The sequence below is a fragment of the Xenopus tropicalis genome, chromosome 9 (genome assembly GCF_000004195.4).
Source record: "Xenopus tropicalis strain Nigerian chromosome 9, UCB_Xtro_10.0, whole genome shotgun sequence".
Taxonomy (NCBI): Eukaryota; Metazoa; Chordata; class Amphibia; order Anura; family Pipidae; genus Xenopus; species Xenopus tropicalis.
The window spans coordinates 58,703,439-58,775,527 of record NC_030685.2 but is presented as its reverse complement, the minus strand read 5'-3'; the positions used below and the strand labels follow the sequence as shown (position 1 = coordinate 58,775,527).

General features: G+C 39.6%; 1 protein-coding gene across 5 annotated transcripts; it reads left to right on the top strand.

The window, feature by feature from the left end:
* Positions 1–26,058: 26,058 nt before the first annotated feature.
* fn1 (fibronectin 1) lies at positions 26,059–71,767 on the top strand. Of its 5 annotated transcripts, none has more exons than XM_012970495.3 (45): positions 26,059–26,421; positions 33,444–33,572; positions 33,746–33,883; positions 34,698–34,829; positions 37,938–38,075; positions 38,256–38,408; positions 38,503–38,874; positions 39,113–39,289; positions 39,682–39,834; positions 40,130–40,258; positions 41,017–41,160; positions 44,623–44,744; positions 46,625–46,802; positions 49,058–49,234; positions 49,561–49,689; positions 49,890–49,979; positions 50,273–50,467; positions 51,646–51,918; positions 52,096–52,362; positions 53,220–53,314; positions 53,893–54,061; positions 54,385–54,471; positions 54,734–54,925; positions 56,346–56,618; positions 57,547–57,729; positions 58,377–58,466; positions 60,118–60,387; positions 60,479–60,595; positions 60,884–61,048; positions 61,245–61,400; positions 61,514–61,627; positions 62,883–63,152; positions 63,747–63,934; positions 64,044–64,131; positions 64,934–65,110; positions 65,208–65,297; positions 65,452–65,631; positions 65,814–65,903; positions 68,012–68,142; positions 68,307–68,445; positions 68,661–68,828; positions 69,137–69,262; positions 69,498–69,604; positions 70,664–70,765; positions 70,961–71,767. In XM_012970495.3, exons 1-45 carry the CDS (start codon positions 26,280–26,282, stop codon positions 71,033–71,035), a joined length of 7,080 nt encoding a protein of 2,359 aa, XP_012825949.1. In that variant the 5' UTR covers positions 26,059–26,279; the 3' UTR covers positions 71,036–71,767.
* The last annotated feature ends 322 nt before the right edge of the window (positions 71,768–72,089 follow it).

Genomic DNA, 72,089 nt, shown 5'->3' with positions numbered 1-72,089 from the left:
TGCAAGTTGGAGTGATATCACCCTTTACCCCCAGCAGCCAATCAGCAGGAAAATGGGAAGGGAGCAAGATTGCAGATACCTGTATTGCTAAAAGTGCTAAATAGCAGAATAGCACTCAGTATTAAAAAATCCAAGTCCGGATTGGGACTCCTCTATAGGAAAAAAAGATAAAAATATAGGAAGGCCAGTATTTTTTCTCAGAATAGGTGGCAACCCTACTCAGGCACAATGCACTGAGATGGCTGCCTACACACCAATATTACAACTAAAATAATAACAATAACATTACAACTAAGATTTCAAGAGTAACATTTTAAATGGTAGAGTTTGATATTTGTTTGATATGTAAATGAAATAAAAAGTACAACATAAAAATCATGACTATCATGATCATTCTATTAAGCAGTGAACTACAGCCATCATATACATACATATATTAAGTCATACCACCATATATACATCTGTATGGGAAGTGGTGTTGGTAGCCTCTTCTTGCTGCCTGAGGTGATAGAACTGATGAAATAGCCCCATTCAACCTCTCTCCATTAATCACTAGTATAGTTGGTGTAAATGAACATATGAAAATATATGAATTCTCAGTTAAAAAAAGGGAATTCTGCTTATCTTGTGATACTGGGTGTTTTGCCACCTGAGCATTTAATTGCTCCAAATCCAAGTTTTTGCAACCACCAGAGCTATTAAACAGCGAGGGTAAGGGCACATGCCACAATTCCAGGTGTTCTGCCACACAAATGTATAATAGCTCAGAATTGCAAATCTCTTAAAGTCTCCATAGCCCAGGTATTAATTGTTGTGAATTTGCAGGCACTAATTTCCTGTTTAAACTTTATTTAAACTCCCTGGGGGCCCTTACACACGGGTGTCTCAGTATGCATTTCAGTGCGGTGGCTTTTTTTCATGCGTTCTAACAGGAGTTAATAAAGCCAATTATTTTCTATGTAGATTGTACAGGGCTGCACCAAAGAGCTGAACGCAATTGGAATGCAACTTTCTGCACTGCACCTGTGTTCGGCAGTTCTGTGCAGCACAGCGAGTACAGTCTCTTTTGGTAAGAGTAGGCTCTATTAATAAATGCATTCTAAACTGCACACAGTAATAGGTGCTCAGGAAATAATAAATGACCCCTATAATGTTAAAGATTGGATATTGTTTAGAACTTCTGCCAGAACCCAAGCAGCTGATTGGTCTGTCTCTTGTGATACACCTCAGCAAATACAAAGCAAAAATACAATATGTATCTATCAATGTGTTATTGTATATTCACTATGTACTAAATAACCTCTATACTTAATGTGGGTTAAATGACACGATGGCCTGCCAGTGCTCATGGTGATGCTGCCTAGGGGTAGTTGAATCAGTAAACTGTGAAGGAATGTATTACTGCATTCTGTCTGCACAGACTGAAATATACTAAAATGGTAAAAATGTTCTTTGTTGTTAAGATGTCGGCCCAGACATCTATGTCCAGTTTCTGCCTAGACATTGCAGAGGTAAAATGAGTTAAAATAGAAGAAATCTTGGCTCTGAAGTGAAGGATGAAGTCATAGTCTGGCTGGTCTGTGAAACCCTCCACTCCAGGATCATGTTCTGTAAATAAGATAAACTTTGCCTGCGACTCTTTTGTTTTGAAAAGGGCTAAAACATCCTCATCCCCTTAGACATGTGACCCTCCATTAGTGTTAGGAGACTGGGGCTTTGTTTGATATTCTTTTTCAGCAGGAAGAGGGCAATTCTAGAACAGTCACATACAACACATAAAAAGCTGGCATCACAAAAGACATCACAAAAGGCATCGCATGGAGGGGCACTTAGGGCCCTGCACATCTGTGATTGTTCTGCTCAAACTTTGCATGTGACATTTGTACCAAAATATTATCATTTTTGCTCACTCCTTTCTCTGCAACATATTAAGTTTGACCAAAAATATTTTCATGACTGAATGGATGGAATATCATTGTAGTTTATTTTATGCAGACTTTATACCAGTGCTAAGTTTGTAGATTGTAAGCTCTTTTGGGCAGGGCTCTCTTCACCTCTTGTATCGTTTAATGATTGCTTTATATGTTACTCTGTATGTCCAATGTATGAAACCCACTTATTGTACAGCGCTGCGGAATATGTTGGCGCTTTATAAATAAATGTTAATAATAATAAGCAGTTTCCTTTAGGCTTTTTCTTTGCATTGTTAACCTTTTTTATATCAGTCTCGCTGATAAAGAACTCAAGGTAAAGATAATGGCATTTGGAAGTTTTGACTGCTGATTATCTCCAGCAGAGAAAAGAAATGGTCAAAATACCCCTGTCAGCCTGTCACCGCTCCTAATACTACTGAATAAAAGTTCATTATATATTGGATGCGCAAAGAGAGGTGGCAGGGGGACTTTGATGCCAATATGCTCAAGAGAGTGGTTTGGTTGGAGAAGCTGCCTGACACTTCTCCATTTGTGTCAAACTGGGAGCTTTGCAATTAATAACAGTAGAGATGGTGACAAAAAAACACGTATTAGTGATGTCCAGGTCAGAAAAAACTCAACCCGCACCCGACCCTAATCTGCAAAACCTTAACCCACACTCAACCCTAACCCACAAAATGTTGCAATTGTAGGACCAGCACCCAACATGAACCATTATCTTTCTGCTCAAGACATGGAACTTTGGGAGCAGAAGATGAGTGTACTTCCCCATTCTGACCCGCACTCAACCCAAACGTTTAGTAGTCACCCGCATATCAACCTTAACCTGCCTGACCTAAGGGTAAACCCGCAGGTAGCGGGTAAGTCCACACATCACTACTCCATAAGCCACTGGCTTAAGGGCTCAGAATGCTGCAGTGATATAGGTTGTTAGAAATGGTGTCTGTGACCATTAAGGCTAATGCCACACGTAATGTATTCTCGGTAAGCTGAAAAACACTTGCCGAGAATACGCCCCTACACTTGAAAATCCTCGTACCTGTTACTGCACCTGAAAGCATTGAATACGCTCGGGTGCTGGCACACGTAGACGATATCTGTCAAAAAAAGCGAGACATTGCATTTTCGGCAAATATCAGAGACATGTGCCAGCACCCGAGCGTATTCAATGCTTTCGGGGGCAGGCACAGGCATGAGAATTTTCAAGCTTGCTGAGAATATGCTACGTGTGGCATTAGCCTCATAGCAATAGCACATGGGGGGAATCTAGGGTGATCAAAATGCTTGAAATCACCCACCTCTATTTGCATTTCAAGTGCCTGTACTGGTGCTTTTCAAGCAATCTATGTAAGAGACAAAGGAGGACAATTTTAGGCATTTCAACATAACATTTTTGGTGCAAAAAAAAAAACTCCTTAGTGCCACTGTGTACCCTGAATGTGTACTTCTTGTGTACTTTGTTCCAAATGTGCTAACAAAGAAGTCCAAGATGCAGAGCACACTATTATTTTTATTGAAAGTGGTAGGTGAGTTTGTGCCTCAATATTTTAATAAGCCCTTAAAACATATAACAGTACCAACAGATACTTGATGATATCAGTGATAACATAAGCAAGTGTATGTGTCTGTGAAGTCCTATTTACTATGTCAGTACATTAGATAATTTGCAGAAACTTGGTATGCTGAGAATACACTTTGGGTGAATTACGCTTAAGATATATGGGATTATAGGACTATTGTCTGGTAAAATGAGCAAGATTCTTTCTCCCCAAAGCTTTGCCTTGAATACATTTAAAGCAGAATGTTAATTTATTTCATATGCTGCAACATCTTCTAAAATTGGAACATATCAATCACTGAGGACAGTACTGGCTCTTAATGAATTGCAGTCATAGCTTGGCCTTTGAACAGCTTTAATATAGTACAGAGGTTCTTAGCTCAACCCTAATCCCCCTCTGTCCCCCACAACAAAGTTCTGGGAGATGATTCATTCCCTCAGTACCACCTGTGCTGCTGACTGATTCACCTGTGCTTCTGTAAAAGCAGGAAAAGCCCGGGGCAATATAGGCAGACGCTCCTGGTGTACAGCAAAGTTGTGCGACCCGACAGTACAATTCAAACAGGAGGGATGCAGGTTGGCTATCCCTTACCTAAACAGTAACAAAAATCAGATCAGAAAGTAATGGTTAATAACTGGTACAAATGTGCATGGGTACTTATCCTTAAAAAGCACCCCCATTTTGAGAGGACTGTACTATTGCACAGTTTTTTCCATTTATTTGCACACACATTTAAAGTGATTAAAATTTCCAGCATAATATAGTTAAGTTTTTATTCATTTTAGCACTTCTAATTATAAACAGCTCTCTGCACAGAATTTTCCAGGCACAGCAAACCTTTTTGTTGTAGAGCCTACAATATTAAGTCTGGAGCCTGAAATGGAGGAAGATTAAGTGCCTTGCCCAAGGTCATAGGGTTTTCTTTCTCAGGCATCCCTGAGTCTAAGCTGCACCTTTGTGTATATACTGTATACACTGCACTCAAGCCTAAACCCCAGTTATAGAAAACAGCAGCTGGGTCTCATAACCAAGCTCTTTAATAAATTAAATTCCATGTGAAAATTGGAGGCACTTAGTTACAAACTGGATGTGAGAAATTATGTAAGAAATGTTTAAACAGTGTTGAACTCGGGTGCCAGGGGACCACCAGACCAGGCCCTCGGTGTAATTTGTATAATAGAAGTGTTGTAGCACATTTCTCTTACATGTGGACCATGAACTTTTAAAGTAATGTGCAAAATTTTGTGAACTAAAATGATGGTGTAACATAGTAACTTAAGTTAAAAAAAACACACATACATCTATATAAAAACAGCCTAACTGCTAGTTGATACAGAGGAAGGCAAAAAAACACCCATCTGAAGCCTCTTCTACTTGCCTCACAGGGAGGAAAATACATCCTGACTCCAAAATGGCTGTCACACCTGTCCCTGGATCAACTTTGTAATAAGGGCTGTTTTCAGTAACTCTGTATTTCCTCAATTGCTAAAAAACCATTCAGCCCCTTCTTGAAGCTATCAAATGTATCTGCCAGTACAACTGATTCAGGAAAATAATTCCAAAACTTCTAATCCAGAGGTCCCCAACCTCTTATACATGTGAACCACATTCAAATGGAAAAAGTGTTGGGGAGCAACACAAGCATGAACAACGTTTCTTGGGTGCCAAATAAAAGCTATAATTTGCTATTTGTTAGCCCCTGTGTGGACTGGCAGCCTACAGAAGGCTCTGTTTGGCAGTACATCTGATTTTTATGCAGCTAAAACTTGCCTCCAAGCCAGGAATTCAAAAATAAGCACCTGTTTTGAGGCCAATGTCCAAGAGGTTTGTGAACAACAAGTTGCTCACGAGCCACTGGTTGTGGATCACTGTCCTAATCTCTCACTGTAAAAAAACCATTGTGAATATTAAGACATGGCCTCCTCCCTTATTGTATCCCTGCAAGAGCCTTTTCTCCAGCGTAAACAGATATAACTTTGACAGTCTTTCTCAAACTGAAACCTTCCATACCCTTTTGCAGATTAGTTGTCCTTCTCTAATCCAATAATATCCCATTTGAGCACTGGAGACCAAACCTGCACCTCATATTCTAGATTTTGCAGCTCAAAATTTTGTATGCCCTTGCAGCTGCTGCCTGGCATTCCTTACTACAGCCAGGTTTATCATCTAAAACAGTGCCGCCAGCGACCCCCCTCTGTGTGGCACATTAATGGTAATGTGCTGAAATAGGCGAGGCCTTCAATAGTGGAGCTAAGTTATGGCAGCACACCACAAAATGTTTGATGCAGTGCCTCAAAACAATGCTTTCTAAACTAAGGGCTGTTGGTCTTAGCAACGTTGTTTGCACATGGATAGGAAACTGGCTACAGGATCGGGTACAGAAGGTGGCTGTAAACATAACGTCCTCACTTGAAATAAGTTCCCGATCCTGTAGCCAGTTTCCTATCCATGTGCAAACAACGTTGCTAAGACCAACAGCCCTTAGTTTAGAAAGCATTGTTTTGGGGCACTGCATCAAACACTTTGTGGTGTGCTGCCATAATTTAGCTTGGCTTTATCCACTATTTCAGGCCTCGCCTATTTCAGCACATTAGCATTAACATTTTTATTTACATGTGTCTGACTAGATACAATTTTATACAAGCATTTCATGACACAGTAGCCCTATTAATATATCAGGTACTGGACCTAGCATTACAAAGAAGCCCCAGCATTTTATGACATAGTCCCCCAAGCCTTTCATGTAACAATGGTCCCAGCATTTTAAGAAACAATGGCCCTAACATTTTATGGCATAATGGTACCAGCAGGTCCAGACTGTGATTTAAAATAGGCCTTGGCATGTAAAATACACAGAGGTCCAAACAGTTCTCTACAGGTCCCCTAAATAGTTACTGTCTATGGCATCTTACATGGCATGTCCCAATATTTTATGACACAGCAACACCGGCATTTCAAACCCCAGACACCCAAGTGTACATTTCATCTCTGTATTGCTATTATGTCATTGGACAGAGCAGAATATGTGATCCCAATGCAATGCATGTGATTCCAGCACTGCCTATATACACAGGGGTGCTGCTACCATGAGGTGAGTTGAAAAACTTGGCTTAGGCGGCAGCGCCCAGCAGGTTACCCTAAGGCTCACGGTTGCAAATTCTCTGCCTGCATTTTTCAGTCAGAGGTCCTAGTATGGGTACAGACCTGCAGGGAAAAAATTGATAAATTACCATGCTGTTCAATGCATGCCGGTGGGTAGAAAACTATGGGATGAAAATATTGCAATCATCTGACCGATTCCCTTGGACCGATTCGGCAGCTAATCGGCCCGTATATGGACAGAACAGAGCGGCCTGGCCGACCGATATCTGGCCTAAAATTGGCCAGATCTCGATCGGCCAGGTTAGAAAATCCGGTCGGATCGGGGACCGCATCGGCTCGTTGATGTGGTCCCCAAACCGACTGCCCCATAACCACAAATGTAATCAGATCGTTTGGCCCCAGGGCCAAACGATCGGATTATTTTGTTTTTTAAGTTACTTGCTACCCGATATCGCCCACCCGTAGGTGGGGATATCGGATGAAGATCCGCTCGCTTGGCGAGTGGATATTATAGTGTATGGGCACCTTTACTCATCTGCCTTTTATTCTCTTCTGGGGAACTGTTCACATTGCAATTTGCCTGGCTAAATTGCTTTGAAAAAAATTCAGGTGGAAAATGACCAAACTGAATGCAAAATCATAATATGTGAGGCCAAGTTTAAACGTTAGGAAATCCCTACGTAACATGTTTTCTTGTTTCAGCAGGCACTTGGCAGGTACATACTGCAGTAATATCATTTGCAGATGATGATGAAACATAGAAAAGCCCCCAAATTAGGTTCAATTTAACCTAGTGCTCCTGGAACATTTGCAATGTTTTGAGAGAAGGTGTTCTCAACCTTTCCTGTTTACCTTTTTCTACATATTAAGAATAAAAAAATGTGTCCAAAAATATTGAATAGTAGACATTTAGCAGTAGGGAAGTTGGGAGCGGGAGTAGATTAAACCAAATATATAGCATATGTATATATGTTTATTTAGTTTACATTTCCTTAAAAAAGTCTTGTGCATTTAATCATAGACTACAGCTATACCCCTTTTTATACCCCTTTTGTGAATATTTAAGTACCGAACCATATTGTCCAACCTTATTTTTAATATATAGATTGGAAATGTTGCAAAATCAAGGTTCTTTTGTATCTGCAAGTGCAGTGTGCAATCGCCATGTGTTTTCCCACAATGCACCATTTCCACAAATGATTGATTTTATTGACACAGTTGCACTGTGCCTACTGCAGTTTGCGAAAATAGCAATGAATATATTCAAAGACTGTCATTTCCTGCGTTTGTGTAAGGGATATGTGGGCATTATCCTTTTGGTGCAAGCAAACTGTGCCTACTGATTTAGGGCCCTGAGGGAATGCTAGAGCTACTGCCTAGTCAGGAGGTGGTGGTAGATCCTTGGTTCCCTTACGTCAATAGATGCACAGCGCCTCCTTCAGAACAGAAAGCAGGAAAAACTGATCACCGCCAAGCGCAATTATACGGAAGTGGAAGCATTTTGATGCAAGTACAGTACTTTTGATGAAAGTGGTTTTAAGCACAACTCATTGCGGGGAAAATCGCTTGTTGCCCTCTGCTCTTGCGAATGTAAATGAGCCCTATATTCTTAAATTTGTTATGTCTTTTATCATGTGTCACTCAAAGCAGCGGCTTTCTGAGAGGGCATCAGTTCCTGTGCCTGCCCCACAGCATAAACATGTATCCATCAGCCACTGATCCATAATTTCCTGACACGCTTTGCAGCACATTCCAAAAAATGTCTCAATGTCGAAAGCAGCCCTGTTCAGAGTGACTATTGCTGGATTCATTCAATCCTGCCTCTAGACACAGCCAGATCTAAGAGAAATTTCTAGACTCTGCACAGTGCTTCAAAAGATTCTCCCACTACTTTGTTCTTGGAAAGCATATCCTCCCCTTATAATTACCGTCAGTTCTACAAATGGCTGGAGCCCAAGCCAAATCCCAGATCTGACTATTTCTTCCAATAAGAGTTTTCAGAGAAGATTTTTTTAAACTTTTTTGTTCAAAAGGAATTCTTCCCAAGTGAAAACAAAACTGTAAAAATTCAGTCAATGATAACAAACCTTAATTATATAGAGCATACAACTCTTGTGTTTGAAATCAGAGATTTACCTTAGCCAAGTGACCTTTTCAGATCCACCTAATATATATTTGGCTTCAGAGATTATATACATTAGCAGAAAAATCGCACCAGATAATTGCCTAAACTGATCACCAATTTGGTATTTGGCTTTAGCTAACATATGTCCCTAATCAGGTCTAGTCAGAGCATCAGTTGTAAATGTTGGCAGGTATGTGGGATGTAGCTGGGGCACAGTTGAGCTTGGTAAGAAAAGCCCTAAATAAATGTGACCAAACAGTTTGAGCACAGATGATAAAAATTCTGTTAGGATGTTTTTGGCTATTTAATACAATAGGTTTTTATGTGCATTCTGAATATTTAGCAGTGCTTCAAAAGTATAAATCATATCTATCCTGTTCCTTAGACTCCTTGAGAGGAAACTTCCGCGATTTCACTGAAATCGCGCCGGCCCGTATGCCATCCCACCGGCGATTTACATTTTCGCCGGTGGGATGGCAATCCGGGGAGATTAGTCGCCCGCGAACAGGGAGATTTGTCGCGGGCGACTAATCTCCCCGTGTGCCAAAGCCCTAAGGCTACTGCCAGATGGGGCTGACTCTCAGCCTGTTGATAAAAGGAGGCCAAGAATCAGCCCTACACTCGCATCAGCCTTTCCCTGTGCCTGCACACAAATACTTTGGCCCAGGTGCACGTACATGGGGCAGATTTTGGCTGCAAAATGCACAATTATGCAGTTTGGTGATGAAATCCGCTTTGTGGGACTTCCCCTGTGCTGATGCAATGGCTTCAGGGCAGGGACAGGGAAAGGCTGATTCCAGCTTCAAGGCTGATTCTCAGCCTGCATTTATCTGCTGTCCTAGAATCAGCCCCATTTAGTATTAACCTAAGAACTACTGATTTCAAATCAGTGCAATGGCTGGAAGTTAAACCAGGATTATCCCCAGGGCCAAACGATCGGATTCTTTTTTTTTTTTACCTAAATGCTCCCCGATATCGCCCACCCGTAGGTGGGGATATCGGGGGAAGATCCGCTCGCTTGGCGACATCGCCAAGCGAGCGGATCTGCTCGTGTATGGCCACCTTTAGGTAGCATTGACTGTGTGTCCCCTATTTAGGGAAGTAGGTTACAATAATAATAGAAATTGTTATTAAAAGGGAACCTATACAATAGAAGCAGAATTAATACATATTGTAGAAAATTAATCTCTGCACAGCAGCACATCTAAGGCATGGTGCAGAAAGAGTGAGCATTAAATACAGGACTTTCAATAAGAATTGCCCCAATAGTCAGTTCCTTTTGTGTCTGGTTCATAGGTAAGGGATGTGCCCACTGGCTGCCCCATACATGCCAGAAGCAGTTTGAAGCCTCTACCACACTGTAGGTGCTGCATTAACTAGTAGGGCAAATATTAAGCCACAAAACACAGTATATGTTAATACAGTGTTATATCAGTTATTCCTAAATAATTCATCATATATAGTTTACATCTATTTTTATTTCTAGAAGATATATTTAATATATTAATAATTAATGCCTAATTTCCCTAAAACTCAAAATTCAGCGAAAACATTTATCAGCATTGATCAAAACACTGCAATTATGCAATGGTTGCTATTAAAACATATTTTTAAAACATTAAAAGGAAGTTCAGTTTGTATAGACCTCCACCCAAGAACTGTTTGTTTGTTTTTTTAGCAAAATGAAAGATATGTAATTATAAGCAGCATTCCCATATGCAAATAGTAGTTTTACTACTACGTTTTAGTAGTAAAAGGTGTCAAGGATATGCACATTGACCAGTTTTGGCCAAATTGCTCTGTTTAGTCTCATAAAAACAAAGAAAATACATTGGTCAATGCACGTATCCTTGACATGTTTTACCAGTAAGTCCTTGTTTTCAGCTGCAAACTTAAATTTACAAATTACTTTACCACTGAAAATGTTTAATGTATATTTACATGATGATGGATGGAGCAAGGTTTGTTTGTGGCTCCCACTGTAATACCATATAACAATGAAATAAAGGCTTGTGCTTCATAAATAGGCAATTACTTTTCCATCCATCGCCTGAAATGTCTGCCTATAAAGCAAAGAAAAGTATCTGAAGGTACTTTAGACTTTCACATAATAATCTGTATGACTATAGCACATGGTGGAAAATAAGCACCTTATGTCTGCAAATAAATGCAAGTTCTTTTGAAAGCAGCACAGACTTGAGAACCACACTCCTCTGGACCTAATAGTGTTTATTTTAGTGGATGATATCTGTAACATATGGCATATGGCAAATTTAATACTGAAATTTCATCTTAGGGTTTTTCAGATTCGTGCAGATTGAAGTTGCCACTTGCAAATCAGATGTTCAAGAACAAGCAGGGGCTTCTGTATATGTCCGCCTTCACTGGTTTTCCAAGAAGGCTTGATTACACTCAGCTTGTCTTAGGACACTTGTGTTCTGGCATTCAGGCACACTTAGGAACCCTCCATAGTGGTAGTAAGATACTGGGTCACCTATTACCCCAATGCACAGTGCACCTTTGCTCTCACTAGAAATTTAAGTTCTAAAATCTAATGAAAAAGGTTGATTAAAAAAAAAAGAGAAAAGCAAAGGGAACCTATTTTAACATGTACTTTATAGGATTTAAAAATGGGCTGTGTAAGCAACTGGCACAACTTCTGTGTGACTGACTCACATTTCTTATTACAATAACAGCAGCTTTAAGCAATTATTAGTGTGTAGAGGTGACCATACAGGGGCAGATTTAAGTTGCCGATTCGCCCTCTTCAGACCTTGTATAGGGGTCCATGTATGGGCCCTGTCAGAAAGACTATGTGATAGATATCTGACTAAAATTTGGACAGATTTCTATTGCATGGGTTTAAAAATTCCATCAAGTCCACACTGGCTTATTGATATGGTCCTCTCCTGACAGCCTGCATTGCCTATTATAATCCATTAGTTTGGCCTGAGGGACAAACAATGAGATCATCCCCATGTTGGCAAGCATAAAGTGGCCATATCAAGCAAAAATTCACTCGTCTGCCAACTTAGCCAAGCAAGCTTAAGGTTTATGTCTTTGTGCTTATGAGTCTAGATTACCCTATCTTTGACTGTCAAAAGATCTGGGAGTTGGCAATAAACAACCATGGAGGTCTCTAATGCTACACACCAATGCGTTTCACTGTTATTTATGTATTGCTGTTTTGAGTAATACTTTTATTTATTCATGGCTTAGAGTGTCTTTGGCAGTTTGGCAGCTCAAACAGGGTGTAAAGAATGTGTAAAGGTGTAAAGAATGTTTAAAGGTGTAAAGACTATAATGAATGGTAAAGGAAAATTTGTTGATAGAGTGCAGTGAAAATGGTGCATGAATCCTTATGTGTTATGTTTGATAGCCATGCTTTGTCCCTATTCTAAGCCAGTACATGTAGACACTGTACCGCCAGACTGATTGTCAGTATGTAGACTGACTGATCAGTACAGTATCAGAATTCACTGACTGTATTCAAAACCAGTACATACAGGCACTGTACCTGCCAGTACATAGAATGCACAGTACAGCACCAAAATTGACCGATTGTATGTCAATGCATGGCAGCAATGTCACCCTGACCTACTGGGAAATGTGCACCTAGGGCCCCCGCTGGGCAGAATAACTAATGATTTTGAATTTAATATATTCATTACCCCTAAACCTCCACTCACCTTACAGTTTATTCCACATATACTGTAAATACACAACTAAGTGTTCTACAGATACAATGCCTGTGGATACATTTTGCTTTATCTGACTTAATATTTAAATGGTTAGCATCTAGGCCTTTACACCTTGTTCTTGCAAGAGTCCATATATACAGTTCCACCTCTAAATTTTTACAGTACTCAAATCCTTTTCCAAAGTACCTTTTCTATTAAAATGGCAGCTTCAGGAACTATCCTTGTTTTATGTCTCGTTGGTAGAAAAACTGAGCATAAACTCCTGTCAGCAAATGGTGGCTTGTTCAATGCGGTGCTCATCGGGTGTCACAAGAAACTTGCCTCATGGCAAGGCAGGCACCCCTGGCCAGTGGAGAGCATTCTGAGGGTGACTTAGCCTTTACTATTGCATTACTATTACTACTGTATTTACAATAGCTCCTGTGGACAGCAGATTGTTTAAATAAACTGAGCAGTTCTGAATCAAACACACTATTTTTAAACCATCCGCAGTAACAGTACATTACATATAAAAGCATACAAAACCCTTTTTTATGCTTTACTTTTACTAGTCCTTTAAAGGTTAAAAACGTGAGGGAACAAATAATCACAGATATAGGATAAATTGTTTTTCAGCATGATAATAAATCATTTGGTCTTGACAACTATTCACTGACAGATCTCTTGGCTTATTAAATAAATATTCAGTATCTCTTTCCATGATAACTAAAAGGCATAGCTGCCATAATTATACCACCCGAGGCAGAACAACTAAGGCAAGCCTTTCATTTCATTGTCAGTCTTGGGAGAGATGATGATCTCTTAATTCCCTTGCTTAATCTTCCCATCAAAACTGGAAATTTGCTAAAGGAGAGTAGGTGGGACTTGTGGGAACTGTGTCCCTAAACAACCTCCATGTTCAATATGAAGTTTTGCTGTTGGGCTGGTATTTAACTGAAGCAGAGGTGTAAGGGGGGTGATTGTAAGCCTACTATACAAGGCATGCCATATGGGTATATTTTAACATTTGAAGAATGTTAAATCCTCCAAGGGTGTAACACAGGCTAGGGGTCAGTAGGGTCCTGTCTGCTTTGAAATGACAGTATACTTTTGTGAACAGATCTTTCTTGACTTTAAAAACCAAACTCCCTTACAGTTGCTTACCTTAACATTGGGCAATTGGTTGGGCAGAGTCGAGGGGGCCAGCAGGATGCCAATTGGTTGGGCAGAATCAAGGGAGCCAGCAGGATGCCACCCTAAATGTGGCCATACACGGAGAGATATAAGCTGCAGATTCAGCTTCATTAGATCAAGTCGTCAGCTCTGATTAATATCTGGATGCTATTCATTTATATTGATCGGGCAAGCTTAAAAATCCCTGTGCCTGAATTCCTGTCACCATCATCAGACTGTTTGGCCCTCGGGCCACACAATTTTATTTGTGGCCCTTTCACTTCAGGGTATTTAGATTTTTTTTAAAAAAGTTTGGGAGCAATTTGTGCTAGTAAAGTGATGCAAACTTCATAATTCATGGTACAGGTTTTCAAATTTTTTATGCATTTTGGACAATAAGGTAACATTCATGAATTTTAATTTGTAAGTTTAGTAGTGGTAGAAAAAAACTACACAAATCTGAATTTTGATAAATCTGCCCCTATGTAGCAGCATGAATTGGATGTAACTCATCAAACAAAATTTCTCCATTAAAGAGATACTGACACCAGAAATTAAACCTTTTCCACATCTATCATAAAACTGTCTTTGCATGCTATTTATAATTTTTCCCATAAAAGTATTTGCCCAATGCTTTTACACTATGTATGTGATGCCCTGTGTTCCTCCATGTGGGGGCTGCCATATTTGTGGAACAGGAGTCCGTTAGCATTGGAAGCTATAACTGACAGGTTGAGAAGGGACAGCCAGGTTGGTAAAACAGTCACTTTTAGGAACTTCAAGTAACAATTACTTATAAAAGCAGCCCTATCAGGGAAAAACAATCAACATTTTTATGTACATTCATATTTCAAAAGAGTCAGTATCACTTTAAATGGGTTGTCCACCTTTGAGTTAACTTTTCATATTATGCAGAGATTAATATTCTGAGACAATTTGCAATTGTTCTACAGCTCTCCTGTTTGGTGTTTCGGCAGCTATTTGGCTGCTAGGATTCAAATTACCGTATATACTCAAGTATAAGCTGATCCAAATATAAGCTGAGGTACCTAATATTACCTAAGAAAACTGGAAAAACGTATTGACTCGAGTATAAGCCTAGGGTGGGAAATTCAGCAGCTACTGCTAAGTTTCAATAATCAAAATAAATACCAATAAAATTACATTAAATGAGGCATCAGTGGGGTATATGTTTTTCAATATTTATTTCAAAGAAGAACAGTAAATTAGCTCTGTAAGTGGAGAAGAGGATCAACAGTGATACCTTAAGAGTACTACCCCCTTAGCTCAATCAGCAACCAAGCTAAAATCCTTCAAAACTGTATATAGTTTTATAGAATATAAAATGCAATATCTAGTGCAGAATGGGACAGACAAGGATGGTAGATAAAGATTAATTTGGGAGCGGGCCAGGGCACAGGAGGGTCTGGTTGCGGGTAACCTAATTTGCACACAAAGGACAGAGGGTGCTAGTCTGGAGGGACCCATGGCACCCGACTCGAGTATAAGCCGAGGGTGAGTTTTTCAGCACATTTTGGGTGCTGAAAATCTAGACTTATACTCGAGTATATACAGTAACTTTGCAACCAGGGTGTGGTTTGAATAAAAGACTGATATATGAATAGGAAAAGACTCAAATAGAAAAACAAGTAATATAAATTAACAATAACAATTAAACTGTAGCCTTACAGAGCAATAGTTTTTTGGCTCAGGGGTCAGTGACCCCCCCCCCCCATGAGAAAGCTCAAAGAGTTAGAAGAAGAAGGCAAATAACTCAAAAACTATGAAAAACAAATAACGAAGACTAATTGAAAAGTTAATTAGAACTGGCGATTCTATAACATAGATTTTAAATAGAATAAGGGTTTGCACACAAGAAATACAAGCACAGTGGTAGTATTAAAAAATATAGTCTTTTATATAATATACAAAAACATTTTTTAACAACAGTCAATTATAATTGCAAAGTTACAAAAAGTACATAGATTAATAAGATAATACATACTACAAAATGTGTATAGGCAAAAAATTTTTAACAACAGTCAATTATAATTGCAAAGTTACAAAAAGTACATAGATTAATAAGATAATACATACTACAAAATGTGTATAGGCAAAAATTTTTTAACAACAGTCAATTATAATTGCAAAGTTACAAAAAGTACATAGATTAATAAGATAATACATACTACAAAATGTGTATAGGCAAAAGAAGACACACAAGTTAGCAGATACACTTGCCAAAGATGAGAATTACCGCAACGTTTCGGCAAACAGCCTTTCTCAAGGGGAATCCTGAGGTAATTCTCATCTTTGGCAAGGGTATCCGCTAACTTGTGTGCCCTATATGGGTGTACTGCTTTTTGGGTTTTTTTGCACCAAATTTCTATGTTGTTGTTTTTCTGCATGCTAAGTGCATATTTACTATATGATTGTATAACATACTAAAAGTTTACTTAAAGGAGAAGGAAAGGCTAAGTCACTTGGGGGTGCCAAAATGTTAGGCGCTTTAAGCGCTTACCTTGTACCCCGGCTGGTGCCCCTGTTAGGAGAAAATGCACCAGCCCGGGGTACCTGTAGCGAGTGTTTCCTCTTCCTTATTTCTTCTGTCTTTGGAATCCCTGGGCTGGCGCATGCGCAGTAGAGTGAAAAGCCGACTTTTTTTGCTAAAGTTCAGCGCAAGCGCACAAAGACAGCAGAAGGGAGAGGAAGCGCTCGCTGTAGGTACCCCGGGCTGGTGCTGTTTTCTCCTAACAGCGGCACCAGCTTGGGGTAAAAGGTAAGGGATTAAAGTCACTGGGGGGTGCCTAACATTTTGGCACCCCCAAGTGACTTAGCTTTTCCTCGTCCTTTAAAGGGGTTGTACAAACCATAGAAGAAAGGTCTATGGTAAAGCATCTGAGCAACTTCAATTGTATTTATTATTACTAAATTTCTGCAGTTGGCCAAACAATTTCTTCTAATTAAAATGTAATGATGCACATTATATAGCTAAAATGTTCCAGTCCTGTTATTACTCAGTTGTACATCAGTCGATTATAATGGCATCTCATATAACCAACTGATTTACTCAGCTCATATGTCAGTGGGCTCTAAGGTCAAGTATTCTATGAAATTCAAGTTCAGTGGTTGCATTTAAGTACTGAACTCAGAGAACTTTGGCTTAAACCTTAATTTCTAGTAATTCCAGTAAATCATTTTAGAGTGATAACCTGCGGCAGTGAATGTTTCACTTCAGCTTCTTTCTTTTTTTTTTTTTACAATAGCATTTTCTAAGCAACGATCTTACATAACTTTATCCAGAAAAAACATAAAGTTTAAAAAAAAAAGAGTGAAAAATAAAGGCTCAGTCCAGGTCTATGTGACTCATTTGACATGATATTTAATTTATATGAGTTGTATTTTATAAAATTCAATACCAAACTTTTATAGTACAATATACATTATCACTGTATCAAGAGAAGGTTTGTTGTGGTAAGCCTTTTCTACAAATTTCACTATGTGGTAAACACTGGAATTAAAATAAGCTTATGGGCTTGAAAAGAATGCTGAATTGCTGAACAAGAAACTTAAAGCAATACTGTCATGGGAAATCATGTTTTTTCAAACCACATCAGTTAGTAGAGCTTCTCCAGCAGAATTCTGCATTGAAATCTGTTTTTTTTTTAGCGCAAACAGATTTTTTTCTATTTAATTTTGAAATTTCACATTGAGCTAGCCATATTTTTCATTTTCCAGGGTGCCACAGCCATGTGACTTGTGCTCTGATAAACTTCAGTCACACTTTACTGCTAAGCTGCAAGTTGGAGTGATATCACCCTCTTCCAAGCAGCTGATCAGCAGAACAATGGGAAGGGAGCAAGATAGCAGCTCCCAGTAGATATCAGAATAGCACTCAATAGTAAGAAATCCAAGTCTGGCTTGGGACTCCTCCGGTTACATGGGAGTAGGAGAAACAATAGGTTATCTGAAAGCAGTTCTAATATGTAGTGCTGGCTCTTTCTGAAAGCTCAGACTCAGGCACAATGCACTGAGATGGCGCCTACACACCAACATTACAACTAAATTAAATAAATGTGTTGGTTCGAGAATAAAATTTTAAATGGTAAATTATTTGCTATATAAACAGTGTAATTTAGAAATAAAAATTACACCATAAAAATCAAGACAGAATCCCTTTAAATCTGCCTGAGATCAGGAGGCTGCAGAATAGAATCATAGCAAATAATGGGCTGAGTGAGCATTGGAAAGTAAGGTTTGTACTCACTGTGCTGCATGGAAGGAAACAACACAGATGGAAAGCAACTTAATTGACATAAGTGATAAGCTAAGGCCAAGTCTTGTCCAAGCTTTCTATGTCCCTTTACCTGTTTATTTTCTTATAGTAAAAAACACTTTGAAGTCTGAAAGGGTGATATTTGCTGTCACACAGAGTTGCATGCAGCGCTAATTAGATAAGTGGATACATGCATAATTAGATGTGCATGTGTAAATAATTAGCTGCTGGTGGTTAAGCCTTTGAATAACATTAGGATTTAATTGTACCTCACATACAGTCAGAAGGAATTTAGTCTGAAATGTGTTCCACATTCCTAAACACTATTTTATTTTACCATTTTACCAGACCTGTAGATGGCATATTGCATTAAGGAGGTAGTGAGAACACGATTGGTCAGTGTCCAAGTAAATGGATATAGTGCTTTACCATTGGCACAGTTTGGTAGCAAATGTCACTGCAACTGCATAAGAGTTTAAATTGGCTTCTTGGGGATAACAATGATGTGGTGAGGCCATATAGATAGCTGGAAGGAAAAGTTTGCTTTTTGCTGATAACACAAAGATTTACACCAGAGTAGAGATTCTGTTTTGTTTTTTATTTGCAACCTGCACATGGAAGCAGCGTAGAAAAACACTGGATTTGTCGCCTTTCATTTCCCTTCTTAAACCAAAGTGAATCGTTTAAAGTATGGCATAGGTTTATATAAACAGCCTTAGCTCCGGATTTGAGCTCCGATTTTCCACATGCTGAAAGACTCCATCTATGGATATATTTTTATGCCCCCATAATTCTCAAAGCAGTTAAAAATCTGATGCAGATTACTAAAATCATAACATAATTTTTTTTAATATATACAAAGAACCCTATCTTAGGTAATCACATTTGGTCACATACTTCAATATACAAGTTTTATATGTAGGACCTTGAGATCCAGCTCTAGGTATCAAATGGCATTGGCAGAACAGTTTTAATAAATGGGCAAACAGGGTATTTGCTCAGGGACCAGCAGAAGGGCTTTACCATCAGACCTTTCATCTTCTGTAACTTTTGCAAACAACATAAATCATTGCTTTGTACTTCTTGTTTTCAAATTTTATATTTAGGGCAGTGACACACGGGGAGATTAGTTGCCACGTGACAAATCTTCATTGTCGTGGGCAACTAATCTCCCCGCAATGCCATCCCACCAGCTAGAATGTAAATCGGTGGTGGGATGGCATATGTGGAGTCGCGATTTGCCTAAGTCACCCGAAGTTTCCTCTCAAGGTGACTTTGGCAAATCGCGGCGCTGCATATGCCATCCCACCGCCAATTTACATTCTAGCCAGAGGGATGGCATTGCGGGGAGATTAGTCACCTGCGACAACAGAGATTTGTCGCGGAGCAACTAATCCCCCCGTCTACCCCTGCACTTAAGGACAAGGAAAGGTACACTCACTTGTGGTGCAACGTTGTTACCCACCAAGTGATTCCAGTCACTTATTCATACCCTCGGACACATGTGCAATACATTAATTCTTCCCTTATGTCTGCAATGCATGCACAAGTAGTATTATTGTGCAGCACTGAAAAGAAAGGTACCCCAGGCCGGTGCATTTTTTTGAAGAAGAGAAGCCTGTCTAAAGGTCTGAAGTAAAATCACTGTGGGTCCATTTTCTTATCCTTTAACATTCTGTTAGAACAAATCTTTCCAAATCTGGTACCACATCTGGTATCTTGTAGTGCCCCATGTAGAGGTGTTTTTCAGCAATGCACACAAAATGAGGAGATCCCTAGTCTTCTGGACCCAGTGCTGGTAAAAACTGAGGGTCTGATTCAGAAATTCTGAACAGTTTACATAAACAAGCTACTATCTAAAGGTATTATGGGCACACATTTTCATAGAAAATAGCACATAAGCTGTTAAGAGAATATGGTTCTCAGGGTCCTTTTTACCTCTTGTATCAGTTATTGTATTTACAGTAAATATGTATGGTTAATGTATACACTTTATTTATTGTACAGTGGTGTGGAATATAGTGGCGCTTTAATACATGATAAATAAAAGTTGTAATAAATACAATTCATGACTCTGCATATATATATATATATATATATATATATATAGGTTGAAATATTTTCTATAATATACAGTAACTAGCAAGAATGTTTTATTTGCAGCTGCTGACAAAAAGGTATTTATCTATAAATGCATATGACATGTTTTGGGGTATTTTAATGTTTTTAGCTCTCTAAGGCACCACTCACATGGTGCCTCATTATAACCAGAGGTCTCTCCAGGGATGAAATGGTATCCATGCAGATTTTATGCTATGCAACCAGTCATAAAATAGAGGGTATGATCTATAAAGAGGAAAAAGGAAGCTTTTAGACTCAAATTTTGCAGAGTAGTGCACAATTTATTTAAAGTGCCTATACATGTATACTGTATGTAGGGTTTTGTTTTTTTTTTAATTTTGTCTCAGAATTTAAATCCATCTTTTCCCAGACAGACTGACATGTTTTTTTTCAGCTAAGTGGCCCCTTAATTGTTTTCCCTTCAGGCTATTATTCTAAAATCCTTCCAAATCTACACAAAGGAGTCTAATTTCACTATTAACGACTCACCGACAGAAACCAAAACTTTTTTCCCTTTTTTTGAATTTTATCTGCCGATTTTCTTTTTTTTAAGCACTTGGACTTTGTGGTCATGGTAGTAGTAGTCTAGTCTAGGAGTAAACAAACAATTTCAGTGGAAAACAGAATTAATCATTCTACCCACATCTTTGTCAATTTACAAGGAGTAATATTGGACACTGGCTGTGATATAGTCAGGCAGGGTGGGGAGCTAGTAGATCTTATGATTTATCATTATCGTATGACGTTAAGCAAAGTGGTTGAGCAACTAGTCTAGCTGTCAGAAAGTGTATTTTACACTTCCATAGGCTGTAAGCTACAGTGCAGTAACTCACAAATGTTGCAGTAATATACCACATTGTCCATTGGGATCTAACTTTGCTGACACTATTCTGTGCACCGTGTTTTAAAAAGACCTTTTTACAAGTGTCTGAATGACAGTCTTTAGTCTTTAATTGTCCCATTGACATTAACCTTCAGACCGGGCCTTGCAGATAAAAATAAGTGGCCTGAGGGAAGATCAAGCTACATAGAGAAGTGAATCCCTGTGGGCTGTGGCCATGTCAGCTGTTGATCCATAGGGCATCATATATCACACTGACTTTCCTTACAGGCCTAAGGCAATATGTTTTATTAAGCATGAAATATTTGATCTAGTTAATTCCCTATACTGGCCGCAGTGGCTAATGAGTGTTTCCAATGAACTCTGCCTCCAGCTTTTATGAGTGAATGCCTCAGCTAATGCTAAAGCTGGCCATACCCCATTTCGTTCGATATTCGGTGCGTGTATGGCAAGTCGGCGAGTCGACCGATATCGCAGGAGGCTGCTGATATCGGTCGACTCGCCGATCGGGTGGTTTAAAAGATTTTGATTGGGCGCCATAGAAGACGCCTGATCAAAATCTGCCTTCAGGGCTGAATCGGCCGAAGGAGGTAGAAATCCTATTGTTTCTACCTCCTTATCTGCCGTTTCAGAGGCAGCTCCTGCAAAACGCTGTCCGTTGTTGATGACACAGAAAATGAAAAGAAGGATCAGCTAATAGTTTTAACAATGTTACCTCCATTACGAAATAACTCGCTAAGTGCAAATGGGTTGCTCCCAGAGTGGTTGTTGGTTGCTCTTTTTAACATGAACTCTGATTTTACTGTTAACAGAAATGCAGCTTTCTTCCCCTGCCCCTGCTCTGCATCTATGTGCAGTTTAAAGCTGGTCATACACATTAGGCTTGGGACCCACGGAGCAGTTCAGTCGCCCACTATAGTTCTGTGCGATCTCGGTGGAAAGGCATTTTGGAGCGGTTAGTTGCCCGCAACAGCAGAGATCTATTGTGGACGTCTGAATTGCTTCGAGGGTCTTTAGCCTAAAGGTGGCCATACACGAGCAGATCCGCTCGCTTGGCGATGTCGCCAAGCGAGCGGATCTTCCCCCGATATCCCCACCTACGGGTGGGCGATATCGGGGAGCATTTAGGTAAAAAAAATAATAATCCGATCGTTTGGCCCTGGGGCCAGACGATCGGATTATGTGGGCGGCAATGGGGCAGTCGGATCCCCGATCCGACCAGATTTTCTAACCTGGCCGATCGAGATCTGGCCAATTTCAGGCCAGATATCGGTCGGCCAGGCCGATCTGCTCTCCCCATACACGGGCCGATTAGCTGCCGAATCGGTCCAAGGGACCGATATCGGCAGCTATAGTCGGCCCGTGTATGGCCACCTTAAGACTTTTAAAACATCTTTTTGTTATCATAGGACCAAACTTATCCTGAAATGATCATTTAAAAGTTTCAAGGGATATAGTCTAGTTGAAGCTAGGAAAACTACCTGCTTGGTCCTACAAACAAATGGACAATGACTACATTTCATTAACGTCAAAAATTTTCAAACCTGCCGAATTGATTTTCATACCGACGTGGGATGAAAAATTGTTAGATGTACGATTGATCAGTACCCACTAACCTTACAATAATTTGACGGATTTGTCAAATCACACTAAAATTTAGAGATAGAAAAATCCTAACATGTATGGCCACCTTTATACAGATTAGTGTAGCAGAGTTACTGATTAGAAGGAAAAGCTGGGAGGCCTGGAAAAAGGGAAAGGTCTGGGGGGCATCATTGCTGCAGTATGCCTCTATGAAAAGACACCATAAAACAACATATTTTGAAAACACAAGGTAAAGCCACACAATTGCAATTTTTTTAGCTTCACATACAGGGCAAAAGTAAAGCACACCACAGGGACATATATCTTTTCACTAGTAGAGGATTTTTAGGCACATACAAGTGAAAGCTGTGGAATTTACATTTGTGACCTCTGTTTTCAGCCTGATAAATATGTCCCCTAAAGATGTTTCTTCTAGTTTGAGATATTGTAATGTTTCATTACTGTGTTCCTCATCCTATCATTTTTCCTTTTTACCTTGGTGCAACCAAATGACTCATGCTGCATTGCTTGACAAACAACATGAGTCAGTAAATGAAAATCCCAGCTGTTTTCCAATCATTTAGTTTGTCTGGTAAATGAATGCATTATTAATTGCACTGAGAAAAGTTTGGGGTGAGTACATTTGCCCCTTATAAAATGCTTCCAAAAAGCAAGACATTCATCTCACCCTATGAAATGACCAGCTTTATATAATGTAGATAAACATTAACAGAATAAACAACTTACATAACATGATAAAAGTGTACACTTAATTGATTATAGGAAATATACCCAAACTACCAATAAACATTCCACCCTCTTGTGATTGGCAGTTTTTCTTGCATTCATCTAGACATAGCCAATGAAAGAATTATAGCAGTAGGTGAAAATCAGCTAATTAAATATTACCATCTCAAGTTCAAAATCAAATGACTGAGTAACATTGACCTTAAAAATATTTATGTTAATGTGTTGCCTTTGAAATTCTGCATATTCCACTTCACAAATGATGCTTTCTTCTATTTGCCAGGTGCAGTGGAATGGCAGCTTGAAAAAAGTCCAAAGAAAGAAGAAAATAAATAAAATAAGAATCCAAAACTGTAAGTTTAAAGGCAAAGGAGGTGCTCCACCTGGAGCCTGACACTCATATTGACTGAGCTGCAGCACAGACCCCCCCATATGCACAAGGCCTAGGCAGCAGGTTTGTGCAAAACATCATATAAAAATCCTGACACTGCTTTAAAAATTCTGACATTTTGTACAAAGATGTTACTATCACTTTCTTGTTATGTGTGGGTTTTGTCCTTCCAGCTTTTCAAGACCAATACCAAGACCATTCTAATCAATAGGGATTGATATAGGAAATCATTACAATTCATAAATGCAGAGAGAAACATGAAATGTGAAGCCATTTTTGGGGTCCAATGAATATGTAAAGCCTGTTAAAGCACACATGTTGCAGATTTAAGAACCTGATGTCTGTTTTTTTTTTACAATGAAAATTCAGCTCTTCTAGCAGTGCAGTAACTAAGACATGCCAGCCCCTATTGCCAAACAAATCTGCAGAGGGACCCAGAGCACACAGTGACAATAACCCATCCCCCATAGCCATCCACCTGCCCTGCTTGTATCCCCGATTCCCATCAGCTTGTGTTGCCCACTCACTTTTAAGTAGGAGAGCAGCTGGGGAGTAGAAGACACAATCAGGTGGGTGGCCAGGTACTGTTGTTTCTAAAACTATAGAGAAAGCAGACCATGTAGTCCGTGCCCCCCTTGAAAGTGGGGTCTGCTTCCTCTATACTCATGCCACTATCTTCTATTGCTATGACACAGAAAAGGTAAGCTTTAGGGGGCAACAGGCCCTAAAGTGCCCCTGGGAGTGTTACCAGAGGTATATGATAAATAGGTGCTGGGAAGCCACCTATATTAGGCAATATACATAGGAAATGCATTTCCCTTTGCACTCTTCACTTCCTGCTCTGCAGAACTTCTAACCTACAAGTGTAAGTCAAATGGCATACAGCCATGCAAAGAAGCTACATTTAACTCCCATTGACTTTAATGGATATTGCTGGTACAGAGTCCAAAAGTATATGTAGGCTGAAAACAGCTGGACTATCAGCATAAGCAGCCTGTTTGTTGTGCATCCTGTGTGGCCCCACAAGGTGCCAAATGGAGGAATTCCATGAATAACTGCCCTTATTGCTGGTGCCATGAGCTCTAACTAGCATTTCCTTGCTCTTAGCTCTTTTAGGAGCTGGCCACTGGTGCTTGCCCATGTTGTAACCAATATGTCCATTTCAAGATCAATAGGCAACTCAGTTGGGTTGAAATGTTTTCTCACAACCCATAGCATTAGTGACATTGATTACTTTTTCCCCCTGAAAATGAGTTCTCGTCTAATGGGTCTTCAGAAGCCCGCAGAATAATCTGTTCTTGGCCACAGTTGGGGGTGACCCGGTCAAAAGAGCAGATCCAAACATGCAGGGCAAGCTTAAGACCAGTAATGGCTGGGTCTTTAAGGTAAGAGGGAAGTAGCATGGGTAGTAGCATGGGTACATGCTCGTTATGCTACTGGCTGAAATATACCAGAGGAGAAACTACCTCATGTGTCACAAGCCTTTGTAAGTGGCATGTGGGGCATTTTGACTACTGCTGCCATCTGGTGGAAACCAGTAGTGATCAAAATGGCCCTGTCCATCTGTCCCCACTCCTAATGTCACTAAATGATAAGCACTCTCCCTGCCAGATGGACTTATAATGGTGACAGGCGGACCCCTGCCAAACTTCTCTAGCCTAAAGTTTTTTCTCCTAGCTGGTCATTAAAAAAACATGCATTCCAAAAGTCTTATGTTCTGCAAAAGCAGGGAAAGTTTTATGTGGGTGAATTCCGATTTCCCCACATAGGCGGAAGCAATTTGTTTGACAGCTATGGTTTTCTATTTAAGACTTGGGAGTGGGTGGTTTAGTAAATGATGTAGAATCAGATTAAAAAATAGTGTATTTATTGAAATAGAGCAAGACAGGCTAAGGGGAATACTTATACATTAAAATAATTTGGGGCTACTGGGCCCCCAACAAAATCTTTTTGGTGCCCCTATAAAAACCCAAAGCAAAGAAGATACAATGATTCATGCATATGGCTTCTAGCTATATAGAAATACCGTCCTCTATACTGGTCCCCCAGCAGGCAGTAGCCATTGGCTTTATGGACTTTTTTTTATAGCTTTCTTACAAAATAAATATATTTTTAATGGGCCATTAGTTTGGTGGTGAAGCTGTTCATAATAAGACCAAACATAATCATGTGGAACTGCTATGAAACTACAGCTCAGGGTGCGTATGAGCACGGCCAGTACCACACTGTGTAGCGGTAGGTGTTCTCCTCCCATTCACTCGCACACCTGAGTGTGAGGCCATTGAGTAACGGGACTACTGCTGTTGCTGCTGTCTGCTCTAATGTCTGGCCGAAGAAATCTCAAACGCTAAACACCCTTTCACGAACCACCCAGCGCCCCCACAAAGCCCCACATTTCTACTTTCCCCGTCAGTACGGGAGCCCGCCCCCTACTTATTTAGCTCCGCTCCAGCCAATCACAGAGTAGCCTGACAGTTTGCGGCTCGCCCCCGCTCCCTCTCCTTTCTGTGCGTATATATATACTGCGCTGCCGGACTCCTGCCTCTGTCTTAGCGAAGCTTCGTCTCGCACCTTTTGCGCTTTTATCGCTTTCTTTTCCTTTCCCTCAACTGCTAGTTATTCCTGACCCCGCTTTGTACCCTTTATTCAGAACTTCACTGGGAAATGCGTCAGTAAATCCGCACACCATAAAAAGACTTCGGCTCCGCGGTTCCATTGGTTTTATAGTCTCCGGGGCGATTTAAAAATGCGCTGGGGGGCCCTGACCGGGCTGCTCCTAGCCCTGTGCCTGTGTGCAGTGGTACGTTCCGCCCCATCAAGCAAGAAGCGCAGGCAGGCGCAGCAGCAGCAAGTAGTGCAACCCCATGGATCACCGGACAGCCAGCAGAGTAAGGAGGGGGTCGGGGGTCGGGGGTCTGCCTGGGTTCTGCTGGGGATAACTTATCTTTGTCAGGGTATCGCCTGCTTTCTACATGGTCACTGCATAAAGTGATGGATACCTGTTTACCTTAAAGGAAACCTTAGCCAAAAAACTTTTTTTTAATAATGAAAGCACATGTAATTATAATAAATTTTTCAATAACATTGTCAGTGGCCTTGAATTATCTGTAAATGTAATTTCTGTTGAAAGCATTATCCCTCTGCTGCCTCTGTAGCATAACCCAGCTACTTAACAGACGTGAAGGTGTGCCATCTTATACATTGCTTTCAACTGCAATTCCATATACAAATAGCATAACATAAATGTTCATTGGAAAATTGCTTTGAATTACACTTTCTTTCATTCTGCAAGAAAGTGTTTTTTTGAGAGGAGATTTCCTTGAAATACTTTTTTAAATATGATGCTTTTTAAGGATACAGGCATCTCTGAAATGGAGAATACAGTGCACATATGTACAAAGAAATCTTTGTCTGTGGTCGTTTTGCAGCCTTGCATTGACTTTTTATCAGTTCCCTACATTGTAGTCTGACCCCTCCCTGTGGCCATGCCTAATGTCTATTCCAGACTGGTGAGGGATTCAGGCAGGATATCAGGCTACACCATAGTACTACACTGTGTGCCTGCCCCACACACTAATTTACCTCTCCACTCACCCTGTTTCTGTGCTACATATGGGCTGCTGGTGAAATTGTGTATTTAACAAGGGGATATAGCTTGATCGCCAATTTTTAAAAAAATATGTTTTCTGATGACTTTTGGTCCAATGGCCAATGATATGGCTTGTCATTATAGCATTGTGGTAGCAAAACTGCCTTGTTAGTATACATTACAGGGCATACAGACTTCTTAGCCTTTCCTTTACTAGACAATTGCATGTATTATGCTGATTGATTGTTGAGGGGACCAGATTTTATTAGTTTTGAGAATACATGTATGTGGCAAGTTGCCACTACCAGAAGATTTGTGGTTAGTCAGTGGTCCAATACAAGGACTTATGACTTCCAAGACTGGAATTTCTATTTTAAGCAGTTGCATCTAATGTGATTTTTTTTCAAGGGATGAAAGCAATTGGTTGGAGGTGCTCCACAGAGTAATGGTTGGCCAATTTGATCTAATATGATTTCATCTTTTCTGCCTTACCAGTGGATCATAATTTAACTGTTAAAAGGCTTGTACCCTCAAGCATTTTGTACTGTGGTAGCCATGCTGAGTTCTACAGCCCTGCATATTAATGCCTGTGGATACCAAGCAATAGGAATGATTTGGAGTTTCTGCAGTTGATGATGTGCAGTGGAATTCATAGAAACACTGTATTAATCTCAGCACAAAACTTTTGTGGATTTGAGGTTTAAAATATAGTTAGACTAAGCTTTTTGGTTCTTTTGCGCTGTTTATACGGCTTCCAGTGTCTGGTCATTGTTTACACATTGACTACAGATCTAATGGAGTTTGTGCTAATTAAAAGAACTTAGTTGGTACAGCCAGGGATGAGCAAATGTATTCCTGATCTGTACAAATGGGACCAATTAGTAATGGTGTGTGCTGTGGGTGTTGCTCCTCAAGGAACGTTCTGGCACAAATACATTTACTAAAAGGTCTGGTACAGTGTAAATCTGTTATGCATAAGTTCTGTGTGCAGCTAATGGGCAAAGACATTTCTGGTGAATCATACATCAGATTCACTGTATCAAGATGATGGTATATTTGGAGGAATTTGTTCTTTCTTATAGGAACAACTGTAAGTCTGAGTAAGGAGTGGCCCTGTAAATAATGAATATACATGGTTCTTTTCTATTGACCTTTGGTAGGGCTAAAGCTTCCAAAGCTACAGAAACTCAGACTAAAAATCAGACTACTAACCTCTGTGTTGTGGCCAATTAAATCTAAGTTACCAAAATATTTCTTGTTCTGGTTGGTTTATTTAACTACCCATTGGTTTATTCTAAAACTTTTTTTTACCTGTCCTATTATTTAGCTCTTAGCTCACTGCTGTTTCAGTACATAAGCACTGACCCAGGTAGTGCTTTCACACAAGTTCCTTCATAGTGTCCTAGGACCAATTCAATGTATAATACCCTGGAACACCCAAGTAAATTGCACCCGAACGCCTTTCTGGATAAATGTAGTGCCATTTTCATGTATGATACTCAACAGCATGTGGCAAGATAAAATACAGATTTTATACATCCCTGAGCACATGGCTGGATAATTCAGTGCCAGTTCCATATATAATTTTCCCAGCACAGATTATAGTAAAAAGTACAGTTTCAATTTCCTGTTTAATGCCCCAGACCACTTGGCATGGTGGCATAGATGCAATGCCATTATAATGTATTATACCACCATCTTTGGCTTAGCCTTCCCAAGTCTTCAATAAAATCTGCCTACAGGCTTTGCTCAGCGGAGCTTATTTTATGCTTTGTCTGACAAATATTTGCCATCATAGTTTCAATTTATTTCAGTTGGATAAACCCCAAGCCACTGTCTCAGGTCTGTTGTTTTCAATGTTACTTGCTAGGGTTTCAGGTGTGACTAAGCAGCACTGCGAGGCCTTATGTGATGTAGTCTGATCTGGTGCAAAGTCAGTAAAGACTTACTTTGGCACCATTGCTGGTATGTTTCGTGTGCAGTTTTTGGCTATAAGCCATATTGTGTGTCCATGTGTATTTAGCAATTGCCATTTAGGAAATGTGTTCTGCTGTGAGTGCATCTGTTGTACTCCTGCTTGGGCACTGGGTTTAAGTACATAACACTTTTGCTTTATTGAAACTGCCAATAAATTGCGCCATATGGTCTACAGTATCCAGTTAATATTATATGAGTAATTCTGTAGAATGTATCATGAATATTTCTCTAGTTTCAACCCGACTGTGTAGGGTAAAACACACAGAGCTACTTAGTAGCAGCTACTTGTCACGTCTACTAAATGCCAGAAAATACCTTGCCATAGACCATTCTGAGAATTGCCTCTGCTAAAACACACGTAGGGACAATTATCAGTAAATAATCAGCATTGTCTGTTTTTGTAGCCGTGACAAGTAGCCGCTACTAGTATCTCTCTCGCAAAAGGCTTTCCACTGGCGACTTCTATTGCTGCCGGTGGAAAACCATTTTGCCCTGGTTTAGTTACCCCGGATAGCAGAGATGTATTGCGGGCAACTGAACCGCTCTGTGGGTTCTTCCCCCTAAAGTTTGTTATATAGATGCAATAGTCTTACTTTCTATGATATTCAACCCAGCCCCAGCAGTTGTCCATGGCTGTTGATTTACTAGCAAAAGCTTTTATTTAATATAGATTGTATTTTCTTTTTTTCTAAAGTATGTGTTTTGGTTTTTTTTTCAAAGAAAAATAATGAATCCAGAAGCATTCCATTTCTGAATCATAAGTTAACGCCCACATAAATGGGTGTAGTGTTTGTCCCAGATGGATTAAGCTATTTTTCTTTACAGATTTGGAATTACTAATTAACAAAGCATTGGTATGACCCCTGCAAAGAGAATTAGGCAACATTTTATTTTGCCAGGCTGCTGGAAATTGGTCCTCCTGTGTATGACCCAGAGGGGCTAATAATGTTACATAGTACAGGTCAATCTCCCAACTCATTCATCATTGGAACTCCTCTGTTCATGCAATACATAGCTTCTGTGAGGTTTTGCTTTCACTCAATATTAATAAAGGACAGAGAAGCTTCTGGTAATGGTTTCCTTGGGACAAAGAAGAGTTTTCATTACATTTAAATTAGAGTTTACAAATGAAATGGGAAATTAAATTGGAAAGATCTTTTGAGGTTTTTCTTTTAAATATAAATCCTATTAACTATCACATCCTAAGCCATGAACTTCTTAAATACTCTTGTAAATGATCACAGATACATTTGGTCGGGCTTTGTGAGTTAACAAGAACTATTCTGCAATATAAGGCATGAGGGGGAAAACCAGCTCTGCACTCATATTTGATAAGCAACAATTAATCACCGTTGTTTACGAATATTCTTTTTTCTGTTTTTTTTCCATCTGTTTATGTATTTATATGTGAATTCCTTGACTGAATTTATGGCTTCAAGCAACACATTCATTCATTAGTGGGTCTCATTTATCAACACTGGGCAGTTACTGGCTTTTTTTCAGCCATCGGCATGTAGAACCAATGAATACAAAAATTTGATTGGTCACGATGGGTCGCCCATTAGTAAATTTGCCCAGTGTTGAAACATTACTCCCTAGTGTCTGACAGACTGCACTTGCTCTGATTGGCTGATTCCAGAATCATTCAGCAATTTGCAATGCACTATTGACAAACCGATTTTTTTTTTCTTTGCCCAATAATCTAGTGGCTAGGACTACTCTCAGTGCTTCCCTGTGCCAACAAGTAAAGGGTGATTTGTGTTTATGGAATTCATGTGACAAGGCAGAGTGTTAATTAAATTTAAAAGTGGACATTATAATGCAATTTACATTTTATTTTATTTATATTTATTAAGTTTTCCTTTTAAATAGAAATTTCATTTTGTAGGGATGTCCTTACCTTGTTATGTCATAACCTATGTGCATTGAGGTAAGCCAGTGCAATATTTATTGGCCGCTGTCTTACTGAATAAATATCCTGTTTCTGTGGAACAATACTGCTTTTAATGACTGTTTATTGTATAGCAATTGAGGCTATCCAGACTGCACGATTCACATTTGGCTGGCAATTTAATTTGTCTTAAAAAAAGTTGCCTAGTGTGAACCTGCCCTAATATGGCTCAGAACTCTCAGGGAACCACATTCTTCAAAAAAAAAGTTGACCTGTTACTGCTAAATAGGCAGATGTTTCCATGTATGCGGTTTGGCGTTGTTTTTGTTCCCTATGCTGACCTGCTATCAGCTGAGCACAGAGCATTTCATGCTATAAATACATATTAAAAACTAGAGCACGCTGCAGTGCAGATTGGCAGGCTTTGCTTGTTGTTCTTGAGAAGAAACTAAAGAAAACTTGATCCCACATGTCATAAGGGTATAATAAATCTGCAGCCCATAGCATTTATAAATCCTTATTTGATTGCTCAAATAAATAAAAAAAAAAAACCTCTTATCTTGAATATAAATAAAGAAATCTTACAGTGTGCTCTTAAAGGGGTCCTGCCATTGCATTACTAAAGAAGAGTATCTACTTGGCATCAAATAACATGTACAGCACTTTATCTGTACAATGCAGGAGTTCCCCATCCCTTGTGGCTTGATACTGGCAGTTAAATGTGCATAGTAATTGCTTTAGCAGGCAAACAGCTGGCGGACACTGATCCGGTGCCAAGGATGTAGAGAACTTGGTTTTAGCAATGTCTACAAATAAAGCACTTTGCGCTCTTAAATTCTTGGTGTTTGGGTAATAAGGTACTTGCATGAATGTGTGTACTGTTTTCCCAACAACAACATTATATAGCAGAGACTTTTATATTCCTGTGTTCCTGTCCGGAGGAAATGCAATTTTGTAAAGAGTGGGTGGGTTATCACTTAACAAGGGCTTATAAACTACTAAAATCCTTGGGAAAACTCTGTTCCTCAGGCATGTTAATGGAGGAGAAGAACAATGAACAAGGCGTAACCAGCTGTGCAGAGATGCTTACCAATAAACTGCTTTTGTTCACTGTTCTGTCATTAACTTTTTGTAGCCAGAGGTTATCTAAAAGCCACTACTTATTACACCTCTCTTAACACCATTACTTTATGGCTTTAGATCTAATGACATAGCAATCAAATTCAAAGGAACTGTCTTTGTTACTGCTTGCAAGAAAGTAATTCTCTCAGTATTAATAAACTCTGTGCAAAATGCATCTTTTGTAAATTGCGGCCCTCTTCTTATCAGATTGCATAGGTACGATCTGGGCATTCTTCAGTTGCTATTCTAGACAAGACTTAGGGTGAAGACACATGGGGCGATTAGTCACCCCGACTTTTAAAAAAGTTGGTTGCAGCAACTAATTGCGGTGCCTTTCCCACTGTAGGATACTGTATAAGTTGCTGTGACTAATTGTGCACAGTTTTTTGCTTCACAGATTAGTCACTGCAACTTTTTAAAAATTTGTGCCGAGTAATTGCAGTGTGTGTCTTTGCCCTGAATGTTGGTTGAGGTGTTTCAAAGATAAGGTGTTTGGTCTTTTTCGTAGCTGCAAAGATGACCCTTTCTGTGTTATGCAGCAGTAATATATTTTTGATATGCTGAGTACTGTCCCCATTTACAGTCAAACTTCTGTAGTGCAGAGATTGCTCTGCATTGAGGATGCAGCTGCATTTTACATTGTATTCAGGTTGGCAAAAACTGGTATGCGGTCTCTAAATCTGTTCCCAGAACTAGCCATGCCTCATAGTCAGAGAACTACAGATCATACGTTAAGGCCTATGGTGTGCTGCTGTATTGGAAAAGAACTGCGGCACTCAAACTCAAAACACCCTTTTAATTCAAATAAATGAGATGCTTTGCCTATGTCATGCAGGGATGAATTGTGTATACACTGAAGCATGCCAGTCGATGAGGTGATGCAATTTCAGTGTGAAAGCTGTAAATAAGATTGGGCAGTCTGACTAATGTGCTTCTTACTGAGTGTTAACGTGGTAGTCAGAACATCATGTGTGCCATTGACCTAAAAGGCATTTGCTAAAAGCCTGTTCAGGAGAATGTGAACATTTTGCCACTATTTTACAATTTCAGCAAAGTTTAAAGTTTACAAATGTTGCAATTTGTTCTTTGAAACATAAAAAGCAAATTGCAGTGCAGTTATCTTATCAAGCACATATTGTAACCGTTATTTAAAGTACGTATATTTTTCTGAACAATGTGTCCGTCATCAAGGCCTAAAACTGTGGGAAAATATTTCTCTATAACTTTTACCTAAAACATCATATTTCTCTTTCAGGGACATAGGTTGTTTTGTAGTAGGAAGTAAAGCTAAACTATTTTCTTTGTAACTGAGATTTTCTGTACTTCTGTAGAAGGATGTTATGACAATGGCAAGTACTACCAAATCAACCAGCAATGGGAGCGCACCTACCTAGGGAACACACTGGTGTGTACTTGTTATGGCGGAGGCAGAGGTTTCAACTGCGAAAGCAAACCAGAGTGTAAGTGACCTACAGTTTTAGAGAAAAATGTCAGAGACACACAACTACTGTATGTAACAGAATAAAGCAATGTTCTGAATCATATAGTTTTGTGGGTATAATGCCTCCCGATGGAAATCAATGATCCTTTACACGTATCCACAGCTACAATGTTATTTCTTTTTCTCGCACAGCTGAAGAGACCTGCTTTGACAAATACACTGGTGTTACTTACCGGGTCGGTGAAACATATGAGCGACCAAAGGATAACATGATCTGGGACTGTACGTGTATTGGAGCTGGAAGGGGACGCATTAGCTGTACAATTGCAAGTAAGTATGTGGTTCTAATTTAAAAATGTGATGGTGTGGTTACATAGTAGCATGATGGTACCTTGTTTAACTTGTAGATCTGTTCCTCTCTGCTCAGATGGCTATTTGTGTTATTTTGAAATTTGCACCTTCCTGTACTTTCCAGACAGCGTTCTAATTAGTTTAACCACAGTCCACTAATTTCCTCTTTTGAGTCCACCTTTTGGCCCATTTGACTTCCCAGCGGCATGTTAATTCGTGCCCAGGGATTTCTGTGTCGCATGCAAATTAGGGAGCTTGTTTTGGGAGTTAAAGGTGCTAATTTGTTCTTCCAGGGGGAGATACCAGATGTTGCTCATGCAGGGGTGGACTGAATACAGATTTCATAGGACTTTTCATTTTTTTTTGTAAAAAATGAAGCTTAAGCTATTTGTCCTAACATACATTAGCTTAGATTAGTTGAGCCAAGATAATTGATGCATATTGTGGTCTGAGCCACTGCAGGCTCGTAACATCAAAGAACTGTGGAGTAATACTTAAAGTAAAACTAGGTTTATATCCCTGCCTAATGTATAGTGTAAACCAGAAAGCTCTCAGGATTAATTTAGATGATATAGTGATAAAATATCACTGTATTCTCTACTGGCTTTAGCATAGTCCTTACAGCTAAAATTTAAACTTATGGACTTTATCCTTAGGCTTCACAGGACAAAATTAAATCACAAGCTATTGTTATGGGGTTACAAGTAACTCGTGTCTCATACAACAGAGAAAGTCTTGTATATCATTCAGTTTCTCTGTCTTTAATCTAGCCTTTTGTGCCATTTTATTATAGATCGTTGCCATGAAGGAGGTCAGTCTTATAAGATTGGGGACACCTGGCGCAGGCCACATGAAACTGGGGGGTATATGCTAGAATGTGTCTGCCTTGGAAATGGTAAAGGAGAATGGACCTGCAAGCCCGTTGGTATGTATCCTTTTTTTTTTTTTTTTCCCCTCTACATTTTACCTTTTCTTTCAGTGGGAAACATGCTAGTTTCATTTTTGCTTTAACTAAAAAGTAGGACCCATCATGCTTCATGAAGTGTCAAGCCAGTGGCAGCTTGAGTGTTTCAAGATACAGTTTAGTGTGTGTGTGACAGTTGTAGCACACATGGGTAGTGGAATCATTACATTTTAGAAGCATAATTAAAGGTACAGCATAAGGCAAAGAGATTGCTTCTAAAGAACTTGTTCTCAGACAGTGGTTTTTACAACTTTTGTAATGCAGAATGTTTGAATAGATATTCAGTATACTTTTCAATTTAACCTTAGGAACACTAACTTTTTAACAATTTAATAGGACATTATATATAATATTTATTTATTTTTAGGCTCTTTTTTTTTTTTTCTTCAAATAACAGACTATGAGAAGGGATGACTGTATTCTGGTGTGTTAGTGATAGTCAGCCATGTAAATTCCAGATTTTTAGAGTAAACCCCAAATACGATTTAGCTTTTATTAAACCACTGTAGCTATGACAGACTTGTGTTCCTTCTTTCTATCAGTTTTGCAACCCTTGTGTGATGTTTTACACTTCAGTGCTAAATATTTAAGATGCAACTTTCATGCCGACAACGGCCTTATCCTACATTTTCTGTTTACAAGCTGTAAAAATATTAAGTGTACAGGGCAGCAAACCTTGGCTTGCTTTAAAAGTGAGTATAACTGGTATTTTTTGCCAGTTGAAAACCAATTTACAGATCGACGCAGGAAGTGCGCTGCCAGAAATCTGTTACTATAAAAATTAAATCTGATAAGATGAAATTTCATTCAAAGATACAGCGCATTGTAGGGTTCCCTAGTGCATACATCAATATTATGTGTAGAAAACAATTAATAAATTATTTACTGCTTTTTCTACCTTGTTAATAACAGTATTCAAGTAATTGTGGTTTTATTGTAAGGGTAGGCAGCTGATTAGGGCAGACGCGGCGGGGCGATTTGCGCGAAATCGCGCCGCCGCGTCTGCCATCCCGCCGGCGACTTACATGTTCGCCGGTGGGATGGCAGGGGTAGGCAACTCGGGGAGATTAGTCGCCCGCGAACAGGGAGTTAATCGCGGGCGACTAATCTCCCCCGTGTGCCAGAGCCATAAGAAGCAATAAGCAAATCTGCCAGAGTATAGTGAGCAGTCTGTTGGTTAGCTTTGATCAGGTCATGGCTTGTGGAATAATGAAAGTCAATATTTACATAGTTACATAGTTACATAGGGTTGAAAAAAGACCAGTGTCCATCAAGTTCAACCCATCCAAGTAAACCCAGCACACCTAACCCACACCTACCAATCTATACACTCACATACATAAACTATAAATACAACCACTAGTACTAACTGTAGATATTAGTATCACAATAGCCTTGGATATTCTGATTGATCAAGAACTCATCCAGGCCCCTCTTAAAGGCATTAACAGAATCTGCCATTACCACATAACTAGGAAGGGCATTCCCCAACCTCACTGCCCTCACCGTGAAAAACCACCTACGCTGCTTCAAATGGAAGCTCCGTTCCTCTAATCTATAGGGGTGACCTCTGGTGCGTTGATTGTTTTTATGGGAAAAAAGAACATCCCCCATCTGCCTATAATCCCCTCTAATGTACTTGTACAGAGTAATCATGTCCCCTCGCAAGCGCCTCTTTTCCAGAGAAAACAACCTCAACCTCGACAGTCTCACCTCATAGTTTAAATCTTCCATCCCCTTTACCAGTTTAGTTGCACGTCTCTGCACTCTCTCCAGCTCATTAATATCCCTCTTAAGGACTGGAGCCCAAAACTGCACCGCATACTCAAGGTGAGGCCTTACCAGGGACCTATAAAGGGGCAAAATTATGTTTTCATCCCTTGAGTCAATGCCCTTTTTTATACAAGACAACACTTTATTTGCTTTAGTAGCCACAGAATGACACTGCCTGGCATTAGACAACTTGTTATCAACAAAAACCCCTAGATCCTTCTCCATTAAGGATACCCCCAACACACTACCATTCAGTAGATAGTTTGCGTTTATATTATTTCTACCAAAGTGCATAACTTTGCACTTATCAACATTGAACCTCATTTTCCAGTTTGCTGCCCAGTTATCTAATTTTGTCAAATCGCTCTGCAAAGCGGCAGCATCCTGCATGGAACTTATAGTTTTGCACAATTTTGTGTCATCAGCAAAAATAGAAACAGTACTGTCTATGCCCACCTCCAGGTCATTAATAAACAAGTTAAAAAGCAAAGGACCAAGGACTGACCCCTGCGGTACTCCACTAACCACACTGGTCCAATTAGAAAATTTTCCATTTACAACCACTCTTTGTACTCTATCCTTCAGCCAATTCTCTATCCAATTACAAATATTATGTTCTAGGCCAATATTCCTTAATTTGATCATTAATCTTCTGTGATGTACTGTATCAAACGCTTTAGCAAAGTCCAAGTAGATGACATCAACTGCCATTCCAGCATCAAGGTTCCTGCTCACCTCCTCATAAAAGGCGACTAAATTAGTCTGGCAAGATCTGTTACGCATAAAACCATGCTGGCACAAACTAATAGTATTGTGAACTGCAATGTATTCAAGTACCCTATCCCTTATTACCCCTTCCAAAAGTTTTCCTACTACTGATGTCAGACTAACAGGTCTATAGTTTTCAGGCTGAGAACGGGATCCCTTTTTAAATAATGGCACCACATTTGGTTAAAGTTATTTACTTTTGTGAAGAAAATTTGCCGATTGTTAGTAAATGGGCTCCAGTGCCCAAAGTCTGTAATATTTATGTTCTATTTGTATTCTGTAATTCCTTTTGTTTCTTATGCTGAGCTACAGTATTCTGTTTCAGCACACATCTGGTTATAATTCTGTTTTGACTTAAAATTGCGGTTCACCTACAGTTTTGTAATTCATATGGCTTTCTTTTAACAATTTTCCAATTGTCTGTCTGGTTCAGACAGACTGGCCTCATGTTTCTGTCATTTGTGACTTTTCCCCCATTGCATTTCTGCCTCTCAGCTATAACTCTTGGCTCCATTTATGTTTTGTTAGCTGAGAGATGCTATGATAACACAGCTGGGATATCCTATGTAGTTGGTCAGACCTGGGAAAAGCCTTATCAGGGCTGGATGATGGTGGACTGTACATGCTTGGGAGAAGGCAGTGGACGAATCACATGTTCTTCCAAAAGTAAGTTTCTGGTCTGGCAAACCCAACCAAACCCAAAATAGTGTAACATAATCTAGTACAGCCATTTAACTTCAAGTAGTCCAACCTTTCCTACATACCTAGGGACATAATATCCATGTTCTTTGTAACCTGAATACAGTCAGCCTTTATCACAAAGTGGGTTTTTCTGTGCTTTGGCAGACAGATGCAATGACCAGGACACCAGAACTTCTTATAGAATTGGAAATTCATGGAGTAAGACTGACACCAGAGGAAATCTCTTGCAATGTATCTGTACTGGCAATGGGCGAGGAGAGTGGAAATGTGATAGACATTCCTCTGCACAAGCAACTGGTAAGCCATAATACTAATTTGTTTGATTAAAGTTCTGCTAAGCTGTGTTCTATATACAGTAACAATGTTCCATATTTTCTCCCCTCTATTTTAGGTACTGGCTCAAACCCCATCACAAACATTCAAACTACCCTCTTCCAGCCTGATTCAGAGCTGGAGCCCTATGGTCACTGTGTGACTGACAATGGGGTCTTGTATTCTTTGGGTATGAGATGGCTGAAGGCACAGGGCAGCAAGCAGATGCTCTGTACCTGCCTTGGTAATGGTGTGAGCTGTGAAGAAACTGTTGAAACCATCACATTTGGTGGTAATGCCAATGGTGAGCCATGTGCCATTCCTTTCACTCATGATGGCAAGACCTATTATTCCTGCACAGGAGAGGGTCGTCAGGATGGAAAATTGTGGTGTGCAACAACCTCCAACTATGACACTGACAAGAAGTATTCATTCTGCAATGAGCAGCGTGGTAAGTAACTGTAAAGTTAAAACAAACACATAGGGAAGAGTGCACATTAGTGCACATGTTTTGTTATTTTTTTTATTAATGTTTTTTTTTTGTACATCACTGGAACATAACCTCTAAGGAAATAATGTCGCAAATGAATACTGGCTAATCCATTTGTACTGAAATCCCCACGTTCTTCATGAGCTGTAGTGAAAAATGTCAGATATCCTTTGCTAAATATTTTAATTATGTTTCCCAGCACTTGTACAGACACGTGGTGGTAACTCCAATGGAGCTCTTTGCAACTTTCCATTTTTGTACAACAACCGCAACTATACAGACTGCACCTCTGAAGGTCGGAGGGACAGTATGAAGTGGTGCGGGACTACTGCCAACTATGATGCCGATCAAAAATTTGGATTCTGTCCCATGGCAGGTGAGGAGGACCACCTAGAATACATTTCCTTGTTTCAAAATTTTCTCCAAAAAATATCCTAGGATTTAATTAGACTGAAGAAAATCAAAAGTATGCTTTTTTTTACGACTGCCTATAAAATGCGTAACCTCCATCGTCACATTCATTATGGTGTTAGTCTTAAAGGAGAAGGAAAGGCATTTTATTGCCAATAAATTTAGTCACAATAGTGCAAGCTAGAACATTATATTTATTCTGAGGAAAGCTTTACCATTCCTGATAAAGCTTACTTAGTTTTTATCTTTCCTTCTCCTTTAAATCTGTAGACACTAGCTTGTAAATGGAGTGCCTGTAAAGAGGACCTTCAATTGTCCAGTGTTTTTAATTGTCAAATATGCTTCTCTTTCCAATAGCTCATGAGGAAATATGCACTACTAATGAGGGAGTCATGTATAGAGTTGGTGATCAGTGGGACAAGCAGCATGATCAAGGCCACATGATGCGATGTACTTGTGTTGGAAATGGTCGTGGGGAATGGACTTGTGTGGCTTATTCTCAGCTTAAAGGTAAAAAAAATTTTTTATTGGTTTCAATTATTGTAATTTTTTTTTATCCTTATGGAGAACAATATATGTCTACAGTAAGTTATTTGCTTCAAAGAAAAGGGCTATGGAATAAGAGCAATTATTGCTCAGAAATGCTTTAAAGCATTTTCAAGTCATGATAACCTGATTAGAAAAGGAATGTGCATGCAAAACATCTATTAAGGTGACCATGTTTTCTGCAGGTGTGCTACAATGCGCCCAAACTTGCCATGTGTGCCAGTGCCCTAATGCCCTCTCTTTTTGCTCTCTGAAACAGACCAGTGCATTGTGGATGGGATAACTTATGATGTGAACAGTTCTTTTACGAAACGCCATGAGGAAGGACACATGATGAACTGTACCTGCTATGGGCAGGGTCGTGGCAGATGGAAGTGCGATGCTATAGGTGGGTAAATGATACAGAAGTTTCTTTTACTTACACTAACTTTTTAAGTAGCTCTTTGTCCTAGTTTATCTTATAAGTTAGTAAACTGTACATAAGTCACTTACTGTTGATATAAGGCAGAATTTTTTCTTAACTAAATATATATGGCTTGAAAAACAATGTATAATAAAAAAAGGAAAACTACAAATTTATTTTGGCGGGCATGTTGCAGATAGGATCATTTTTAAAACATATTTCACATTTTTGTGTGGGGCGTGCCATACTTTCAGCATGTCTTATGGGCACTAATGGGATGTGACATCATTCATTGATTGTATTTTACCTTATATATTGCTTTAAGGAAATGTCCTATTGTGATGGGATCTAATCTTTTCCTGCATTTGATAAACTCTCTAAATCTCATAGCCTTTTGGCAAGCTTTTACTGTTCTGATATAGGATATTATAATAAACGTTGGGGGTTAATAAATAGGGTGCACTTAGCTGTCTGGAAGATGGATTTTTCTTTTCTGCTGTAGTTCTGTGCTACATATCTGATGCATTAAAATGTATAGCAAAGTAATGTGTAGGAAACATTTTATAAACTTTTTTAGTTAATAGTCCTTCCTTAATAGAGGAGGAAACCTACATTTTCAAATATCTGAGAAAGGGTTTTTTTTGTGTGTGAGGTACAGTCCCTGTCTGCATTACTTTTTTTACCATTTAAAATCTGTTTAATACCATCTGGCTCTTTGATCTGATTTGTATAACTTCTTTCAGACCAATGCCAGGATACTGAAACCCGACAGTTCTATCAGATTGGAGATTCCTGGGAAAAGCATTTGCAGGGAGTACGGTACCAGTGTTACTGCTATGGCAAAGGAATTGGTGAATGGCATTGCCAGCCTCTATCAACATCCCCAGGTAAAAACTCTGTTGCATGTTGCAGTGAAGTGGTGCAATAATTCTCTCTTCAGTCCTTGTCTAATTTGCTAAAAGCTGCTGCTGCCTAGGGAATATAGTTTAGTGGCAAGTCAGAGGGGATCTGTTGTGCTCTGTTTCCAAGATACCTTATTAAAATATAGGTTCCAGCATCCCACTAGCAACTGAAGGTAAAGAAAAAAAGTACATAAAAATCATGTAATCTTAAAGAGAGGCAAGTGTTTTTTGTTTTTTTTTAAAGGAGTCTATCAATATTAGGTTTTCTAATGGAGAACTTATAATTATATCTCATTCATATGAATATATAGCAGTTTTTTTTAATGCTAAGCTAACTTAAGCCTTTTTCTTTACCTGTGAACACAAAATTATAAGGTTTCAGCAGCACATTAGTAAAGCTAATACCGAACACAAACTGAAGGATTATGAACTTTGCTTTTATGAAACTGGTTGATATTGTTGTGGACACATAGAACCAGCTGAACACTAGCTGATGGTTCAGTATTAGGAATACTTAGTCAGCACGTAGCCACATTTTTAATGTGCAGAGTGGTAAAATCTCTACTGCTCACCTACACAGGGTATTTCTCAATAAGCTACTTGATCCAAATTCAAACCTCCATATTCTGAGGAAACTTGGTCCAACGTTCAGGGTTTTGTCCCTTGCATGACCAGAAAATATTTGGATTAATCAGTCATGCTTCCAGGAACCTGCAGCCCAAATTTAAATCAGTAGCTGAAAAGTATGTCCTATGTCCCCTCAATGAAATGATAAGCAGGTTAACTATTAGCTCATGTACTATACCCTCCTACAATCTATTGATCAGACCTAGAAATGAGTAATCTGTTGCAAATCACTCAGTAGTTAGTACTCAGGATGAACTGGAGGTCATTGATAGGATTGCAATCCCTGACATGATGGTTTATACAGTAAGTTTTAAAGGAAATAACAGTGTAATGTTCAAAGAAGAAGTGTAAAAAAGCAGCAGATGGGTGCAAATAAAAATCTAGAAGATGATACATGTAGTGACTTTACCATCATTTAGAATTACATCTTGGAGGGCACAGTTTCAAAAGCCTGAGATTGCATTTTCAAAGTAACTAATGTGGCATAGTCCACATAATATTAGATTATGCAGATAAAGAAGTCTTCCTGTTTAGAATAAGCTATGCCCATGTTTTTATTGTATGTTTAACAGTAGCTGTAAATCCAACATTTCAGGTTCTTGTATTTACATTAACCCTCATTCATTAAAGTGGACCTGTCACCCAGACAAAAAAAGCTGTATAATAAAAGTCCCTTTCAAATTAAACATGAAATTCATTTTTATATTACCACATCCAAACCCATTATAAAGGCATTTAAAAATCACAGCTGTCAATCATATATTGCTTGCCCCGCCTCTATGCCTTAGGCATAGAGGAGGGGCAGACAATAACTTTAGCTTTCCATTCAGCACTACCTAGATGTCACTGCACATCTCACTTTTTCCCCTCCCTCCTCCTCATCTAATTGTGCAGCCAGTGCATGGGCATCTGGTCCTCCATTCTGGCACATAAACAAGATTTTGGCATGATACAAAGCTTGTCTTAATATCAGTGTCCACAAAATGGCGCCTGCCTGCTTGCTTTGATTATGTAATTCCAAGACAGAAGGAAACAAGATTTATATTATTTATATAGAGTAAGTAAAGTTTATTTTTCTTAACTAACAATATAGAAAATAATTTGGAGTTATTTCTTAGGGTGACAGGTCCGCTTTAAATGGACCAGTGGATCATGCTAAGTGTAGACCCAACTCACTTCCCACTAATACAAAGATTAACAGGATTGTTTTTGTTACAGTTTTAGAAACTTTTTACATGAACTTGTCCTGCTTAAAAAAATATTTTTTACACTGGCAATCAAAGCCTTGTCATATTTACTTAAGTTAAAATTGAATTTCTATTCCCTGCTTACTTCTCTTCTCGTCAGCTCTGTGAAGGTATGCATGTATGTTGCTCATAACTCAAGGGGAGGGTTCCAAAGAAAACAATGTGCTGTGGGAAGCTTTAGACCTGTTTTCAGGCAGTAATAAAGGCTACAGGACTGTCCTTAATTTTTCTATTGCTGCCTGAGAAAATTAACCCACCCATGATTAATCTGATCAAATTCCTAGGGTTTTATAGCCATTTTTCATTATTCACCTCTAAAGAACTCTTATTTTCCTACAACTGTAAGCAGAGCACAATGTTTGCATGTTAAGCCAAGATACCAATTTAATCTATTGACATCAGTCAATTTATTTAAACAAAATATACATGCTAGGGACATTCCAGAGCAATGTATATAGACAACATTAATTATCCTTTTGTGTATTAAAAAATGCTTTTTAATTTTACATGGAATTATTTGAGCCTTTTTTATCCTCAGAAATCTTACACAACCAATATGTTCACATAGTCCAGAGCCAACTCTGAGAGTGGATTGATGACCATATAAAAGTGTTTGTCTGTCAAACAGTACTCTCTCTATCTCAAGGTCGTAGGGACTTTGCCCTTATGTTTTTAGTATTGCAAGGGAAGCTCATTACAAGGATGCTATTGGCAGCATTCACCTGTTTCTATCCTATTAATCTAGCTCTATCTCAAAAACATTGTTTCTCAAAAAGTCATTTTTTTTAACAAATTACAAGGCCTACATTTCATTTCTGAAGAAAGACTTAACTCTGTTTATATATAGCCCTAAGATTAAGATTTTGACTTTACATCCCCCTTTAACTCAGTTTTTTTTGAAGACATCAATCATAGAATGGTGCATGATATGATAGCGCAAATAGTGGCTAAGTGCAGGTATGGAACCTGTTATCCAGAATGCTCGGAACTTTCCGTAATTGGAACTCCATAATTTTGTCTACTAAAACATTTAAACACTATATAAACCCAATAGCATTGCTTTGCCTTCAGTAAGGATTGACTGTATCTTAGCTTGGATCAAGTACAAGATACTTTTATTATTATTATTACAGAGAAAAAAATAACCTTTTTTTTTTAAAAATTTGAATTATTTAGTTTAAAATGGAGTCTATGGGAGATGGCCTCTCTGTAATTCAGATCTCTCTGGATAAGTGATCCCTTACCTGTGCTACGAATAAACACACACACAACAGCAACCATAATAAATTCTACCTGCTGATTGCTTGCTACAGGTTACTGCTCCTGGGCAAACATAGTGCCTTTTATTACATAAACCCCTGAGTGTAAGTAAGTACAAGTAATATACAAAGATTTCAAACTCTATATTCTACATTTTGTTTTATTAATAGTGGATTTCTCCTGTATCCTGTATATTTTTAATTTAGGTTTCTGCCATGTGATCTCATTTGCAGTCTTTCCTTAAATTTTGCTGCACTATGCACATAGGTTGTATCTGTAGTTGTCTTAACAACTTTGTTTTTTTATTCCTCAGCTGGGACTGGACCCGTTCAGGTTATTATCACAGAGAGTTCCAATTTCCCTAATTCTCACCCTATACAGTGGAATGCCCCACAGCCATCACACATTAAGAATTACATCCTGCGCTGGAAGCCTGTAAGTCTGCTCACGTTTTTGGTGTTTGTATTGGCTTTTGTGGTAGCAAACTGCAGGAAACGGTTTTCCCACTGTGGGTGTGCATATCTGATTTGGAATGTCTGTATAGTTAAAAACATATATGTTTGTTCTGCATTTTGTAGTCCTAGCTTAACTTCACTGTGTGTGGGAAAAAAATCTCCATTAGTTCCATGTTTCTTATTTGCATTTGCTCTTCTCCTAAGAGATGAATGCCCAGTACAATAGGTAACTGCTTTAATCACTAGCTGGTACCAGTTTGTTAGTCCCTCCAAAACATACCACTCTATGGTACCTGGCTCCAGAGTACCATGCCCCACTGTCTATCTTTATTTTCCAGGGAGTCTTTGCATGGGCTTGGGCTGTACACATATACAGCAATTTTAGTGAGTCCTCATATGCTGTGCATGGACACCCCAAGCCTGCGCAAGGACCCTCTAGGAAATCAGGGTGCGTGGCCATACTCGCCAGTGCAGGTGAGTGCTTATTTTTGTTAGTTTGCACAGGATGGGGATATAATGGTTGCTACCCTGCAGTGATTTTCAGGTTTAGTCCTTCTTTAAATTCCATCCCTTTACATTTTGATCAATGTAAAAAGGTCACGTTATGTTTGTGGAATGCATCCTCAGAGCTGAAATGTTTGGCTATACTAACTTTTCCTGCTTTTCTTTCACACTCAAGCATAAATGAGTGCAATCTTGGCTAGGTCACACAAAGTACAAGTGGGTAATGTTATCTTTGGCAAATATCGACAGATAAATTGCAGTGATAAGCTTGTGAAGGAGCTTACTGACCACTTGAAATTGATCCTGCTTGGAATGGTCTTTGGTGCCTGCTGTATTTGTATATTTCTGCATCAGTGGTCCAAACTCTGTTTAGTATTTGGTTTCTCTTGGTCAAAAGGCTCTTGCTTCCTTTATAAAACACTTGGCTGGATATGTGCAGAGATAAGAAGTCAACTGCACATCTGTCTGAGCTCCAAAGCTGCGTGTTACTGAAAGGAATGCAGGTTTAACATTTTTGGCTGGCAAACCAACAGTATGTGGTCTTTTCTGGAATAGGTTTTTAATGCAGCAGGTGTCTCCTGTTGGAACTTCAGGATTTCCCATATTGTTCTCATTTATTTCTTGGGTGTGTTTTCAGTAACACACAGAAATAAATTTCATTGGATTACTTTTTTCTTGAGTGTGTAATAGTGTGTTACTATTGTTTTGGGCAGGAGCAGCAAGCAATGCTGTAATGATTTCAGCCTGCTTTAACTCCTGCTGCCCTGAGCAATTGAAAAGCTGTTCTACCATAATCCATTGACTGCAAAGCAAAAACAGAATTTTTTTTTATAGAAAACCATTATATGTGGAAGTTTTAGTCTTTTACTAGTTAACGTTGTTTCTTCATGGGTGGTTATAACCTTTCTTATAACCTCCTATATTACTAACACTATAATGAGAAACCTTGTTTCCTGGGGACCAGTCTGACATCATTCTGGGTGTGACTTGCTGAAGTGGGCCGCAAATGGAATCCTGTGTACAAAAAGCCATAGGTTCCCCACCATAGTAAGCACCACGAAACTAAAGCATATAGTGACATAGTAACACTTTTGTCATGTTTGCTCATTGATGTGACACTGTAAAAAACAAAACTTTTGTTTTTGCATTTTAAACAATATTATTAAACTGAAATCCTACAAAACTTGCAAAGTTACTTGATTGCATGCGCTTTAGGAATACCCATTTAAAGGAGCAGAGTTCAAGTGTTCTTGGTAAAATAGGGCCTGGCAGCAAAGTAGCTGTGAGTTGTAATAGCTTTCACATAGGTCAGGATAGGTCTCACAAGGTTATTAAATGGCTTCTTTTATTTACCAGAAACTGAAGACTGGCCCATGGAAACAAGCCACTATTCCAGGACACCTGAACTCTTATACCATCTCTGGCTTGAAACCTGGAATCCTGTATGAGGGGCAATTGATCAGCATTCTGCAGTATGGAAACAGGGAGGTCACAACCTTTGACTTTACCACCACTTCTACCATTCACCGCTCCAGTGAGTTAGTTTTTCTGTATATTTTTTTTATATATATATTTTAAAGTCACGTGTTCTTTTGGGTACATGGGAAAGGTACAATTACCCCAGTGGAATATCCTACACCAACAAAGTAGCAAGTTACATTTGTTCTGTATTTGTTCTGTTTAATATTTCAACTCAGAACCCGGAATCTGAGCAGAATTTTTGTAAAAGGGCACAAATTAATTAAATTTGCTTGCCAATAAAAAATACTAAGATTCGCGGATTAACTATCCTCCAGTAAATTGAGAGTGAGAATGATCCCAGTAGTCTGCCAAGAAAACGGTCACCAGCTGTGTGTCCATCTTAATCTGTTAGGCCCAAGACTACCTAATAAAATAGAACTGATTTCAGTCAGGGATATTGGGAAATGTGTTCATATGATCTTCAAATAAGCCTTCTAAGTTCTCAAAGTATTGCAGAGAAATGCTATAAATGTTACTGGTTGTGCCAATGGCGCTGACAAAGATCAGCTTTGCAAGTTGCGTAGTTAAGTTGGGTTAAAAAAAAGCCCAAAGTCCATCATGTTCAGTCCTTCCAAGCAAACCCCAACACACACTGACCTATCTATAGTCTAGATAACTGCAGATTAAAGAGAAAAGTTACATAACAATGTTCACCATGTACAAAGGTGCACAAAGGTTATTTCTGGCTGGCGGGTACACGCACACTATTTTGTTTTCAGTAGTTTTGCTGTTTGGTCTCAGCATCTGTTTCCGTTAATTGTTTGGTTTTGTATGGTCAAATTCAAATGGGGGCTTTATGTCTAAATGATATTATCTGGTTCAACAATAACAGACACATCTTGCATTAAATCTATTTTGTCCCTTCTGTGTGCAGTACTATATTGTAATGCACTGTAAAGCTGAAAATACATGGTGAGTTCAACCTTTCCACATGATTAGTTCTTAGTGCTTGTTTTGGCTAAGGTGAAAGCCAGATTTAGACAGACACCCTGGAATCTTAAGGTGGCCATACACGTACCAATATTTTCATACTTTGTTTCGTGTTATAATCGATAAATGGTATGGCAGGAGATGAAGCAACCGATATTGGTAAAGATGGATATTGGAAAAGATGGATATTGGTTGTTTTATCGATCAGGCTGCTTGGAAAATTTTGATCATGCGCCACTGAAGGTCGGTCGAGCACTGGCAAATGTTTAGTACTGAATCATCAGAGGTGGGATTCTTTAGTTTCTACCTGCATATCTGATGGTTCATCTCTGAACAGTGGTGTAGGCTACAAACAAACCATTGGTCGCTGGAAAGATCATAATTGTAAAGTGTATGGCCACCATTATCCCAAAGGCACTGTCCAAGTCTTGAGGGGAGCTAATCTTTGAGATACTCTAAAGGTGGCCATACACAGGCAGGCTTAAGCTGCCGGTGGAAGTACTTTAGACAAATTTGGCAGCATATTTGCCCATGCATGGTGCCCCTCGACTACCTCCCCGATTGATACCTGGCTGAAAAATTTGCCAGGTGTTGATCAGGCAGGTTTGATTTTCCCATTGGATTGGGGACCACATTAGCTCATTAATGTGGTCCTAAGTCTGACCACCTATGCCTGCCGTTGTAATTTGATTGTTTGGCCTAGGGCCAAGCAATAAAATTAGCCCAATATTGCCCACCTTATCAAGAGAAGATCTCAACGTGTATGGCCACCTATGGTGAATTCTCTTGTGTGTTTTTTCTTTCTTTTTTTTTTTGCTGACTGAGAACCCCTTAGACTGCCGTGTGCAGCTTCCATTATCTGTATGGATGTGCTGACTTTTGTGTATTCTCTGTATTTCCCATTAAAGATATATACTGAAACCTGCGTTCAGAGAGCCTTTTGGTCTAATGTCAGCAACTGATTTTGGTTGTTTACTTTCTCATTGTTTTATTTTCTTTTTTTTCTTTTTAGAATAAATGCACTCATGGATGAAAAATAAAGTAAAAACCACTACATATACCTATTTTCATCCACTAGTAATTATCAGTAGGATGTGACCCTGATGACAATCCCTAGTGAACTGAAATGCATGTATGTAGTGTTTCTTGGGAAAAGTGTTTTTTTTTTTTTTTGTTTTTTCTTTTGTACATATAATTTTTATTTTTAGTTGGTGAATGCATTTATTCCAAAAAAATCTTTTGAGTTGCACCCAGACATTGCCTAGTGGATTTCCAGCATCTAGATTATTTCTAACATATCTAATTTTTTTTTATTTTTATTTATTTTATTTATTTTAGGTCAAACTGAGACAGGAGAAACTACCCCACTTCCACCATTGGTGGCCACATCTGAGTCTGTAACAGAAATTACTGCTAGCAGTTTTCTGGTATCCTGGGTCTCTGCATCTGACACAGTGTCTGGCTTCCGTGTTGAATATGAGCTGAGTGAGGATGGAGATGAGAAACGCTACCTAGGTGAGTATGCTTGTTCTATCTAATTTCTTTGTTCTGAATCAAACTGCAGCTTTTTAGTGTGAAACTATATACCCAGTTATAAGATGGCTATTGTGAATATTCAAAATAAAAATAATATCTCTGTCTAGTTAATCTGGTGCAGACTTACCCAGTAGTAAAGATTGAGCACTAGTGTGTATGTAAAAACTGTTTAGGAATAGCAATATAGTCTTGCTAATTTCCCAGCGCAAAATGCCATATTTAGCCCTTTAACGCAGTTAATTAATTTAGTGTATTGTGATCTGATATATTCAATTTTTGTGTTTTTTTTTTTTTTTTCTTAAAAGAACTTCCAAACACTGCCACTTCAGTCAGTATCCCAGACCTCCTCCCAGGCCGTAGATACAATGTGAATGTGTATCAGATAACTGAAGAGGGTGAAAAGAGCCTCATCCTATCAACTACTCAGACAACTGGTATGTCTAGTAGAGAAATAAATATTTTTGGTTGACTGTCTTTAATACTGTAGATGCTAAGAAAAACAATTCCTGCATTTGTTTTTCTTTTTACTCTGCTTTTTGTATAAAGTACTGCATACTGTATATAGTCTATGCATAAGGGGATAAAATGTCCTGAACAGTTATTATTTAAACTTTTCGTTTGTTTTTGTATGTAGCACCTGATGCACCCCCCGACCATAATGTGGAAAATGTTGATGACACCTCCATCCTGATCAAATGGACCAAACCTCAAGCTCCCGTCACAGGTACAAACTCCTTTCCTGAGACCAAAGGATGTAATTTGCCAAGGTACCAAGACTTTAGGTCCTCTGACTCCATGCAGTGCTACCACTATGGTCTCCTATTTTTATTGGGCGCTGGACACTCCAGGCTGCTTTGCAACCTAAGCATAAAGAATATTAAAAAAATAAGCTCTACCAATCTGCACATTTTTTCATTGGTTCAAAACAATAAATGGTTTGCATTGATTAGTGATTCATTTTTAAAGTGTCATATTCACCTATTAATCACTAAAATATCCTTCATATGCTGTTTTCAGGATACAGGGTTGTATACAGTCCATCTGTAGAAGGCAGCAGCACAGAGTTAAACCTCCCAAGTACTGCAACTTCAGTGAGCCTGACTGAGCTGCTCCCAGGAATTGAATACAATATTACAATCTATGCAGTGGAAGACAGTTTAGAAAGTGTTCCCATCTTTATTCAGCAAGGGACAACTGGAACTCCACAGACAGGTAATGCCTGACATGTTTGAATGCCAAATAGCACTGCCTTGATTAAGTATAAACCATTTTTTTTCTTTCTTGCTTAGTCAAGTGACGGTACCAAAGGGGATAAAAATGTACCTGAAATACCCATGAAATGCTGAGAAAGAGTAGTATGTAGGGAATGCATTAAAGTGATACTCGGTGTAGACTGAGTGTGATAAAATTCATGTGGTCTGATTTCAGATCCTACTACTAAAATAAATTGCCAACATTCCCATGGGTGGCAAGGGCTTACACCAAAGTTTGGCTATTAAAACGTGCAGTGGGCAATCACTGCATGCAATTGTATCAAGAGTTCAGTGTGATGTGCAGAGCAAAGATAAGGGGAAAAAGTTGATATGGGGGGTATAGTTGATTTATGTGCTAGTTTACTGCTCACTTGGTTTTGGGGATTCCTATTATATATGAGGGGTAAAGGTGTTACTTGGGAATAAAAAAAAAGTAAAGCTTAATCTGCAAGAAAATTGCTGAAGACATTGGATGTTTTGTAACTTTGATAAAGCTCAAACATTTAATATATCTAACTTTTTTTTTTTATAAAATCTGAATACATTTTCTTAAGGATTTACTGTTCCACTGAATCTAGAAATAATGAGACTTGAGTGGATTTGTTTAAATCTTGTGCTTTTAATTCCTGGAAATAAGTGTGCTTCAAAAAGGCTGTATTTGCTTTTTTGGAATCTTGGTACCCTTAAATAAAGGCTTGTTGCGCTTGGCTGCCTGTCCTTTCCTCCAACAAGTCTTGCATCCCTGTAGGTGTTTGTGGTGGTGTAAAAATCCCAGACCTATATTTGTAATTCTGTGGCCTAATTTTAAAGTTCTGGGAGTAATCTAAGGTATGCTTTTATTAGCCAGTGGAGAAGCAGAAGAGAAGGAGGGTTTGTTGCAACCATGGGCCAGTTTTACAAATTAAAAGGGAACAAGTTTCTTTTAGGACCAGGTTTGACCCCTGTCAGGAAGGGTGTGCGGTCCTTGGCCAATATTAAACTGCGTACATGGGCAGATCTAACAACATAATTGCTGAAGTGTACTCTTGCACCAGTCTGAATTTAGATTTGAGCAGTCTACTATAAGTTAGTAAATATAAGCACAGAAGACTAAGTACATACTAATTGTGTTGGGGTTTTTTTTTCTATTTTTTTCAGTTATAGTACCATCTCCCACTGACTTACAATTAGTGGAAGTTACCGATATAAAAATTACCATCATGTGGAACCCCCCACAAAGTGAGGTTTCTGGATACCGAGTTGTTGTGAAACCTGTAAGTCCCTCTGACCGTGATGTGCAGAATCTCCCCGTGAGCAGGAACACTTTTGCCGAGGTGGTTAACTTGCACCCTGGCAGGACCTATACCTTTGAGGTGTATGCAGTTAATCGTGGACAAGAGAGTGAACCCCTGGCTGGAGACTTCACTACCAGTAAGTCATCTTCAGTCTCAGCTGCCTGCAGAGATGATCCAAGTGCCCATTGTGTCTTTAATTTTTTGTGTCAAATATTTTCCAGAAAGTAGCTGGCTGTGCCCAATCGTTTATGCCGTGCACGTGTCCACAGCCCTGTCCAATGGTGTTGACTAAAATCTTTGTTTTTGCATCCAGAACTCGATGCTCCATCAGACTTGCAGTTTACAGATGTAACTGACTCTACAGTTGTTATTATCTGGAGACCACCCCAAGCCAAAATTGGTCGTTACCTGCTGTCTGTAGGTCAAACCCGGGGAGGCCAGCCGAGCCAATTTCACATTAACCCCTCTGCCACAAACCACAAGCTGGAGAGTCTCTCCCCAGGCACAGAGTACACCATTTCACTTGTTGCCCTCAAAGGCAATCAGCAAAGTGCTAGCACTACTGGTGTCTTTTCAACATGTAAGTTGTGAAAAAGGTATTGTTTTTAAGGAATTTACTAAATGTGTAATTTTTGTTTTTAACTGAATTTCATTCTCAATTGGATAACTGGATCTGTATAAATTGTTGCCCTCATTTATTCAGTGGTAAAAGTCATGTGACTAAGGGTTTGGGTTTGTTTTGCTGAGCAGTATAAATTTGCAGGGATCCCAAACCAAATCCTGGATTCAATGCATCCCTTTCATGTCAAGAAAACATTTTCCTGAAGAGTATGGAATATAACTCATAAGTTTATAGTAGAAATTTTACTACAGTGGCAATGAAACAAATTGGTCTTGTAGAATTTAACAGTGAATTGGTTAGCAGTCCGAATAGATTTAGCTCTTCCTGTCAGTGAATGGGTTAAATATAACAGTATTCCAGGAATGTTTCACAGCCTCCCTTTAGCTTTGAAGTGTGTCCTTCTGTGGCATAAGCAGGCACATATGGCCTTTTTCAAAATTATATTTGATAATTTGTACTCTTCAAGATGTGGAGTGTATGTTTTCATCCATACTTCAATATATTTTAAATGGCACAGTGGGTTTAAATTCTGCAAGCTCTGTTGGACATGAAAAGCCTGGAGGAATATTGTTAGCTGCGGGTGCCTAACCACTTCAAGCGATTTTCTGGATGTAGGCTCAGGCAACTTCCAGGGATAATTTTTTTCAGTACAGACATAAATAAGCCGAAGAATTCCCTTGACTGAAAATGGAGTTAATATAAAATCGCCTCTCCACCATATAATCTTATTTAACTTTTTCTACCACATGCCAATAAAAATTCCTTGCACTATATAGTGGCTCATTATTTTGCTTTTATGTCTGTTTTTTGTCTAGTGGAACCTGTGGGATCAATTCCACCTTACAACACTGAAGTCACAGAGACTACCATAGTGGTAACTTGGACCCCTGTGCCCAGAATCGGGTTTAAGGTAGGTGATACATTTTTCTGTCAAAGTTATGAATTTACTCTACTGCCCATTGTATCACAGGCGATCCTTGAGACAAGATGGCAGTGCAGCAGTAGTTTTAGAACCCTGGGAAGGTGCATTTTTAGAAAAGAGGAGCACTGCTGAGCTTGTATGGTGTCCTGGCTGAAATCGGACTCCTTTGGTCAGATAGGGTAAAATGATGGTGTAGTTTGTGCCGTATTTAGCTTCATCTATATGATCAAAACCTCCAGTGCAAAAGCACAGACCTCGTTTATTTTATGAACTGTTTATACAACATATTAAAAAAACCTCTTACCAGTACAGCATCTGCAATTTTGCAAACTGCAAGTTAAAGCCTTATAAAACCATGCATGGGTTTTTCTTAGACAGATTCACCCTAAGACTGTAATAAATATTCAGTATTTTTCCTTCTATATCATGCTTTCTCCTGCAGATGTGTGGTGAGTATCTGTTTTCCGATCTAACCCCCCTCCTTATTTTATTGTAGAGGACCCTTTTTGTAGTATTGCTACAATAAAGATATATTGCTTCCTTATTGCCTTCTCTTTCGTCTGTAGCTGGATGTTCGACCCAGCCAAGGTGGGGAGGCACCTCGGGAAGTCATATCCGAGTCTGGCAGCATTGTGATCTCTGGCCTAACCCCTGGAGTCGAATATATGTACAGCATATCTGTTCTTAAGGATGGCGTTGAGAGGGACATTCCCATCACCAAGACTGTTGTCACACGTAAGTTAAATGCATACTAAACTTAGTTGAAGGCAGCTTCTAGGCCTCTTTATCACAGTCTTTTTAGATTTAGAAACAAATTAAAGTATTTTGTTTTCCCATCCTTTTATTACTTCTGTGGCAGCACAGTTATTTGCTCTTGCCTTTCATTGTTTTAACTTTTCTGTTTATAATTAACAGAAGACAAAAAAGCATCTTGCCTTAAATAAAAAAAGACAAAACAAATCAAATATAATCAGTTTGGATCTAGAGGTTTAGGTAACAGAACATTTACAATGGACTGGTTTCAGATCGCTAATTATTATTATTTTTTAACTTTGCAGCTGTCGCTCCTCCAACCAACTTGCGCCTCCAACCAAGCAGAGATTCTGCTACACTTACTGTTTACTGGGACAGTAGCATTTCACCAGGTAAACTAAGCCTCCAAATATTCAGAATAAAAATCACATGTCCACCACGTTTATTGGAATTCCTGGAACCCCTTGAATATTCATTTGCTATAAATTTTGCCTGGTTGTCAGCATTGTATAATAGGTTATGTTCAGTGTGATATGGCTAGGTTAGATAATTTCAGTGGGACAGTTAATGTAAGGTGTTTGACCCCCACCCCTCCCCACCACCAGTGCACTTGCCATTAAATAATGCTGACCTGTTGTGTTGCCCTCCTTCCAGGAATCACTGGATACAGAATTACCACTGCACCCACTCCAATGCAGGTTGGCAATTCCCTGGAAGAGGAGGTTGGTCCAACTCAGACATACTGCCTCTTTGAGAACCTGAGCCCTGGTGTAGAGTACAATGTCAGCGTGTATGCAGTAAAAGGGGAAGAGGAGAGTTCACCTCTCTCCCAGATCTTTCTTCAAGGTAACTTCATAATATACAAACCAGAGAGACCTTGTTTGTATGTTTTTATAGTATTGCATTGGTATTGATGGGTCTAGCACTGCAGCTTTCCAACCCCATTTTTTTTAATGGCTTTATATAACTGCTTTGTATAATGGCTTTTGCTTGCTTTTGCCATAGTGCCTTGTTGATTTGCAGCTATATGCTGTCTGGACATGTATTTTCAGTGCATACCTATAAATCTGCTTACAAATCAGTCTGTATGTGCAGAATGACCTTACAAATCAGTCTCCTTCACTGAATGAGAATAGTAGACTAATTCCCTGTTAAAGGGTGAGTTGTCTGCTTGAAACATTTACATTCTGCACACTTCAGGACTGACATTTGCCATTGTGTGTCTGGAAAACTTGAATGTTAAAATTGCAGAATAATTTATATTTTGGCTCAATTTAATCCTTCAGTTGTACAGCTGGCTTTGCAGTGTTGAAAAGTTTGCGTGTAACAAAGAGTCTAATAAGCATTAATGCTTTGACTTACACACTCATGCATTCATGCTTTGACAGCACACTCTCAATAGATGGTTGTGTCTCACTAAGCCATCTTGTGTCCTTTTTCTAAAATATGTCTTCTAAAGAAGACAGGAGAAATGTATTTTCTGTAATGCTCTATCTGCAGTGCTTTCAGTCATGTGACAACTGCATCTTAAACAATGTAATGTGGCCACTAGAGTATATACTTTGTAAAAAGCACATTGTCTAAGCATATTTAACACGTGATCTTTTAAAGGGTAAGCCCACTTGGGATAAAACATTGGCCTGTATTCTCTAGCCCCACAAGGTATCTCCCACAGGATAAGCAAATCTAGTACCTCCCCAGCAGTAAGACAGAACTGCAATTATCTTCATGGGCATTTACTTGAATCTTGGAGCTGACGAACAAATTCAGGCTTTCCTACTTGTAAAAATGTTTTCCTGGAGCAACTCCTATAGTGGGCAAAGCTCCTTCAAACAGCTTTACATAATAGAAATCAACACAGATCTTTGTCATGTTCGGTCCTCCCATCCCCTTCTTAAGAATAAAAAGGACCACCCGCTAACAGGAAATGCAGACAGTGAAAGCTTGGGTAAGTAGGGGGACAGAGTGGATCACTTACCTAGCAGGAGGTTTCTGCTGAAGGCTAGAGAATATGGCCAACTTTTAGTGGATTTAACCTTTAAGCAGACAGTCAAGCAGATCACTTCAAAGCCTTGTGCAGTGAAAACATCAATTCCATTAATTTAATTTTTACTTAATCTTGACACACTGAACATTAAAAAATGCTTTTGATCCTTGATCCATGTTGCTTTCTGTAATTGTATGAATGAATCTTAACTGACCTGCTTTGCCTCCCCCCTTTTCTGCCTCCACACTTTCTGCTTTTTCCCTGCATCCCCTATGCCAGAGATACCCCAACTGACTGACCTAAAGTATGACGATGTAACTGACACAAGCATTGACCTGAGGTGGACGCCCCTTAATTCCTCCACCATTATCGGCTACCGAATCACGGTGGTTGCGGCGGGAGAATCCGTCCCTATCTACGAGGAATTTGTGGGCCCCACAGATGGGTATTACAAAGTTTCAGGATTGGAACCCGGCATTGACTATGAGATCAGCGTGATAACACTTATTAGCGGCGGAGAGAGCGCCCCGACCACAATCGTACAGCACACGGGTGATTGTAAAATGCTGACTATTTTGCAAGGGGTGGGCACTGTTGCATGAGCTTACCAGATTAATTGATGATGGAGTCTTTTGTACAGGCCTATGACGTGGCACCCAATTTGCCCTCTGTTTGCAGATTTCTTAGCACATTTGTTGGCATTATGTTTGTAGACTATTTATTAATAATTAAATGCACTTCTGGCCACAAAAGTCTTGGATGGAGAATAAAGTAATCTAGTTTTAAAAACCTTAAAACATATATTTTAATATCATCTAAGCCTTCAATACTAGGAATATAATTTCTTAAAATTCCATCCAGAGTTCTTTCTCTTGTTTGTGTTTTGTTTATTTGCAGCTTAAAGTCCAGATTTACTTTCAGTTAAAAAAAATATATAATGCTGGTGGTGCATGGGAGATTGTGCACCCTCCTTAGTTCATGGAACAGTGGGTGGTTATTGTTGCATGAAGGTCTTTTCAGACTTTGTGTGGGTTACACGGTAGCTCTATGTGGTTTGGAATTTTCTGCCCAAATATGGATGTTTTTTATATTGCATGTTATTTTAGTTTGTAATAGTCTGACAACTGCCTCATACACCCTACAGAATTTCATTTAACTCGGTTGTATTAAATTGAGAACTGAAAATCAGTTGGTCATGCTAGTCAATTGCAGATACAAATCGATTTTTGTGCTCTGTGATTAGACTTGATTGGACCAGAATACACAGGATAAAATGGATCCAACCAGTGAGACCAAGTGTCCTGGATGAACAATGATTGTCACCAAACTGCTGGAAAATCTGTAGAGTGCATGAATGCTTTGTAGCGTATAATATGTGCATGCACGTTTTGACCATGAAGAACTGGCTCCGATCCATCCACATATTGCCTTTTAAAGTTCAAATTTCATTGGTGCTAATCTTTTTATTTTAAAATTATAGCTGTTCCACCTCCAACTAATTTGCGCTTCACCAATGTTGGCCCTGACACCATGCGCGTCACCTGGTCACCTCCAACTTCTATCGAACTATCAAGTTTCCTGGTACGATATTCTCCCGTGAAGAAGCCAGATGATGTGACAGAACTCTCCCTCTCTCCATCTACCAACATGGTGGTTTTATCAAGTAAGAACCCAACTAGAAGGCCAGTGGAGAAATATATTTGCAATCTTCTGCTTAGGCTGTTGAGATTAGCGCCTTCCAGTGCTTAAAGGAGAAGGAAAGATAAAAACTAAGTAAACTTCATCAGAAAGGTCTATGTAAATACAGCCATAAGCACTCCTAGAAACGCTGCAATGAGTCCTCTATCAAAAGAAACACAGGATTTCTTCTTCTTTTGTGTACACATGTTCTTCGGTATCTTCCTTCTCTCAGAAAAATCCTTTAGGGCTCGGCACAAGTCTGCGCAGCTCTCTCCTCTCTCCCTCTCCCCCTCCCTTAACCAACAGCCAGAGCTGCAGCATGGAAGATACTGAGAATAAGCTAAAATGGCAGGTACTATCTAAACAAACAGAGGGAGCTTCTAGGGCTGTTTACTCAGGTATGGTAAAGCCTTCTGCAGAATAAATGTATTGTTCTAGCTTGCACTATTGTGGTAGATCTATTGGCAGTAAAATGCCAAAATGTCTTTCCTTCTCCTTTAAATTGCCATGGCAAAATATAGAATGTTTGGTTGGCGTTACACGAAGTGCAATAATAAAAGCCACGCAGGCTTTTTTTTAAATCCTTCATTGCTCAGTAATTAACCTCCTGTAATTTACTTATTTTTTCAGACTTGCTTCCCTTCACCGAATATTTAGTCAGCGTTCATTCTGTTTATGAGGAGCGAGAGAGTAGTGCCCTCAATGGTGTAGCTAAGACTTGTAAGTAACACTTTTCTGTGTTTGTTTTTGTTTCTTGTTTTGTTCAGTTGGAGGACAAATCTAATGCTGTTATTTTTCAAGTTTCATCTTGTTTCAAAAACAGTCATTTCCAGTGTAGCAGAGCAAATAAGAGCTTATTTAGGTGTCTGTAAAGGAGTTGGTAGTTTAGTTTAGGTGTCTCATGTCTCATTTTAAAGGACCCCACAGACCCCAGAAAATGGGTGTGTGGACTTCCTAACAGTGAATTATTTATGTGCAGGATGCCATGTATGTTCTACTTTGGGGCTCCTGCGCCCAGGGCCGCCATCAGAAATCATGGGGCCCCTCACAACAAAATTTTCTGGGCCCCACCCACCCAAGCCCCCAATGGCCCCTCCCATCAATACAAGGGACACACAGGCATTGGTAGCGAGGGCCCACTAAAACCTTGGTAGCCAGGGCCCCCCTAAAACATTTGTGGCCAAAGATTACTTTTGCATTAGTGCCAGTGCCACTAAAACATTGCTAGCCTGCCCAGGGCCCCCTAAAACATTGGCGGTCCTCCCCCAGTGTCCCCATACAATGGCCGCTCTCCGCTGCTTCTTGCCGCTCCCCCCCACCACCCCACAGAATCCTCCTGCTTCTTCCAGGGTCCCCCAAGCATCCTGCTGCTTCCTTCAGGGGCCCCCCCAAGCATCCTCCACCTTCCCCCAGGGCCCCCCCAAGCATCCTCCACCTTCCCCCAGGGCCCCCCCAAGCATCTTCCACCTTCCCCCAGGGCCCCCCCAAGCATCTTCCACCTTCCCCCCAGGGCCCCCCCCAAACATCCTCCACCTTCCCCCAGGGCTCCCCCAAGCATCCTCCACCTTCCCCCAGGGCCCCCCCAAGCATCTTCCACCTTCCCCCAGGGCCCCCCCAAGCATCTTCCACCTTACCCCAGGCCCCCTCCAAACATCCTCCACCTTCCCCCAGGCCCCCCCCAAACATCCTCCACCTTCCCCAGGCCCCCCCCCCAAACATCCTACACCTTCCCCCAGGCCCCCCCAAGAATCCTCCAGTCCTCTTCCCCCCCCCCCCCCCCCACTGCCAGCATCCTCCGGCTCCTACTCCCCTGCGACAGTTGTCCAGGGCCCGGGCGTTTAAAGGGGGCCCGGCCGGGCTCTGTTACTGTTATTGCTGGTATCCGCTGTGATGTCCCGAACTCGCCGCTACATGTGCGCTTTTATAGGGTTGCGCCCCGTGCGTGTGACGTCAGTACGCACAGGGCGCAACCTTATAAAAGCGCACACGCAGCAGGGAGTTCGGGACATCACAGCGGATACCAGCAATAACAGTAACCGAGCCCGGCCGGGCCCCCTTTACACGCCCGGGCCCGGGACAACTGTCCCCCCTGTGCCCCCCTGATGGCGGCCCTGCCTGCGCCCAATGTTCCCTCTAATTACTAATTACTATGTGCGCAAATAAATTCTTTGGGCACACATTTTAAACTTGTGTGCGCATTTTTAAAAACAGTGTGGTCCTCACAAAGAATTTTGTATCTATTCTGACCTGAACACAATTTGTTGTGTGCAATGGCACAGCTTAGAGCGAACATGTGCCATGTGCCTGTCCCATATAAGTAACCAGAGTATGTATTCATTCAATACTGTTTTTTTTTTTTTTCCCCAAATAGACTTGGACTCTCCAACTGGCATTGACTTTTCTGAAATTACTCCCAATTCATTTACTGTGCACTGGATTGCTCCACGTGCCCCTATCACTGGCTACAGAATTCGGTACCAGTTAGAAAGTGGAGCTGGGCGACCCAAGGAGGAGCGGGTACCTCCATCCCGGAACTCTATTACCCTTACCCACCTCATTCCAGGTTCAGAATACATTGTCAGTATCATTGCATTCAATGGTCAACAGGAGAGTTTGCCACTTTCTGGACAGCAAGCCACTGGTAAATTATTTTTGAGCTGAAAGTAACCTTCTCTTCATAACCATTTGAGAATGTTCTTCCTCTGTTAATAACCTTTCTTTCTGTCACATAGTATCTGATGTCCCAACTGATTTGGAAGTGACCTCCTCCTCTCCTAACACACTCACCATCTCTTGGGAAGCACCTTCAGTGAATGTACGTTACTACAGGATCACCCATTCCCAGACAGGTAAGGCAGGAACTTATTGTTACTATTGCTACGCACTAATTAGCTTGCATTTTTCAATCAAGACTGAAACTTGATCAATTTGGTATAAAATGCACGTATATCTTCATGTGGTGTTTAACAATTTAATTCGGCAGGTAATAGGATTTCTTTATAAAATAACTCTAATATAAGGTAGCCTCTCCTTGTATTCAATTTGTTAATAGGCAGTCGGACTTGGGGACGGTCAGAGGCACGGACTATTTATGCATTCTATAATTTACATTTTTTTTTTCTTCAATTCCCTTGTAGGAGGTCATGGTCCAGAGAAGGAGTTTACAGTTCCAGGAACATCCAACACTGCAACCATCAGAGGGTTAAATCCAGGAGTAAGCTACACCATCACTGTTTATGCAGTGACTGGGCGAGGGGATAGTCCTGCCTCTAGCAAACCACTTACCATTGTTCACATGACAGGTAAAATTACTGCCTTATCAAATGTCTTTTTATTTTAGGCATAATTAAATGTCAACATGAAGCTGTTTGTTTGTGCCACCAGTAAATTAATCCAGTTGTTTTTGGCACCCAGGGAATAGAGGGACCCTATTCTGGCTTTCCTCAATCAACAAAATGACAAAAGCACTCACTGCTGTTTCTTTCTAAATATTTGCAGATGTTGACCAACCAACTGACATGGCTGTCACAGATATCCAGGATCACAGCATTCATGTCAAATGGTCTCCTCCTCCAGGCCCAGTCACTGGTTACAGGGTCACTAGTGTCCCAAAAAGTGGCCAAGGAGAAACCTTTTCCCAGGTCGTTTCTCCAGGTACTTTTCCTGAATACATTTAATCTTCATTTCGTAAGAAAACTTGACTCCATTTTCATATGTTTTCATCTGTCCCTTTGCCAGTATTGGTTCATTATGTTGTTCTCCCATAGATCAAACTGAAGTGACGATTGTGGGCCTGCAACCAGCTGTGGAGTATGTGGTGAGCATATACTCACAAGGTGAAAATGGCGAGAGCGAGCCTCTGGTTGAAACTGCAGTTACAAGTATGTTAGAATATGTTTATTCATACCATTAATACTAAATACTTCACTTCAATTTTTTGATCCAGGATACTCAAGTGGCTGTCATCTACAAAATGTTTATTATAGATGGACCCTTTTTTTTTCATCTTTAATATTTGGCCCTGGCCAAATCTAGGAAAGCTGCAACTCCAGCTGCTGACTCCCTGCTTTCTAGCTTAATTAATCTGTGGTGTCCAACACATGCAGTAAGCCAATCAATATGCTCTTCTAGTTAAGATTGCAATATTCCATTGCAGTAGTTCTTTAATTTCTCTGGCTCTCTGTGCTTCCCGTGTAATGCTTCTTTCAGTGTTTTTATCTCTTAAAAACTAAATTTTGAAGCTTTGAATTTTGAAGGTCAGCTATACATATTTCCAGTGGTTGTGCTTGGCCCATGGGGCTTGCAAATATAATGTTATAATAGGTCACTAAAATTTGAGACAACTTAGGAAACTGCGCCAGACCCCTGATGGAGTTTTGTAGGGAGATTATACCACAATGGTAGGCCTGTGGGCATTAATATAGACATTAGCCAACCAGCTTAGAAAGAAACTGTTTAGTCAAGACTACAATTGTAAACTGTGTGCTTAATAGCAGACAGGGAAAACAAAACAAGTGTAATGTATATAAATTAACCCTTTTTCATTAGGGAAATACATAGGCATTATTTTAAATGCTTGTATAGTGGCTCTGTAAGAAGGCTGACCTCACAAGCTGCCAATCATACCTTTTTGTGTATAAAATGTAGTTTATATATCAAGGTGTGCTTTGGCCTCCATATTAATGCTGATTCAATTCAGCCACATTAAGCAACAAGTTTTTTTTTTTTTTAAAACCTAATGGGGAGATATTAGCTAGTGCCTACTGAATTTCCTGTTAAAACAGGAAGTATTGGAACTACAGATTTCCATTAACGTATGTGAATCAGTGTTTAAGTATTTGAGCAGAAACTGTCACCTCTTAGTCTTATCTTTCTTGTTAACAAATTCTAATCTATGCCCCTAGTGTAAATCTTATTTTCCATCTGATACCAATCTATATTTACAAAAATGCATATTTACCATTAATTGGGTTGCAAGGGGTTTACATCTTTGCTTTTAAATGCTGCTTTTGCTTATCATAGATTGTGGGCTATTATTGGACTGCTTGAGCTGTACAAATGTAACTTGGGGCTAACATTTTTTTTCTCTTGCCAATAACTGCTACTAACTGCCTTCCTGGTTAATTTGCCTGACAGACATTGACCATCCCAAAGGACTGACATTCACTGATGTGGGTGTTGATTCCATTAGACTGGCTTGGGAGGTCCCAGATGGGCAGGTCACCCGCTACAGGGTTACCTACTCAAGTCCTGAGGAGGGAGTAAAAGAGTTGTTCCCAGCTCCAGAAGGGGATGATGACACAGCAGAATTGCACGGTCTGAGGCCGGGCACAGAATACACTGTGAGCATCGTGGCATTGCACGATGACATGGAGAGCAAGCCGATGATTGGAATCCAGAGCACAGGTATCTTGGCCACATGGCAAGGTCATGGTTGGAAGACCTATGTGGCCCTTCTAGTGTCAGTGTGTAGGGTGCATGCCCAAGTACACCCCTCACTCGAGTTGTTGTTGTTCACTCCTCCATGTCTGTTATTAACGTGCATTTCTCTGAAGTCTAGTGATAACCAACAAGGCCAAGCTTCACTTCAGAACCTGGCAAAAGTTTATTGGCAGGCAAAGTTTTCTAATCTTGGTTGAGCTGTTCAAGTCTGTACCTGCAGCTATTTCACCGTTTGATTTGTAAATGTCAGCGACCTTCCTAGTTATTACGAACTATGTCTGTGTGCATCTACACATGGTATGTTTTGTCTCTGGAGATGAACAACCTTAAGTGCTAGGAAATAGTATATATTTTAAATGTAAACTATTCTAAATTTAATCTGGTGCCTGGTAATACTTTGCTTATCTGAAGGATTGGCCTAACTCTGCCTGTTGAACATATTAGACTGAATCCTGTCGTACTGCATGTTTTGTTATGCATGCTTATGTTGCCTGCAGTTTGCACAAAATGATTTCCTGTTGGTCATAATTCTCTGTACCCATTGTCTGTGTATTCCAGCAATTCCAGCACCAACAAATCTTCAGTTCTCTCAAGTGACACCAAGTGGCTTCTCTCTTAGCTGGCATGCACCCACTATCCATCTCAGTGGGTACCTTGTACGTGTCAACCCTAAAGAGAAAACTGGGCCTATGAAGGAAGTTAGACTTTCACCTGGTGTGACTGCTACAACTGTAACTGGTCTGATGGTGAGTAGTAGGGCTAACCTATTTATACAAATTTATACATTTTTATTTTTGGTTATACTTTTATTTACAGTATTCAATAAATGAGAACTCCATCATTCTCCTTTAACAGGTGGCCACAAAATATGAAGTTAATGTGTATGCTCTTAAGGATACCCTGACAAGTCAGCCACTGCAGGGTTTAATCTCTACACTTGATAGTAAGTATTTACTTTCAGTGAAGGCAATGGTTCCTAAGGTGTTTCAAGCGTTCATTTCAAGGAGAAGCCTTGAAATGGGGGGGGGGGGGGGGGGGTTATTTAGTGGGATATGACTACAAGCTAAATAAATAAGAAGTGCATTATGCCATATGTTTCTAAACATAGCAACCATTAATGTTTATTATCATATTGCAGCTATAATAATATCTGAATGCTGTGAATACCTGAAGTGGCTTTCAATATTCCAACTAGAATTAGACCATTAATAGTTAATATGTCAGTGAAGATTTTTATTCATCCAGGTCACTTTATACAGAATCTAGTGAAACTAAGTCTAAAGCAACTGAACTTTCTAAATGTTTTTTTTTGTTTTTGAAAATGTTTTATCACTCATCCAAGTGGCTTCTTCAGTTTAAAGGAGAAGGAAAGTCATTTTGGCATTTACTGACAATAGATTTACCACATCAGTGCCACCTAGAGCACACTATTTATTCTGCAGAAAGCTTTACCATACCTGAGTAAAGAGCCCTAGAAGCTCCCTCCGTTTGTTTAAGATAGCAGCTGCTATTTTAGCTTGGTCTTAGGAACTTCCTGCTGCAGCTCTAGCTGATGGTAGCTCAGATCACACATTCTGAAGCGAGGGGGAAGCTTACTTAGTTTTACCTTTCCTTCTCTTTTAACTGAGTGGTAGGGAATGTATTGCCCTTTCTCAGTTGAACTGAAGTAGCCACTGGGATGACTGGTGAAACCTTTTCAAGAGCCTCATTTATTTATTATTCATGATTCAATTGTCAATTCTTAGATGTAAGTCCACCTCGAAGACCTCGTGTTCAAGATGTGACCGAGACCACAGTTACACTGTCCTGGCGCACTAAAACAGAGACCATCACTGGCTTCCAGATTGATGCTATACCTGCCGGAGGTCAGAATCCCATCAGGAGAACAGTTGATGCAGATCTCCGTTCTTTTACTATCACAGGTAAAGAAGAATTTCTGATTTATAAGGTGGATGGCGCGTTATCTTTGGGATCTTTGCTCCATGTGGTTTTAACTTGGTTTTATTTTTCATCTTCTAGGTCTGCAGCCTGGCACAGACTACAAGATCTATCTGTACACCCTAAATGACAATGCTCGTAGCTCTCCTGTGATTGTTGATGTCACCACAGGTACGTAATGTTATAATTGACATTTACATTTGCCAGCAGCCAGATTCCTATTGCCAGAATCTAATGAGGCACTCTCCATAGACTTTTTAAAGTTTAAATTTGTAGATCACTTGTTACTGCTTATAAGAAAACCTTGTTGTATCTGTGTTTTCAGCTGTGGACTCTCCATCCAACCTGCGTTTCCTGACCACAACTAGCAACTCCCTGCTGTTCACTTGGCAGCCACCTCGTGCTCGCATCACTGGCTATATCATTCGTTATGAGAAAGCTGGAGGGCTACTGAAAGAGCACCTCCCACGCCTCCAAGCAGGAACCACAGAGTCTACCATTACCAGTGAGTGGCTGCCACTTTTGAATGTTAAGAAATTATTGAATCTGTTGAAGTCAGGTTTCAATTTTTGTGTGTTGTAGATACGCCAGTAAGTTTTAGTGCTTGCCTTGTATCGGTGTATGTCCTTGCTTTTTTACACAATGGTTCAGATCTTAAAACTACTAATTCTGCCTTTATTTTCACAGACCTGGAGCCAGGCACAGAATATATTGTCTATATTATTGCTGTGAGAAACAATCAGAAGAGTGAGCCTCTTGTGGGACGTAAGAGAACAGGTATGAGCAAATATTCAGTCTTTTTAGCATAAGAAACAGAGAGTTTTGTAATACCCTCCTGGCACTGCACATCCCAAATACCCCAAATAGCATGATACAAACCCATTTTGCCAAAAGTTTAGTAGGCTCCCTTGGCCTTCATGAAGAATTATGAATGCTTTTGTATGCAAGAAGGAGCAACTTGTAAACGATAATGCTTCTATCTTCTACCCAGATTTTCTTAATGTGATATTGATTTTAAACCAAATGAAGCAGGAATTACAGGCTGTTTTTCAGTCATATTGATTCTATTCACTGTGCATTTTCCTTAAGGCCTAATTCACAGTGGTGGTTGTAGCTAGTGGGATCCTAATGATCACAAAATAATTGATCTGGCTGTCCTTGCAAGCTAATGCTTTTCTGTTGTGATGTCCATGTACGCAATATGATCTGGCTGTGAGTGTTTGAAACTTAGATGGAAAGCTCTGCATTCAGCTTTGAACTGACTGAACAGTCAGAAAAGAACACAATCTATATAATGAAAAATGTTTTTCCTCCAAAAAAGTTATCAAACCATATTAAATGGACTTAAAAATGGACTTCTAAATTTAACAGTCAATTGAGTTGAATGCAATTTTTCCAGACAGTTGCAGTAGAATTTCAACTTTTTAGCTTAGTGTAATTCATGCTCTAACATATTAAAGGGTAAATATATCCTATTTATGATTTTCTTTTTTAAAGACAGAGTAAAGTATGAAGGCATCTTTTGTTCACCAAAAATTCTAGTGTAATAATCAACAAAACTCACCTTCATGTGTCTTGTTCTATATATTAGAGGCAATCGATAAAGTTACCTAATGCCAGTAAATCAGATATACAGGTCACAAACTCTATGCTGAGAGAAATTATGGCCTCATAATTTACTGTGTATTTAAAGGCAAGTAAAGCAATGATGAACGGAACTGGATTGTGGGTATATTTTCCCTTATCAGTGCTGTTGCTCTATAAATGTAATTGGTTAGATGCCTGATCAAGAATGATTTGCTGGAATATATTGATCTCTAACTTGGGTAATCATGGGATGCCACTTGATGCTCGGCAGTAAGCAGATATCTGCAATAGTAGGTACGGTTGCAACCATGTTGTTCATGGTTTCTATGCTTGATACTTGCTCATGTCATCATACATTTGTAGAGTTTGATATGAGCCGTAAGGGATTAATTATACTGAAAGTAATGTGGGTGCAAATGGCACCAGTTCTGCAACCAAAAGCAACAAATCAAAAATGACATTTGGTCAGTATGCTACAAGTTAGAAAATGAATCTGATTGGTTGCTATGATTAACTGCATGTTAGTACCTGTGTTAGTAAATTAGCCCTTTGGCCTTTTTTTAATGCCTAAAAGTAAATTGTCATCTTTAAAATATTGTAAATGTTTTGGAGGAGCCATTGTATTGGTATAAACTGACCATGTCTTTCGATAACTAAACTAAGAAAAAAAACGGGTCTGTCTTTAAGGAGCTTTCTTACAACTACCACAAAACCTTGACATACCAATAGATAATACCAAGATTGTTCTCTGCAAAGCCTCTGTTCCTTAAAGACACTTACGTTGGCTTCCTTAAAAAGTGTTTCTAGTGGCAGATTCCAGTTTTATACTGATTTTAGTAGGCAGTTAGATCAACTTCTTTACCTACTGTTGACAAATCTGCAATGATTGTTGCAGCTGCTGGGTTTCACTAATGCTTTGCTTCTATCGCTTCTAACACTTCTTCAACCAGACGAACTGCCTCGCCTGGTTACACTTCCACACCCGGGCAAAGGCCCTGAAATCCTTGATGTTCCCACTGATGAAGAGAACACACCCCACATCACACAAATCAAGTTGGACAATGGTAATGGTATCCAACTGCCAGGCTCTAATGGACAGCAGCCCAGTTCTGGCAATGAAGGGCAGCTTATAGAAGAACATGGTTTCAGAAGTCCCCTTGCACCCACTACTGCTGTGCCAGTGAGGCCAGGGAAATTCACCCCTGGGCACTACCCACAGGAGAGGGTTGATATTGAGCTAGACACAGAGTTCCCTGTGCAGCGTGGAGATCTTGATGGTCCTTACCCTCATGGCTTAGGACCACAGCTAAATGATTCTGGCGTCCAAGAAGTGGCATCCCATACTACCATTTCATGGAGACCTGAGCTGGAAACCACTGAATATATCATCTCTTGCCATCCTATTGAACATGATGAGGCCCCATTGCAGGTAAGAGACAACTAAACTTAATGACTCTTGTTTCTTCAATGGCAAGTTTCAAATCCAGACTTTGCACTGCAAGTCTGTTAGTTTTAAGGTCATACCTTTTTTAAGCTTATTTTATCTTGTAATTTTCTATATAAGATCTAAAATCTCTTGCATATCTGCTGCAGTTTAGGGTCCCTGGAACCTCCTCTAGTGCCACATTAAATGGTCTGACTCAAGGAGCCACTTATAACATCATTGTGGAAGCGCAGAAGGGGTCTGATAAACATAAGGTCTTCGAGAAGCGTGTAACTGTTGGCAGTCCTGGTTAGTATTAAGGAAATCTGTTTGTATGCCCCAAAACCACCTGTTTATCTTGAGAGCTCTGAAATCAAAGCTGTTTATTTGAAGGCATTTGTATGAAAATGAACAGCTGCTGCTTATAACTTGCTGTGGTAGCTAAAAAGCTTTCTGTATTCAGTCAGTAGTGGAACACCCTAAATGCCAGAAAGAAATGTTAATGTTGGTCTAATTTCCCCTAGGTTCCCCTGAGGGGGTTTTACAGCCAGCTGAGGACACCTGTTATGACACATTCAATGGAGCACACTATTCTGTGGGACAGGAATGGGAACGCATGTCAGAATCTGGATTCAGGCTCTGGTGCAAGTGCCTGGGCTATGGAAGTGGACACTTCAGATGTGACTCCTCCAGTCAGTGTTAATCCATTTATATTATCCCCATAATCATACATATTGTTTCTGCAGTTTTCTCTTTAATCAACGCTTAATACTTTGCACTGCATTATGTTCTCATCTTTTACTATTTATTGATCTTTGATACATGCCTTGTTTTTATCATCTTGCTCAATATACACCCCTTGATGATTTAGTCAATGGCTTAACTGTCTAGATATTGGGGGTAAAAAGTGGTGAATGGGATTTTTCTCTGAGGAAGAAATTGCTATAAAAAAATGGACCCCTAACTTTCCATTAAATGGCACACTGGATTTCTCTTGCAGAATGGTGCCATGATAATGGTGTCAATCACAGGGTCGGGGAGAAATGGGACCGACGAGGAGAGAATGGTCAGATGATGAGTTGTACTTGTCTTGGCAATGGAAAAGGAGAATTTAAGTGTGAACCTCGTAAGTTAAAAAGTCCATCAACATCAGTGTTATAAAGATGAATGTTAACTGGTACCATTTGTCAAAAGACAGGGATGGTATGGTGCTGTAATGGGGGGATAAAGAGAAAGTACTGCTAATATTAGAGCTCAAAATGTCTATAGACACGCTGGAGACACACATGCTTACAGAATGCCAAGAACCTGCAGAACATCTCTAACAGTGCTCTCTCCTCCCCTCTCTCCTTTCTTGCCAGATGAAGCCACGTGCTATGATGAAGGGAAGATGTACAATGTTGGAGAGCAGTGGCAGAAGGAATATTTAGGGGCAATCTGTTCATGCACATGCTATGGAGGACAGCAAGTAAGTCACCTAAAGTAAACTCTAAATTGAACATAAGTAAGGCTGCAACATCTCCTTAATCACTTTGATTTCCGTCTCCTCCTGTAACCCACTCGGCCCCCTCCCTCAGGAATTTGCTTTGGCTGTTGGCTTGTGGGCATGCTCAGTTGTTCTAAGCTCAGATTACTAAACATGCCCCCCCAGTCTAGCAGCCAGTGAAGAGATGGCATTGCTGGTTCCCATAGAAACTCAGCTCTAGCTGTCTGCTTCCATTTTTTTTCTCCTGAGCTCAGCTTTACCTACAGTGCTCAAACAAACCAGAACTTTTATCAGAGACAGTTGTGCCTGTGTGAGCCTGTATTCTTGATGAAATGTATGCTGAATAAGGGTCTGTGTGTGTGTATGCTGTTTGCAGATTTAAATGTATCAGAGGAAAAATGGCCACCGGGTGAAAGCTGCTATTTGCTTTAGGAAAATATGATGGTGCTGGCAAGCGGAAGGGATATATGCAGTACAAATAATGCCATTTGGGTGGGGGAGGCGTGCCCAACTGATATATATTGTAGGCAAATGTAGGATTTATATGTCCTTTAAGTCTTTTCCTTTACTATCCTGTTCTGTTACTGCAGAATGAAAAATCAAGGTCTTTAAATCCAAAAACCAAGTATTCTTACAGGGATACTATTGCTTAATATTATATAACCCTACTTTCCTACTCCTTATTAAAATACAAAACAAAGTATTAAAACCTTTTGAATAACTTGAATAAAAAAAAAGTCTTAAAACCTTATCTGCAGTAAACGCTCTTCATGTGAAACACTAGCACAGCGTGTAAACCAGCGACTATGCAGAAAAGCTGATTTGCACTGCTATAATATGACTGATGCAATTTTTGTAAGCCTTTTATGACACAAGTGTCTGTAGATAATTGCTGTAGTGCTGGGTGGTATATGTTGAAGCTTCCTGTACTGTATGAAAGCCTTATCCATATGTTGATTATTTAACTGTGTAGAAACCAAAAATGCTGTATTGTGGTATTGTTTCTCAGTGTAGTAAGTTGCATCTGTTTCTGTTCCCTAGGGGTGGAGATGTGACAATTGCCGCAGACCAGGTGCTGTTCTTCCCGATGGCACTGCTGGGCATACAGTCTCTCAGTTTGCCCAGAGATACCAACAGAACTATGTAAGTGGCATACAGTAATAACTTTGTTTTGCATATTTGGGTACTGGTCAAACTGGCTGCATAGAAGATATTTATCTCTAAGCCTCAGCCAAGGCTAAAACTAGGTTCTAACAGAAAGCATTGTTACTTCCAAAGCTATGACTGAGTTTATTTTGAAGCAAGTATCTGTTCTTACTTTTCTTTCTCTGTACACAGAATTTGAACTGCCCCATTGAGTGCTACCTTCCCCTCCAAGCAGATATACAGCATTCGGAACAGACCCAGAAGTGAGGGACATCACAATACAGTTATGGCACCACACGAGTGCACAGGGAGTTCAGTTGAAGGGCAACTTTTGGGGGATAAAGTGCCTTTACTAACTGACTAAACATACAAAATACTTCAACCTTCACTGGAAGTATTTGATGCCATTCAGTATTCAGTGATTGTAATTTTTATGTTAACTTTGCTTTTAATTAGATTTGGGAAATGGTCCTTTTTTAAATAAAATAGGTGCTTTTATTAGTGCCTTGTTTTTTTGTTTTTTTTTGTTTAAAACAAAATTGGATTAGAAATTAAATCTGTAAAAAAAGGGCACCACTTGTGGCTGGGCGAATGTGTAATAGTTAATTCAATGCCGGCTGAGCTGGCATCAGTGGACTTCAAATTCCAGGCAAAAGTCAAAGGGACCATTCTGTTCTTTTATATTCCTGAAGTGGTGCTAGACTTGCTGCTTCTGACACGATTTACCATATGCACAATCGTAATTCCTTTTCCGCACAATCCTTACTAATGCCCGACCTTCCTCTACCTTCAGTGTTATTTATCAATGTCTGCTTCTTCATATGATTCCTTCTATTTTACTACAGAAAAGTGATTCTAAAGTCTTTCAAAGTGATGGCAGTTGAATTTGATGTAATTATGGTTGGTGATTTTATTTTATTTTTTTTATACTGTATGTGCCAAAGCTTTTACTACTGTGGAAAGATAATCATTCTTTTAATAAAAAGACCTTGAAAAATATGGATTTGTGTCGTCATTTATTTATCGGTAGCAAAAAAACATTTTCATTCAAAGAGGAAATAATCATAAAAGTCCAATTCTAATATGTTATGGAATCTTTATATTTTTTTTTAAGTTTCAGAATACCTTTAAGGAAAAGTAAACCTGGTTTTACCAACTGGCCTGACAGGAGAAAAAAAAAAATCTTCTCTTCTAAGCAGAGCAACATCAGACAATGTTCCTTTCCTCTTCTATTATAATATTCTCCTGTCAGGCCAGTTAGCAGAACTGACCAGCAGGTGGTGCTACTGGTTCAGTTTAATTGTACTGGCAGTGTTAGAAC

Excerpts from the sequence above, each read along its gene's own strand:
- fn1 (XM_012970493.3), top strand. The coding sequence starts at position 26,280 with ATGCGCTGGGGGGCCCTGACCGGGCTGCTCCTAGCCCTGTGCCTGTGT. Across the intron at positions 46,803-49,057 it reads TTCTACCATTCACCGCTCCA|GTCAAACTGAGACAGGAGAA; the intron begins GTGAGTTAGTTT and ends TATTTATTTTAG. Across the intron at positions 50,468-51,645 it reads AACTGGAACTCCACAGACAG|TTATAGTACCATCTCCCACT; the intron begins GTAATGCCTGAC and ends TATTTTTTTCAG.